This window comes from Lepisma saccharinum, chromosome 2 (assembly GCF_977018435.1).
Source record: "Lepisma saccharinum chromosome 2, izLepSacc3.1, whole genome shotgun sequence".
Classification (NCBI taxonomy): Eukaryota; Metazoa; Arthropoda; class Insecta; order Zygentoma; family Lepismatidae; genus Lepisma; species Lepisma saccharinum.
In genome coordinates this window covers 74,508,862-74,580,950 of record NC_139230.1, presented here as the reverse complement: position 1 = coordinate 74,580,950, position 72,089 = coordinate 74,508,862, and positions in this window count along the sequence as shown.

The following is a 72,089-nucleotide window of genomic DNA, read 5'->3' as shown; positions in this document are numbered from 1 at the left end:
GTGGTAGACGTATTTATTCTGTGTCTTATACCTTACATTAAGTAAAAATATGCAACTTGAGCCACTTGAAATTCAAAAATTTAAATATTCTCCTTATCAACATAAAAACAAACAGTGAATAATTATTATGGAGATCTAGTCTCCCTTTTCTCCTGATCAAAGCTAAATGGTGCATGAAACTAGTTGTTATACAAACATAATCCTTATTTTACTATACAGACCCAACTTATTTTCTTCATCATACATCACTGGCCATTCCATGCCTTGGTTGGTCTGGTGTGTCTAGCCTATCAAATAAAATATTAACTATAATAAATCAGAATACACCTTTAGATAAAACATAGAAATAGATCAAACAATAATCAATTCATATTAATATTTTCTGTAAATATTGACAAACAAATGAAAAAGAAAACAAAGAAAACTACTACTTCTTCTAAGTAAATAAAAAGATTACATGGCACTATGACTGTGCTAATTATCTTTAATAAACAAGATTATAAGTTTCATCACTAACTAGACATTAATAAAATGATAAGGTGACTTACTGAGTCACGTATGTGCATTTATAGTGTTGCACCTGATTACACAAGTTTACAAAAATTAGGATTACAAAATAATAAAACATAAAATTTAAACACATCAAAATAATAGAGGATATTATTGTTTAAATATAATAAAGAAGTTAATATGAGCAAATGCATGAGATTATTACAAACAGATGACTTAACACCACCTTCTGTTAGTTACATCATAAAGATCAAAAGATCAAAATAAAATACAACTATATTACAAGTGTATGCATGTGTATGAAATTTTTGTTTTTTGGTCGAGTGTAATTGTTGCTTTACTTATTCTTAAGCAATTGCATTTATAGTGTTGCACCTGATTACACAAGTTTACAAAAATTAGGATTACAAAATAATAAAACATAAAATTTAAACACATCAAAATAATAGAGGATATTATTGTTTAAATATAATAAAGAAGTTAATATGAGCAAATGCATGAGATTATTACAAACAGATGACTTAACACCACCTTCTGTTAGTTACATCATAAAGATCAAAAGATCAAAATAAAATACAACTATATTACAAGTGTATGCATGTGTATGAAATTTTTGCTTTTTTGGTCGAGTGTAATTGTTGCTTTACTTATTCTTAAGCAATTGTTGCAATGTGTTAGCCACACAGGGCTATTTTATGAGGACTACATAGTTAGGCCCTAACTTCTGGCAGCCAAATGTCGACCTGTCACGTGGCTGATAGAATCCAGGAACCGAACACGTCCAAACCCAACCCGCAGGTATATATAAAAGAGTCCCCCCCTTGAATCCGACAGCAAGATAATATGTTGATAAAAAAAAATCCCTTAAAGCCTAAAGAAGGCAAAGTGTGAAATAAAATATGCTCCGCGCATGAAAACTGTCGAATTCCGCAATGATTAAGTCTAATCCATATTTAAAATCATATTTAGCTCACGCTGCCAAAGCGTCTTATGAGCTGTTGGGAGGAAAGGTGACACGCGGTGTGCTCCAGTCTTCCTCTTCCTAACTCCTTAACTTCCACACCAAAAAAAAATCTTTCAAGTTACCCGGGGTATACCGAAAGTATTCCAAAATGGTGGCAAAAAATAAATTTTGGGTTCTAGTCTCCTTTGAGAATAGAAATTTTGATCTTTTGAGGTTCTCTATAGCAAGAAATTAACCCTAGGGAGATATATAAAACGAAGAAGTTGGTCTCCCTTTCATTATAAGTTCTTATCCATCATCAGGTCATCCGTCGCATTCAGCAGGTACAGGTAAGCACGCTTGCTGAGAAAAATATTCAAGCTGAAGGTTGCAAAACCATTTATAATGAATTGTTACCTAGTAACTATTATAATGTATGATTACACAAGTCACAGGTATGCTGGTTTAATCAGTACATTGAGGAAATGTGATTTCGAAAAATAATTCCTCGGAACGTCAAAAATTTTCTAAAAAATTAGCTGGCAACACTGATTTTCACTAATTTTAAATGGTAGTTGGTTGCAAAACTTCTTGAACATTTATATTAAATAATTAAACAAGTTTGAAGTAGATATCATGAAACAAAAGTAAAATTTTCACATAAATTCGAAGTTTCTCGGTCTTACGAGCCTCCGATACGACACCTTCGTATAAAAACTGGATATTTAAAAATACAATTATGCAAGTCCTGGTTGATTTCTAGTAATTTCCTTCAAGTGTAGTCTATTTATGACTTCAGCAATTAGTTTTCATAAAGATCCAACTGTAATTAAGCATTTTATGGCTGATTTAAAATTAAAGTTCTCCGCAAAAGTACTAGTTCAGATAAAATTTGGATTTCTATGTCACAGTAGTTCAATTTTATTAAGCAATACAAGCTTAACTCTTTATATTTAAGTAATTTATAGTTTAATTGTTATTATTAAGTTCTAAGTGTAAAAATTTGTTACAAAAATCGTAGCTTTTATGCTGAAAATTCATTTTAAGTGCCTTATTTAACAGCGTAACGCTTTTAAGTTCGGAAAATAAAAGATAAGCCAAATATTGTTTTTAAGAACCAATTTTTAGGTTGAAGGAGAAATAAAGAACAAGATTCTATTTACGCCATCCTGAGAATCAAGTGTAAAAGAGTCTCCCAGCCTCCAGTCCTTTAAGAGGACTTCCCTTTTTGCAAAGTATGTGTGTTATGTAACATGTGCATCATTAACATCCTGTGGAAAAAGATCTGGTCTCTTACCCTTCAACATCCTGAGGTACAATGTCCTTTTACCTTCGGTACAGTGCCATAGCTTCATGTTTTCCACATGCTGATTGGTTACCATCTGGCCAGTACAGCAGTCCAACAGCGTGAACACATCAACTCTCTCCTCCTGGTAGCAGTAATAAGGACCGGAGAAGGTATTGCAGTATTTCCTGGTTATGGCATCCAATAAGCTACTAAGAAAGTGTGTTTTCAAAAAGATTAAGTTACCTACAGAGACAATTGTCCTTTGGGACAATTGTGCATTTATCCTGGTATTTCTTTTGTTCCTTTCACCCGTTGTATTAATATTAGCCATGTACAGCTTATGTTCCCAGTTCATCTCTTCACCAGCTGGCAAGTCAAAGTCTGTTTTTACTGCATTGTCAATGGGATAATTTAATTGAAGCTCTATGGGTGCAAAACCAGTGGAATGGTTGACACTTCCATTCAACAAGTTAACAACTTTGGTGACATGCTCTGGCCAAGCATTATGCATGCCTTCACATACCACTCGCATAACCCGGTTCAAATCTTTGTGTATCCTCTCCACTAGGTTACTGCTCGGTTTGTATACCGGGGTGTAAGCAACCTTTATGCCTAGAGAGGCTAATGACTGCACATATTTATTTGCCTTGAACTGGACTCCATTGTCACTTACTATTAAATTTGGGATCCCGAAATGTAAAAAATAGATATCAATTAGCTTCCGTAGTATGCTGTCGGTAGTACTGTTACGTAATGTGTATGCGGTTAGAAACCTAGTTTTTGCATTTTGAATAGTTAGTAAGAATCTTTCATCTCTCTTACCCCTTGGTAATGGGCCCTGAATATCTATGAACAAAACAATATCTCTACCTTCCATACTGTGCATTAACAGCGTTTGTCTAGGTGGGTGTGTGTTATCTTTAGTACTTTGACACGTAATGCAGTCTGCAACATAAGATCTGACATCTTTCCTCATATTTCTCCAATTATACAGTTTTAAAATTCTTCTCATCATTTTATCTACACCAAAATGTCCTAAATTGTCATGGTAAGCTCTAAGAACTACTGGTACAAATGATTCTGGTATGCATAGCTTCCATTCATTCAAAAAATGATAATCCCTAGTAACTAGCAAGTTATTTGGCAAAATTTTGTAAAACTTAAACCAATTTCTAGACCTGGTTGAATTTTCTGTGTGTGTACCATCCAAAAACTGTATGATAGGAAGAAGTATGGGGTCTTTCCGTTGCTCCGCAGCTACGAAGTCAACGGAAAAGTCAAGTATCTCGTTACAGAACGGTTCACTTGTGGCATTTATATGCAAGTTTTCGGTTTCTTTATTTTCAAAAGTCCTGCTTAACAGGTCTGCCAGACCATTTTCTTTGCCCTTGCAGTAATGTACTTGAAACTGGTAGGCTTGCAACTGTAAAGACCACCTGGTTAGCCTAGCATTCCAGTTTTTTGAGCTGTTTAGCCACTGCAAAGCATGGTGGTCACAAATGACTGTAAATTTAGTACCAGCTACATATTGTCTAAATTTAGAAATGCAAGAGATTATACTCAAACACTCTAGTTCAGTAATAGTATACTTTTCCTCATTATCTTCAAAGTCCTCATAAAAATTTAAATCAACCCTACAAATTTCATATTTATTGTCATCATTCACCAGTTGCTTTATTTGTGTTTCCCTGTCATCAGCATCAATGGAGCTTCCCCCTTGCCTACCTTCTGTAAGAGGGGAGCCTAAGCATTTAAAGATCTGGTAGGCTGGTTACCAGTTCTAAATGGAGGGCTGTTCGGATTTAATGTGGAGCCTTGTTCAGGTGCTCGGGTTCGATCCACAGCCACTACTTGTGCATAAGTGGGACCCCGACCCTGGCTAGCCTGGTTGTTGGTTCTACGTACCGGGGAGTTTCCCCTCCCGTTACGGTAGTTGAAACTATTTCCTCCCCGTTACGATTATCGGTATAAGAATTTGACCTGCCCTGGTATGAATTGTTGCGTCGCGGGTTGCTATCCCAAGTGCTACTCTGACGGAAGTTATTTTTAGGTCTTCGTGGGGGACTGGGTTCGAACCTAGGTCTTCGTACCCTGACCTGCCTAGCCTGAAAGTTTTCTTGTCTATTTTGGGGGTACCGGGGTTGGAACCTCCTTTGGTCCTCCCTTTGGCTGGATTGGGACACTATGTTCAACCTAGCCACAATCTCTGCTGCCATTTCTAGGCTAATATAGGGGTGGATTAAGAGTGCCTCCTTAACCTTGTTGGGGAGCTGGTTGGCTATGATGACCGTCTTTTGCTGGTCCGTCATGCCCGTTTGTATGTTATTTAGTAAGTTGACCTGTTGCCAAAAATAGGAAAGCATGGAACCCTTGCTATGGTCAGTATACCTACTATTCATTACCTTGGCTAGGTACGTTGACTTCCACGTATCTGATTGATACGTGGACAGAAACAATGCCTTGAACCCCGAATAGATATCAAAATTCCCCTTTACTTGGAGGTACCAGTTTTTGGCTACACCAGTTAGTAACTTCGGCAGGTAGGATAGAATATCCTCCTCCTGTACACCCAGCAAGCAAAACGACTCTTCAATGTCTGCCAAGAACTGAGAGGCTAGGTACTCAGGTCTTGCAGCACTGAATTTGGGGAGTTTTTCTAGGTCCCCAAACCTGATGGTAGTCCTTTTTCTTGGCTTTGGTTTATGCTCTACCCCGGAGTCACTGTCAGAGTCCGAGGAAGCATAAGGGGTGCTTTGGGACTGAACCTTAGGCTTAACCGCCTGTTTTTCCTTTTTTACCTTTAACTGGCTAATCTCCCCCTGGTTGCTCTCATACTTTTTTTCTAGCTCTTCGATAGCCTTCTCTAATTTGACAATTTCCCCACTATGATCTTTCTTTCCCTTTACATTTTTGGACAGGTTCTCGACTCTATCCAATCTGCTCTGTAATTTATTCAGAATCTTAGCATTTCCCTTTTCTAACTCACCCAACCTAGCATTCACTTGATCACTCTCTTCCTTATTAAGGTCTTCAATACCAGTTACTCTGCGTTTAATTGCTTCTAGCTCTTTTTTACTTTTCGCTTCAAAGCTAACCTTGTAAGTGTTAAACTCATGTTCCCTGGCATCCCTTAATGAGTTCATGTAGCTAACAGCCTCCCTGTTAAGTCTACCCTCAGCCTGCTGTACCTCTCTAACAATCAATTCTCTATTTTCTCCCTCTGACTTCTCCACCCTCTTCTCTAACTGGTCTACTTTCCCTCTTGTTGCTTCACATTTCTTTATCTGTGCCTCTATCCGAGCATTAGTGTCCTCCCTGTATTTCTCTATCCTGTTTCCCAATTCCTCATTTAACGAGTCTATTCTTCGACTCAAACCTGCTTTACTTTCATTTAATTCTGCTCTTAATAGCCCTATTGCTTCTAGCACGGATTTGTTTGATTCCTCAATTGTCATAGCCATTTTTCGGGTTATAGGCATTTAAAAATTTACGAAAGAAAGAGAAAAATAATAATAAATCAGTGTCTGTTGTTAGGTTTACTCGGAGGTTAGTTCACTCGCGAGGCATGCAACTACTATTTAGTGTCCTGATTTCTTTTAAAATTTAGGGCAAATTTAGAATTTTAGCAGTACATAACAAATGACAACTTGGCTTTGTAAACAAGTCCCTGTTCGGGAAAAGCCATTTATAACAGTAATTAAAAATAAAGGAGGCGTTTAGGGTTCGAACCAAGGTTACGTTATTTAAGGCATGGATGTTATTTCATGTAAGGAGAAATTAAAATGTACCAACTTAAATGCTACACGGAATTATTCATCGTGTGAACGGTCTGAAGTTCGGCCAATGGAAAAGGACGGTGATGTTCCTTCTACATTGGTCTTCGTTTACTAGCCAAATTTACCATGAATTTATCATGAATTTAAGAATCAGGAATCGGAAATTAGAAATCAGAACACTGGACACTGAAATATGTTACGAAATAATGTTTAATACATTTCTGTTGAGATACTTACAACCTCTGGTCGCTCATCTACACAAGACAAAACACTCGCGGACCCATAATGCACCGGGTCAAAACAAGCTAGCAGCGCAGACCGCTGATGGTTGACGCTGTACGTAGACACTATACTCTAGCACCATTTCCTAATCAGTTAAGTTAAAGAATTTTGAAATCACAAAGCTAGGAATCAAAACATGGTCCAGAGTAGAGAAAACAACTTCTCTCTGACCTATAAAGGTGCTGAAAGTTTTAACTGTGAATGTTCTAAAACTGTCTCTCTAAAATGTGAATGTCGAACTGCCCTTTTCTAAGTCCTTACTTCGTCTTTTCTTTTCGCTCTCGGAAGAATTCTCCTTCATTCTATTGGTCGTTGAACTTTTAGCTCCGCCCACACGTGGTCACTTCTGCATGTAGGGGCGAGAATCGTTACAAACGGGGGTGATAAGGGTGAGAATCGCTTAGCACAAAGACACAATAGCACCTTGTTTTTGAGAGCTGATCTCGAGGATGAAAAGCATCTGTTCTAATTAATTTTTATCACTAACAACTCCATTTTTATTGCTCGCAACTGGGACACTTCGTTAAAGTTATGTCTTCCTTGGCTGCCAAAATCCCACTGAAGCGAAGAGATACGAAGAGAAATGTTCTGGCAGGGTTGGAGTTCAAGATTCTGTACCAATCACTCTTGTCACTGAGCTGTCTCTGAGCCAAGCTGGCGGGCGGCGATCGTGGAAGTTATGCGTCTCGTTGGGACCGCCATGTGTAGGGCATTTGTCTCGATTCTGAGCCTGGCCACCTGCAAAGTCTCACGAGAACAGAGGTTCCTTGTTTAAAACAGGGAAAAAATCTTCTTGGGGATTTTAAATTTTAAAATGCCCGAAGTTCCGTGATAGGCTCCATCTGGGCTTGAAATTATCTTGACGTGAGCCAGAGTTTAGCTGAATTTGTACGGGACAGATATGGGAGTTTATTGCCGGACACACTGTTTCCTTCACCTTGAAGTAGGGGCGGTGATATATGGGAGGCTTCATGGGAACGAACGCTGGTTTCTCAAGGCAGCTGGGTTTCTTCTCAGAGAGCAGAAAATAAGATCTTGGGGGAAAGCGTAGAAAGACCGATGGAGATTTGTAATTGGCACATCTGGGGATTTGTAATTGGCACATCGGTTATATGGACCTTATTTAAATTGATCTGAAAAAAAGGTTCCTGGACAGTATTTAAATTGATCCCCTCCAAAAAGTCCAGGACCCATTTACGCTTGCTGATTTTCTCTCCTGGACTGGAATGGAATTAATCTAAAATTCCTGTACCTTTAATAACCCTGCTTGTAGCATCAAAACAAGAATTAGATAAGCAAGTAGTTTCTAAGAAAAGTTCTTCCAGTCTTGTTCTCATATAAAGTGTCTCCGGGCCTCACCCAGACTCATATCAATATGTGCCTGAAGGCAACCACGGGGGATAAAGTCGGCTGATGCATGTTGGTGATCAAATCACCTCCAATTTGGTCGAGATCGAAAGTATGTCGGTAATCTACCCCCACATCCTCTAATGTGTCTTCATGGCACGGTGTATATATTTTTTGACAATGATCTTTCAACTCTTCTGCTGGGGAGTGGATTCTCCTAATTTTATTCACAAACCTTAAGCCATTCTGTGACTGGCAGAAATCAGTATCAGCATAAAAACCCTGATATTTGGGCTTTGTAGGCTCCTGCTTAGTGGTGGCGATAAGCGCCCCCGAGACCTCGGAATGGGGTAAGGCGAAGGAGGCCCCTTAATAGTTATACTTGGTTTCGTACCACAGCCCTTAAGAAACACATTTTTTGTAACATAAAGAGGATACAAAATTCCCCTCTCTGCAACTTGATATGAAATAATTACACCATAATCCAAGAAGTCGTTGATTAATGAAGGGGTTCCTATCTGCATTTGTCGGGTGTCAAAGAAATGTATTTCAACAATAAAATAATACAATTCACACAATATTTTGCAAAATGTTTAACGTAACCAGTAGGCTAACATTGTTTACAGTAATGTAAGAGTCTCCCCTTTGAAGCTAATAGGATCCGTAGTAGACTACGAGATCCATGGTTTTATCTTTTAATGTACAAAAAAAGTATTATACATTTTTTCAGTATTCATCAAATATGTAACCATTATTACTTATTTATTCGATTTTTCTTGCATAACACAACACATTGGTGTTATTGAATTCTCGCCAGATTTAGAATCGTGTATACTGGAAACTAGAGGGAAACATTATGAGACACGATTTATAAAGAGCTCCCTTAATAAGTTCTGTAGGGAGGCCCAAAACTGTAGGTACGTATTAATCGTCTATTAACATTATCGATCTGTAATCTAGATAGCTACCTCATATTCGATTTTTAGTGGCGGCACATTTAAATTTCAAGTAGATATAGTCCCGATTAGCCTATTTATGTCAAACATTGTCTTTGTATTCTTTGGCAGTCCAGAAAGGTCATTATCGAAATATTTTTATTAGATGTTGCTCGAACTTTTTTTTTCGTTGGAGTTTCACGATATCATCCCTTTTCGGTTACTTATTTCTCTGTGGGGGTGGGGGAGCACGTGCTCCTGTGTATCCCACAATATGTGCCAATACGACACAATATATTAAAAATTTGTCCCCTCTAGGATTGACTTTGCCCTCCCTACTAAGCAGAGCCATGGCGTGGATGTAGCCGGTGTTACCGCAGGTAACAGCAAAATGTAAAGAATTAAAAAGTTGTTTCAATAAAATGACAACATTGTTAAATACTTTAATGAACCCCGTTGCCGTCGAGTAGATATTGCCTAGAACATTTTTTCTGCAGCCGACAGAAGCGAAGAGGGAGGCCGTTCCGCTACCCTGAAGAGGCAACAAGGGAGAAGAGGGCGCCAATGCAAGGAAAGAGCGGGGAATGATTTTATGGGGTTATCCATATACCTGTTAAGGGGTCCTGTTGCCGTTCAGACCCACCGGAGCAGCCAGTGTTGTCACATCGGATTGGCAGAACAGAGCTAAATCCCGCCTAAATAGGAATACAATTTCTGTGAAGCAACTAGAGGTAGACTGCAGAGCCAAGGCTGGATTGAACTACAACTGAGACCAGTTAGGTAATAGACGAAAATATAGTTCCTTGGTGTGATTCGTGATTTGGACAAACCTTGGTCCAAAAAATACTAAGTTGGCAAAAGTAGTACGTACAGCTGGGTTTCCCTTCCACGAAGGAACGGAATTCTGTCGTCTGCTCAGTGCTCACCACACAAACGTCAAACTGACCCGACAAAAGTGTGGATTTTCTTCTTCCCCTTCGCAGCTCATTGCAAAGAAACGGTGACAGATGAAGAATTGACAAGGGTCTACCACTGTTCATTGGATTTTCGTGGTAACTGTCTCATGAGTGGTAGTTCTTTCTGGGAGTGTTTGTAGCTAAATCACTGTGCTGATTGCAAAACAAGAACGAAATGAACAAATATCTAGCTCGAAGAAATGTTTTCTTTACCGAAGGGGGGGGGGTGTAATAACGTCTAGCAGGCATAAATGTCGTACTGATAGCCGGTAACACTTTTTAAAAAGTCACGCCACGCCACTGCTACTAAGGATTTCTGGCTACGGGCCTGTTTTTATAACTCTCTTTCTAATATATAATTTGTTTTACAAAGGTAAGAACTCTCAGAGCCATAAAAATGGTCACATACATCAACTATACACGTGAATGAATTACTCTTCATGGAATTCTTGCCGTTTTATATTGAATACTCGGTCAATAAATTTTATATTTTTACTTATGAATATCCGTTAGAATGAATTGTGCCTACATATAGTGTCACTGCTTTTCTGCTCATCACTTTCGGCTTCTTTCTGTCTTATTTTCTTTTATGTATCTTCGTCAGCCAATTTTGCCGTAATTTCAGACATTGTTACACTAATCAGAACGACAACACGCGAACTGAGATGCTACACTGAGACTGACCTAAGGCCTAAGACATTTGACTGTTCTCTTCTCTACCATTCCAAAATCATCCATCTCGCCCAAGTTACAGGAAATAGTGTTGCTAACCATAGTAACACAATTCTCTACAAGGAGTCAAACCTGTATCTTTCAATTTCTTCCCTTACTTTTATCGTACATTTTAAACATCAAATAATCGAAAGTAAAATGCATTGACATGTAAATTTCATTGACTCAGGGGTTGAATTTACAAATCTGTAACGTATTTAAGAAATATTTATTTAGGTATTCAAACGCTGAACTCTCAACACTGTGCACGGTATGTGCTGCCTGGAAGGAGGGCGACAGGTCAGTTTGACAATTTCCAGATGGCAGTATCCCTTCCCTAGAACTGACCAAAGCCTTGTCAAGGGAGCTGGTGTTTCCAGGTAATGACCATGAAGAACATTCCACCCTCCTTCTTTGACACTTTGGTTGTAGTTGATCGAAAGGCCCATTGGACTAAGCTTGTTGTAAAGCTACGAACGGTTCCTTTATGTTAAAGTATTATCATTCTATTGTTGATATAAAAATCCATATTTACACCCCCTCCCTACAGGGGGGTGTTCCACTTTTCTGCTTGGGAGGGTGTTCGTCAAAATTTTAGGGGGCGTTGGGGGTGTTAGGGGTGTGTGGATAAATCACTGGTCCAAACCCACCCTTTTGGTTCAGTAAAATTACCAGATTATCTATTCTATCCGCTTGTTCATAAGAATTTCTTCGGAATTATTGTATTCTCCTAAATTAGAGACGTATAGGACGGGTTACGGATGGGAAGGAAATTACGTAATTCCACACACCAGATGTGACTGCAGACCAAATGTCTGCAATTTCCTGATAGTTTCGGAATTTCTGCAATAAGATACTGCATTGGGACTGTCAAATCAGCTATAAATTTTTCCCGTTGAGTTTCACTTTCCGGTCTGACGATTTTCACGCGTAGTTTACCTGTGGACGGACGTTTTAGGGCATTTTTTAAAAATACAGAAAAATACACTATTAATGGTATCACAATGTATTATATATCAAATGAAAGCTTAGATTCTGTTCTAATAGATAATTCAATCAGATGTTACATTTTTTATAATTTACACATTGCAATATTTATTGAAAACTTAAGTATTTTTTTTGTATTTTTGATAAATCAGCATAAACACGCACTGTGCACGTTATAAAAAAAACAACGAAATAATGATAAGCCTTTACCCAACCAATATAAGATGCTCTCTGGTGGCGAGAAATAGAACTACAATATCTCCAAGCGTGTGGAACGAAAATCGCATAAGGTTCGGGCAACTAAATTTAAACGCAACGGAAATACGGCGATCGTATCCTAGCCGATTGGCGACCGGAACGGGTGTTTTACTCTGCTAGCATCACAGCCGATTCCCGACCGGAAAGTGTTAAAGTAATTTGGTTTTTAATAACGCAGTGCAAGAAAACCAGGGAAACACCGTCACATTCTCAAGTTGTTTGACACAAGATGCACCTAATAGTATTTATACTAAGTAGCGTCACTTGTGAAATTGTATTCACTATTGTAGAAACTTGACGTTTATCTGAACACAGTTAATACATTGCAAAATTTCAACAACTTTTTCCAAAAATATGAAATGGCTTTCTGCCATTGATTGGAACAGTGTGTCAAAATGTTGGATGGCCTGGTTGATATATTGGATTTCACAAAATATTAGTATTCGAACTGTTATATCTGCTAACAGCATCAATATCCATGTAATGTGCTATATCAGGTAGCATATCCCAATAGTGAGCTTCAATGCCCAGTACACAAATCCGCAACTTTAGAATTAAGATTATCTGAAAACAGGCATCAGGCAAAATATAAAGTAAGTGCGCCATCTTGTATCTGAATATATGTACTAACGTACGCCAATGAAAAAACTTTGGGCTTCGTCCCATTTTGAGAAAAAAGTTAAAATATTAAGAATGTCCGTGTAAATTATCAGACTTTCTCCCCTATCAGGAAGTGGAACAGCCCTTCCTCCTACCATTCTTTGTTCCAAATTGAACAGACCATGTCTTGACAATGTTTGTAATCAAGGGGTGTCTGGTTTGATTAAAAGTTGGGGTACGAGTTGTTCTCATCCCAATTCAAACTGCAAGTCCCCAGTCCCGATTAGCCATTCTGTGCATAAAGTGAGCTTAAAATAAAGCTCTACCAAGCTCTATATACAGTGGTGTAAAAAGGACTCTCGAAAAACGGGGTGGGGGGGGGGCTATACATTTTCTTAGTAGCCAGGCATGATTTCCTGCCTTCGGCATTCTCTTTACTGGGCCAAAAGGAGGGTTATTATTCCCACCAATCCCCACCCCTTTAGGTACGCCACTGTTTGTATTGCGATAAAAGTATGTTTGTAAAAGATTCTATATTATTGTACCAAAGAGAACATAACTTTTTTGTAAAAGTCAGTGCACGTAGCACTATGCTATGTGTGCGGGGGATGATTGTCCTTTGTGAGTGTTGCTTCATCAATTTCATATCATCACTCATCCTTATTGTCTCGATTAATCAAAAGTGGCAGAAAAGTGACGTAAAATAACCTAATATCAAGCAGTCAATCTCAAATAGGCCTAGGTTTGATTGATTTAGTATATTTTACTTCGAGATTTGTGCCTCTTGGCTAATTTGCGAAGATGGGGATGTGTGATGAAATGATGAAATTGATGAATGGACTTTCACAAACAACCAAGCCTGGGCAGGATTCAAACCTGGGACCCTTGGCGTCGCAGCGCGATGTGCTAACAACTCGACCACAGGGTCCGGCAAGCATTCTTAGGATATTTCCATCATCTTTAATATTGCTACTGCGAATAACCAACGTGCTTTTTTATCATCATGGCAATTGTTTTAACCCTAGAAACAAGGCTTTTTACTACCTAATTAGCGTAACGAGGGTCCGTTGGACCCCCATAAGATACTATAGCATTTTTTTTCAATTAAATGCTAACTTTATTGTTGGTATTACTACTACATGTAATGTTACAATATTGGCATTAGTATTGCAAGTTCCACTGCTTAGTTTGCCACTTCTTTTACATAAAGATAAACATTAGGCTTTTTTTTTCCTTTTCCATTTAGGTAGCATAAGTAAAAAAAAACTTACCAATATAATCTTCTAGGTTTTCACATTTCATGCACACTCTTTTCGAGGATAAATGTTCTCAACAAACGTGTCCTTTGCAATTGTCACATGTTTGTCTCTGTTTCCTACTTCTATTGTGGGGACAAAGGAAGCATCTTTTCTTTTCAGGTGGTTCTTGTGGTGCTGATGTGGACTCACTGCTTGTTGTTGGTAGTGTTGTTTGAATAGTCTTTACGGTCGAATGATGCATTCCAAGGTGCGATCCTCTTCTTATGTGATCTTCTACTAAGGATTCGGCAAAATCTATCAAAAACACTTCTTCTTCTTTTCTGCTTCTTTTCCTCCCGCTCTGGATATAGATTTATCTATAAGATGCCACTCCACAAACATCGATGAGATTCATAAAAAAAAGCTGTTGGCGAGCGGTTTTTATTGCGTTTTATAGCCTGTGTAAGATTTTGGTTTCTCTCTCTCCGAATGAAAGAAAGGTATGGTTAAGGTAAAATCCAATAGATGGCACTGATCACATGTTACGTCATTAAGTTTGCCGGTTGGATGTAAGAATCCTGAACCCAAACACTCCACTTCCAGCTGGCACACGTTCAAAATCACAATCCAACAGGGCACTCGACGTGACGGGAGAGGTCAACAGGGGACTTAGACGAACGTAGTGGTGATGGTTTAATTTCATCTTTCGTAGAGAATAGTTTAATATTATTTTATTTAATTTTGTAGAGTTGTTCGTAGTATTATATTTATTTGCTTGTTGATCTTTACCGATTGATCGTAATTACAGACAAGTAGAAAAAGAGGGACATTTAACATAGAAATATTCTTTTAGGCAATCAGATAAACAAGGATGAATAATGATACCAATAATCAGCAAAAGAAGAGAAAGTCAATTATTAGTTAAGGATAACTATTGAAAATTATTTTGATATATATATATATATACATCGTCAGCACCATATATATATATATATATATATATATATATATATATATATATATATTAGTTATCATTGAGGTCATAATTGTTAATGACAGTTTATGTATACAGCGTGAGGCACCTAAAAGTACCACCTGAAATAGCGAAGAAACCAGAAACAGTAGCGATGTGAGGTTTGCGGGAAACAATAATATCAAATGGGGCTCGTAAATCGGAGGTATGGGGTGGGTCGAAAAATATCGACAAATGGGGCATCTGGAGCAAAGTCATATTTTTTTTTAAATGGAACGATATACAATAACATGCATAATATAAAAGAGCACACGCAGAGAAACACAACGCCGTTGGTCTCATGCATCTACTGCACATAGGAACGAAGATATGGCCATGTGAAAATATGTAAACAAACTAACAAGTGGCCCACCTGACCGTCAGTACCACGGCATGTACAAGTATAAGATGTCGGAAGCCATTGGACAAGATGAAGACAGAACGTGTTGAAGGAAGAAAAATACAGTAGACATCGTCAGCACCATGTATTTGACAGTGTTACAGCATAATGAAAATGACCATGATAGTATGTCGAAGAACCACTGCGTAAGAAGCGAAAACCTGTCAAAGTGTGTGTTCAAAGTGGTGGCCGTCAGCTGCAATACAGGCAACGAGGCGCCCACGCAAAGATCGTTGCACAGAATGTAGCATCTCGTAGGGAATGTCCCTACAGGCCGCAACTTAATGCTGTGTTGCATGTCCTCTGGAGTTGTTGGCACATCCCGGTAGACAATGTCCTTCAGCTTTCCCCACAGAAAAAAGTCTAACGGTGTCAAATCTGGGGAACGAGCCGGCCATTTGACAGGCCCTCCACGTCCAATCCAACGATTTGGAAATGTATTTTCCACACATGCTGTAGCGCGTCTTGCACTGTGAGCTGGGCACCCGTCATGTTGGTACCACATGTCCCTCCTTGTCTGAAGTGGTATGTCCTCCAATAGTACAGGCAGTTCATGTTGTAAAAACTGTATGTATCGGTCAGCATTCAGTGTCCCTTATATAAAAAAAGGGCCAATGAGATGTTCACCCACTATACCACACCACACGTTCACACTCCATGGGCGCTGGCGTTCCACTTGGCGAAGCCAATGTGGATTTGTCACCGACCAATAGTGCATGTTCCTTAGGTTGACATTTCCATGATTGGTAAAATTTGCCTCGTCAGTGAAGAGGATACGTGACAAATCGGGTGTGTCGTGTCGTAACAACCATGTGCAAAACCGAGCACGGTCCACAAAATCATTCCCGTGAAGTTCCTGATGGAGGGAGATATGATATGGGTGAAACTTGTGTGTGTGCAGAATGCGCAATACACTTCGCTGACTCATCCCAGCATACCTGGCAATTTCACGGGAGCTAACGTGAGGATTCACAGCAACAGCGGCGAGAACATTTGTTGCACCTGCCTCACCTGTAGTTGGCTTGTTCCGCACACGTGCTCGTGGTTTTACACTTCCGGTGTCTCTTAATTTAATAAATAACTTACCAAACAGACGTCGAGATGGCTGTCGTCTGTCCGGATATCTCTCTGCGTACACACGGTAGGCCTCTGAGGCATTCTTTCGGCATTCCCCATAAATCAGGATCATGTCCGCTTTTTCTATGTTTGTGAACACCATAATCTTCGCTCTTACCACTACGACTGCTTGCTATGAACTAACACGATCTCGTGGACCTGCTATCAAAACTTGCTCTGCGTAAAGGCAGTTCTGTCAGGCACCTGAGAAGTCTTACATGCCGTGGTACTGACGGTCAAGTGGGCCACTTGTTAGTTTGTTTACATATTTTCACATGGCCATATCTTCTTTCCTATGTGCAGTAGATGCACGAGACCAACGGCGTTGTGTTTCTCTGCGTGTGCTCTTTTATATTATGCATGTTATTGTATATCGTTCCATTTAAAAATATATGACTTTGCTCCAGATGCCCCATTTGTCGATATTTTTCGACCCACCCCATACCTCCGATTTACGAGCCCCATTTGATATTATTGTTCCCGGCAAACCTCACATCGCTACTGTTTCTGGTTTCTTCGCTATTTCAGGTGGTACTTTTAGGTGCCTCACGCGGTATACAGGGTGTCGCAAAACTCTTTCAACAACGCTTGGGTGCTGGTAGATATCACAAAAACATGTAACTTTTCCCTATAAAGTTTACCTCGAAAGCGCTTAGTTTCTGCGCTATAAGCGCTTAAAATCTATCTTGTACGTATGCAACCCAACGCAGCAGACTCTTGCTCTGACATAACTACCAGGGGCGCGTGGCAGGGTTGCCACTAGTTTTCCTCGTTAAGAGAGACGACTTGAAAACAACAACCTGAGAGTCTTGCCTGAGCAAAATCCAAAACATTAATGATACTTGCGATGTTGTAAGAAGCATTGACAGTATTTATAAGCTGACCAAGACAATTAATGGGCAGACTGAAATTCAAGATTGCTCATTCTAAAGTATCTCCATAATTAATTGATTGATTTGGTTTATTTTAATTCGTTTTTCTGCCACCTTTGGCCAATCGCGAAGATGAGGATGATATGATGAAATAACAAATGACATCAATGTCTAGACCAGGATTTAAACCCGAGATACCTGGCGCCGTAGCGAGCTGTGCTAACCACATCACCACATACCCGGTGGAGGCACAAGTGGTTCGGATCCCACTTTAAACTGTAGGTCCAGTCCCGATCAGCCTAACTGTGCATAAAGTGGACTTAAAACACCAACTCAAACCAATCATTAATATTTTAGGATTTTGCTCAGGCAAGATTCTCAGGTTGTTGTTTTCAAGTCGTCTCTCTTAACGAGGAAAGCTAGTGGCAACCCTGCCACGCGCCCCTGGTAGTTACGTCAGAGCAAGCGTTTGCTGCGTTGGGTTGCGTACGTAGAGGATAGATTTTAAGCGCTCATAGCGCAAAAACTAAGCGCTTTCGAGGTAAACTTTATAGGGAAAAGTTACTTGTTTTTATGATATCTACCAGCACCCAAGCGTTGTTGAAAGAGTTTTGCGACACCATGTGTGTATATATATATATATATATATATATATATATATATATATATATATATATATATATATATATAATATTATTGTTCTAATACTAAATTTAAGTTTTTTTAAATAAACTGTCATCCAATCCTATCCAGTGAACTTTATATTCTAGTAATTAAAATACTTGATGTAGGGTGTACCACGTACTTATGGAGGTCCAGTATGTAGGTTCATAGCTATCTTTCATCGGTCAATCGGAAGGGTATATTTAATGCCATTAAAAACAAATAATCTTAAATCCGAACCAGAGCAAGAAAGAAAGGGCTATAGTTTGCATGAATAAGTATGTACCATTTGATCTAATGTGTCCACACCACCCTTGGTTTCGTTGTAGTACAAAATCATGCCCGGCTTCTTAGATTCCACCATTATGATATCAGGTGTATGGTGCATGCTACTTAGGAGAATCACAGCCTTTCCTGGATCTGGGACGTAGGATAGAAGTGTAACCAGAGATGGAAAGAAAGGGTTTAAAAGACCGAGCATGGTTCGATAGAACTATGTCAAGAAATATTCATTCTTATAATTGGTTTTGATAATGTCAAAATTTCAGAGAAGTAATCCATTTGTTACGGTAAGCCAGATAGGGGCTCTTGATTGGCAACCCGGGATACGACCTCAAATGTCGTCCACATTTCAAAGACCATTTGCAATAGGGGAAGATCCATTAGATTTCACTTGTTTATATAGTGGGAGAATAGAACAAGTAGAATGTTACAATAAAGAATCTTAAGTAAAAACCGTAACTGATTTAATTCATCTTGGGCAGGATAATGTGAGTAGTACGCCTTTGAATGTTAATCGTGAAAGTAACGCATTAGGAAATATGCCATGTGTATTTGAAGGAAATGCATTGCAAAAGGTGTCAAATAAAATAGCTCATGACACACTGAATAATATGATAATACATCTTCCACTAATGCATAATCTAAACGCCAGATCAATTTTTGAATTTATTTTTTAAATTACAACAAATCATTGACTTGAATTTATTTCTACTGCGTAATATACTGATTGCAGTAATGCCGAAAGTTAATGATCAATTGATAGAAATTTGGTTACAATTCATTAATGATGGAAAAACGTGGGGTAACATGGTTGATAGATATGTAACATCATTAGGTAGGAATGAATTGCTCGAAGAATTGGTGCTTTGTAAACAAAAGGAAGATGAGGATGTACTTCAATTTTTGAAGCATGGGAAATGTGCTGCCCAACTGTTACGTGTCAATTGGAGTCAACCGGAATTTGTTAGATTATTAGTAGACAGATTGGTTCCTAACGTTAGTGAAAAATTCTTGTTTACTGAAATTCCAGATTCACTGAGTAAACTTAAGTTAGCATTAAAAAAGGTGCAATGCCATCAGTATATGAAACGTGATTTTTATGGACAAGAAAAACAGAGGAGAGTACAAAATGTTCAGTTTCCCATTAAAGTGTCATTTCGCACGACACCAGTTTCGTCAAGATTTAATAAATCAAGGAAAGAAAATGTTTGGCGTAATCACAATCAAACTTTGAATTCAGCTTTACCAATAGTGAAAAGAACTGATGGCAATAATCAAGATGTAATTGCAGTATTTGCTGATAGTGAAATTAATAATAAGCGTGTCAGTGCATGTTTAGATACGGGAAGTACTTACAATTTGATTAACAAACGTTTGTATAATGAACTGCGACAAGGCTGTAATGTAAAAGAGAAATTTCAAGAAGTGACAATAACATTGGGTGCAGGACGTAGCTTAAGATTGAACAAAGTAGGTGACTTGAGTTTGAAACTGTGTATCATGTCATGGCCCATTAGTGCATTTGAGTAGTAGTGGTGGTGGACCGGTTCTGCAACCGAAAATGAGGCTCGAAGTGAGGCTCGGTGAGGCTCGCCTTAATGGTTTTCTCTTGTAAGGCATAAGCCTCATTTTCTCGCAGTGTTGCCAACACCTACCTACACCCCTTCTTCTTCTTACTTGGCAAGGGCTACTACAGAGATGGATGGATGGCAACACAGTATATGTGTGCGCGTGTGTGTGCCAACGTTGCTGTAAGATGAAGAGAGAGAGACCTATAGCTGGCAACAGTGATGAGCGAATGCGCCTTATCGTAATTTTCCAAGTCCGGCAATGTTTATATATCGTGACCTTTTGTAAACCTCTCAGGAACGATGTGCCACACACACACACACACACGCGTGCGTGCCTGTATTGTGACGCAAGCAAACAAACAAATAATAATTGTTTTTTTTAGGATTCCTGGCCCCTATAACCCCGCCAGGGTGCGTGGTGCCCAACCCAAAAAGGTTCTAACGGCTGCGGTTAGATAACCACACCTCTGTAGAGTTTCACGTGTTTTTTTTCTCAAACTTCGAGACAGAAAAGTGACGAGGGACGCGCAAGCGGGGGGTTCTTCGAAACGAACGAGCCCCCAACGTTTTCCCGTACGGCCTTCGAATCTAAGGTTGGTTTACGTGAGCGCGAATTTCTTCGGGAATGTCTTTCAGCTCGTACATCTGACCGTACATGCTGTTCATCATCAACTTCGCCGTATTCTGTTTCGCATCCATTTCGAGCAATTTGCCCGGCGGCAGTGGGTCTTGCAATTCTTGGCTTCCTTGATTTTTTTTACGCAAGGTCATGATCTTGCGAATGCACATGGCGTTGAGCGTATCGGGCGAAAAATACACGTGAAGATCCGCTTCCGTGCAGCCGGTGGGGGATTCGTGCTGCCGCGATAAACGTCCACTTCCGTGCCTGTGCCTGGTGGAACGGACGTTCCGGTATGGAATTCGCGCCACTCCCAAAGTTCACGTTGAAGGGGGAGAGTCCCGCTGCGACCATGACGCTCGGGTAGAGGGACGTGAAGTCCAGCACCAAAATAATCTCGTTCTCGGTCCTGTTCTTGAGCGCCACGTTCATGTGGGGGTTGCGGTGCACGTATCCCCCGACCAATTTGTGGTGGTATTCGAGATGCTGCCGTGGGAAACACAAACATCGCCTGTTCTGCAACGCTTCGTTGAAATAATAATGCGAGAGATGCAAGTTGAGTTGGTGCCCACGAACCTGGTCCGCACGCAACACGCTCTGGCAGCACGTGGAGACGATCGTTTGCACGAGTCCGTTTTTTTTTTCAAAAACAACACGTCCCGCACCAGCATGGAATCTTGGACGTTGTATTGCAGCAGGTCGTCTATTTTGTTTTTCTCGTAGAGCGTCTGTACGGTTTCGCACTCGGGCATCATTTTCTCTCCCAGGTTGAAATACAACGAAACGTACTTCAGCGTGTACGAGGAGAGGTTCCCGAAAAGATAACGCACCACTTCGATGCCGTCCAGTTCGAGTTGATGCTGGGCAACGACGGTGTTTGGCTGCACCCACCGCTCGCACAATTCGGGTTTCCCGAAACTCAGAGGCCTAGCGAGTTGGAAATACTGATACGACCTAGTTTGCTTATATTGTCATCGCAATCGGATGTGACGACGGGTGGGGGAGAGATTACTTTCGTTCTGTGGTGTCGATGTAGGTCAGATCAAACACAGTAGTGTGAAAGTTTCTGTACAGAAGAGTAACGTTTTTGCAACTGTACGCGATTATACAACCGTTTGTGTGTGTTAAATAGCTAGCAGCCTTTTGTAGGTAAGTTTTTTTCTTGTTATTTCTCTTGCATGTGTGTGCGTTAATAATAATAATAATTGCGAGTGGTGTTAGTGAACACGAAGTGTTGTTTTGATTAAACAACGAAATTACGCTAAACAAAATTATGAGCATACATAACGTGCGCTTGAAAAAAAACTATTCTTCATCGCGAATAACATAAAAGCGAGGTGACAATCGGAGGGAGGGGAGGGACGATGATTATGATCATGTTAGTTTACTCATGGTGGATGGTATTGACGCGTGTACTCTGGGTTGGATTTGTTGTTTTAAGACTACTTTATGCACAGTAATGTTAATCGGGACTAGACCTACAGTGGGATCCGAACCACCTCCGCCGGGTATCGAACTTGGTGTTTTGAATTAAAGTGTACAGGGGGAAACTTTATCTTTTTGAATTTGTTGATACTCTGGGTTGGATTTGTTTTGCTTTAAGTCTACTTTATGCACAGTAATGTTAATCGGGACTGGACCTACAGTGGGATCTGAATTATACATGTACTTAGGGGGAAACTTTATATTTTTGTCTGTGAAGGTTCTAAGGTTTTGTGAACATGTTGGAAAAGCACTAGTATATACATAGAGCAAAGTTACAAGGTTCTAGGTCCCATAGGAGTCCTATTGGAAACATAATGATTAGTGCTTACTGTTTTCGAGTTATTTTAAATTAAAATTTCAAGATGTAATTTCTAAGTTGTTCTGTAACTCGTAAACTATGGGTCGTAGAAAACCTATTCTTGTTTTATCTGCTATTGCCCGACAAATACTATAAACACAAATAAATTTTAAAAAAAGAAAAAGATGGAGATCGAAAATAATTTTGTTTTCTGAAAATATAAAAAAATGTGTATGGAAAAAAATATGATTGTGTAATTTTTTATGATGCATGTAAAAAAAATAAGTATACCTGAAAGTTTTAGAATTTCAAAATAGCTATATATATATATATATATATATATCTAGCTATTATATCAGCCAAAATAATAGAATATATATAAACAAGAACATTTTCATAGTTTCACACCTCTACTAGATTGGTAGAAAAATATACTAGTAGGCAATAAAATCTGAAGAAGATTCGTGTCTAGCAAAAATAAGCTAAATAGAATTACACATGCATACAATATTTATTGTGCTTTTTTTTTCTATCTACAATCATATTTTTCTTATATATTTTTTTTTAATCTTTTACAGAGTTGACTAAAGCACATATTTGAGGAAGACAACACCACCCATAAATAAATAAACCCCTCAAACTAACACTAATTAGAATTAGCTTACAAAATTTTTCTCATAAGGCATTTTTTTTTGTAAACACTCTACCACCAACAGATCACATATAAATAAACATACCCCGAAAAAAAATGCGCTCCATGAAAAGTTGCCATGTGTGCAAAAGAACCATATCAAGCAAAAATTTTGCAAGACATTCTCGCACCTGCGTGCCAGGCAAGCATTTGGCTGCCACCGAACTGTGTCCCAGATGCAGTAAACACATTACAATTGCGTATGCCAAGAAGCATAAGCTTACTTGTCTAAGCGAAAGTACATCTGGGGCTCAGCCTTCGACCTCCACCAAGAGGAAGGCAGAAGCAGCCCCCATCAATGCACCACCCACCAAACGCGTCAAGCCTGCGATGAAAGCAGACCGGTCTGCTTTCGGAGGAATATTAGAAGATTATGTCCGATTGTCGGACGGTTCTTGCGATGTTCGTAGCTTTTTAGAGGAGAAGCGAGCAGAGATAGTTTCTATTCTTAGTAATGCACTGGCTACGCACTCCTCCACTAAATTCTACGGTACGCTATGTTGCACATACAAGAAGCCGACCGATGAAAGATACACTTTCTTTCATGCAACGAAAGCAAAAACGCTGCATCTGGCGGATGGTGACAGCATTTGGGAAATTTACGACATGTTTGCCGAGGAGATACTGGCCAAGCAGGAGGAGCATCAAGCTGTGGGCTCAGCAGGTTCGCTGTGTGGTGAGCCTCAAGAACTGTGCATCAAACTTTGCAAGTTTGTGCCTCTCTCTGCGTCCAGCTACGTCCCCTTACCACCTACCATTGTGGCAAAAAAAGCTGTTCTGAACATTGGAAAGTTGTGGCGAAAGGTAGAGATAGATGGAGACAAATCACAGAGGAGGCCAAGGTTCATCAGTGGACTGTAGCGCCATAAGAAGAAGAAGAAGAAGAACATCCAAAATAAAGATAACAAGTGCTTCGTCTGGTCGGTGCTGGCAGCGTTGCACCCCGTCGACAGAAAAAAACAACCGCATCGTTTTGGCCACTACGAGCAGTACGAGTCGGAGTTGGAGGATGCAATGGTGGGAATCGACTACCCGGTGGCGCTTTTGGATGTTGGCAAGTTTGAGGCACGTGCTCGCAACTTACAATTAGCCATAAACGTTTACGGTCTCACCGAGAACAAAAATGTGGTGTACCCCATCCGGGTGAGCAACGTGAGCAACAACGAGGCACGAGAAATCAACCTCCTGCTCATGAAGAATGAGACACAACACCACTACACCCTCATTCGCTCGCTCTCTCGGCTTGTTTCGAGCCAACGGAGCAGTGATAGTCACCACGTCGAGGTGTGTCGCAGGTGCTTGTCCATTTTTGATAATCGAGAACAGCAGGATTACCAGCGCATCAGAGGTCCCAACATCGCTGCCGAGAAGCTTGCTAGCCACAAGCCCTACTGCAATGCCAACGAGCCGGGGGTGGCAGTCTTGCCCAAACCTGGCACCGTAGAAAGATTCCACATGCACGGTGCCATGATAGAGCACCCTACAATCATCATCGCGGATTTCGAGGCCTTCCTCAAACCCCTGTCCACTTGCTATCCCAATCCCGAAGTTTCTTCCACCACCCCTTACCAACTCCACGAGGCCTCGAGTTACGCCTACGTTGTGGTGCGACGAGACCGACGTGTTGCCCCCGAGCCCTACGTGTACCGTGGTCCCAACCCGGCAAAACTCTTCCTCGAGAGGATGGTTGTCGAGGCCATCGAGATAGGGAAGGTACTGTTGGCCCCCAAGTCTATGCTCCCACTGTCTCCCGACGATCAACGTAGACACGACGAGGCCATCGCTTGCCCTGTTTGCGTCAAGGAGTACACCACCAACAACCGTAAAGTTCAACACCATGATCACTTTAACGGTAAGTACGTAGGTCCTTGGTGCAACGGATGCAACCTCATGGCCCGGGACCCGCGATTTATTCCGATCTTCTTCCACAACGGCTCGGGGTACGACTTTCACCACCTGATCAAGCATCTTGGGTACGACAACGGGGGAATCAACGTTCTCGCCCAGAACGAGGAGCGTTATATCAGTGTGAGCAAACGAGTGTCAATCCCGGGATCACGCTCTACCGTCGAGCTTCGCTTCCTCGACTCCCTGAGGTTCCTCCCAGCAAGCCTCGATGCTCTCGCGGGGAAGCTTAGCGACGAGCAAATACTCATCACCTCTGCAAACTTTCCGAACTTGGACGCCGGTCTCTTCAGGCGTAAGGGAGTCTACCCCTACGAATACATCGCCGACCCTGCCAAGTTCGAAGAAGAGTCGCTACCTCCCCAGGCGAAGTTCTACAGTCAGCTACGAGGCTCGAATATCACCGACGAAGAATATCACCATGCCCAGTCCATGTGGCGCGAGCTGGGTTGTCGAACTCTCGGGGACTAACACGACGCCTACCTCAAACTTGATGTGACGCTCCTCGCCGACGTGTTCCAGACGTTCCGTGCGACCGCAATGAAGATCTACCAGCTGGACCCCGCATACTTCTATAGTCTCCACGGACTGGCGTGGTCAGCCATGTTTCTGGTGACGAAAATCGAGCTGGAGCTTCTTTCCAATTATGACATGGTGCTGTTTGTGGAACGCGCTATCCGGGGTGGCATGGTCCAGGTGTCGCAACGGCACGCGCGCGCCAACAACCATCACATGGCTACTGGCTACGACTCCTCCCAACCGTCGAGCTACATCATGCACACGGACGTGAATAACTTGTACGGGCACTCCATGATGCAGCGACTTCCCTACGGAAGCTTCGAGTTTACTGATCCTTCCAACTTCGACATCGAAAGCTTCGACGAATCGGAACATGGGTTCATCGCCGAGGTTGATCTGCAATTCTCCGAGAAGCTACATCATGTATTTTGCGATCTTCCCCCTTCACCTGAGTTCAAGTGTCCACCCGATTCGAACCAGACGAAGCTCGTCATGGATTTGGTTTGGTTTGAGTTGCGTTTTAAGTCCACTTTATGCACAGTAAGGCTAATCGGGACTGGACCTACAGTTTAAAGTGGGATCCGAACCACTTGTGCCTCCACCGGGTATCGAACCCGGGACCCCTTGCTTACAAGGCAATGACGTTACCACTGCGCCATGGGGGAGGCCTGCTCTTCGAACCCAAGAAGAATTACGTCCTGCACTACCAGAATCTCCGGTGTTGATGCAGCGAGGGGTCACGGTCCACACAGTTCACCGCATCCTCAAGTTCAACCATTCTCCATGGTTGCGTCCATATATTGAAGTCAACACTAAACACCGCACCGCAGCCACGTCCGAGCTTGATAAGGATTTCTTCAAGCTCATGAATAATGCGGTGTTTGGCAAGACCATGGAGAATGTCCGGAATCGTGTGGACATAAAATTGGTGACGAGGAAAGAGCGATGTCGTCAGCTTGTCGCGAGTCCATTGTTCAAGTTTCGAACAATCTACAACGAGCAGCTGGCTCTGATTCACATGAAGCAAGGTGAGGTGAGGCTCACCAAGCCCATCTACGTTGGAGCCACGGTTCTGGATCTGAGCAAGCTACACATGTTCGAGACGTACTACGACATATTACGTCCACACTACGGCCACAACATCTCGCTTCTCTACACGGACAAGGACAGCTTGGTGTACCACGTCCGCTCAGCCGATGCATACAGGGATATAGCCACAGTTCCATCTTTGGTTAACCTTTTCGACACCTCGGGCTATCCCCAGCAAAACAAGTACGGCATCCTGGCCTGCAACAAGAAGGTGCCTGGCAAACTCAAAGATGAGAAGGACGGAGACGTGATTCTTGAGTTTGCAGGTCTTTGCACCAAGGCCTATGCCATCAAAGCCGAGGGCAGCGTTACCAAGAAGGCCAAGGGTGTCGGCAGACAGGTGGTTCGGGAGCATCTCACATTCGAGGACTTCGTCGATTGCCTCAAGACCAGGTCGTCGGTTCTAAGAGCAGAACAGCGCATCCAGAGCGTCGACCATGTGTTGACCACCAACGAGGTGAGGAAGATTGCCCTGGATCCCAACGACGACAAGAGGTGCGTTCTCCAATGTGGAATCCACACACTCCCATGGGGACACAACCGTTTGAGAGATGGAAAAAAAATGTTACAAATGTCCATAAAAAAAGTGAACCTAACATCAAACCAAACAAAAAAAATAAATTGAAAATGACAAAAAAAGAAAACCTAACATCAAACCAAAAATTTGAAAAAAAAGTATACCTAACATCAAACCAAAATTGAAAATGACAAAAAATCTTGCACGTACAAAAAATAAATAACCATGCCTATGAACTTGTTCGGGTACAGAAAGCAGACCATCATGGAAACTGCACCACCAAATTCCAATAACCTCTTACCTTCCGTGTTATCTAAACTCAACGGCCTGTTGATCATTCACCTCAACAGCATTTGGACGAAATTGGATGACGACGTGGGCAAAACCTTTTATGTCTTCAATAAGAATTTACATTTCTACGAAATTCCGATCGAAGGGAAACTTCGGATCACCGTGAATCCGGAGAACGCAGGCGAAATCAAAATTTCTACCGGCAAGAACATTTTTCGAATGAAGCACGACAAGGTGCTTTCTAACATGTTGTACGATGTTTCAGCAGGCGATTGTTTATACGTGGAACTCCTCGGAGATTACGACAAACTTATTCCTCTCTTCGTAGAATTACGAATAACCTATCCTATTATAAATAACCGTTAACAAAATGCCTAACGACATTTTCTGCTTCACCAAGCGTGTAGACCACGCAGAAGAGATTCTCATGCTCGACGTTCGAGTTAAAAAGTTGAGGAGCGATATGATTGCTTTGCAGGAGACCTTAAACAAAAGTTTAGAGTCGGAGGTCGCTACGCTCCAAACGCAATGTCTCGACCCTATTCTCAAAATCGATTCCCAACTGAAAACGCTCATAAAAAATTATGTTGACGTACCTTCTTACGACAACGTTCAAAATATACAGTTGAGCGTGGATTCGCTTCAAAATGATTTGACCAAATTACAGCAATTTCAATCGAAAGATTTGGAAAAATTGAAACTCGAAATCGAAGAACGAACTTCCGCAATTGAAAAGAATTTCTCTGAACTTCAAACCGTCGTGAACGATATCGACGTAGAACGCTTGCATGTCGTCATTTCCAAATTACAAGAAGAATTCACCAGCACGTTGGAAGAAATTAAATCCAAGTTACAGACTTTGGAAGATACCATGTCGAATCTACCATCGTCAGACGAACTGCAGGTCATCGGTAAAAGCGTTGCGAACATAAAAATTCAATTGGAGGCTTATCAAGATTTCGAACACATTCAAACCACCATCGCTACGCTTCAGGCGTCTCTGGAGTTGATCAACGAAGAAATTAAAAATATTCACGCTCAAGCAAGCGCGTTGACGAGCATTCAAGACACGTTAAGCACGGTTCAGCAGAAGATAGAATATTTAGAAAATTTGAACGTCGAATCGAACCTTGCTCATTTTCATCACGTACTGGACAACATACAGGGTAACTTGGAATCGTTACGGACGAGCGTACCTTCGAAGGAAGATTTGGAAAAATTGAAAACGGCGGCGACGGCATTATCCGAATCGAGCGACATCAAAAGTTCATTGAGCGATCTCGAAAGTACGGTGGCCAATCTCCCCACCTCCAAAGAATTACACGCTTTGAAAAGGAACATATCTCGAATGCTGAAACGACTAGAAACGGAAACGGCAAACGTGGAACAGATTCGAGATGAAATTAGTTCGCTGGTGTCGACCTTGCCCACTTCGTAGAGCGTCGCGGATCTTCACACGCAGTTTACAGAGATGCGAAGCATCGTGATCGATCTTACCGAGAAAAGCTCGAAATTGAATCAAGTTGAGAACCTTCAGAACATTGTCGTCAACATCAGAGATCACGTTTGAGTGCTGGAATCCACGCAGTAATCGACGCTGGCCTCTTTCGGTGCCAAGTTGCAAGAACTCAACGAAAACTACAAGCAGTTGAACGTGGAAGTGAAAATCAAACCGTCATTTTCTGCTATAACGGATACCATAGTCGAGCATTTGTTGCCCATTGAAAATAAACTTGGACACGTTCACAGTAATCTGCTCAGCGTCGATACTAAAATCGCCAAATTGTTCACCTTGCAAGCCATCGAAATCAACAGCGTACCCAATCAACAGAGAATCTCCACGTTCGTCGAAGGTAACAAACTGTACATGTTACATCCTTATCATCCGTACTACAAGTTTCTCCTCGATGGCACGATTCAGATAAACGAATTTTCTTACTGGTCTCACGGTAGAAAACCTAGCGTTCCCACCATGACCTTGATATCGAATCGTGGTGTCCAGAAAGCAGGAAACATTCCTCTGGCACGTTGGAACGAAACGCACAACATATATGAAATACACGAAGACGAAGATCTTACCGTTTTCGACGTGAGTGCCGGCGATAAGCTGATCATTCAAAACACGAGCGAGGTGCCACCCTCTTTGAATCCCATCACGCTCGTGCTTCTCTTCAAACGAAATCTCTAAAAATGTCTAGGCAAGCCATCGTCGAAGAATTTCATAAACCTGCACGCCGCAACTACGAACGTTTGGCGGTGGTAACCAAGGGCATCGATGACCTATGGGAAAGCGACCTCGTGGAGATGAGTAGCGGCAAGTTAAAAAAGGTACATAAATTGAACAAGGGCAACAAGTACCTCCTCACCGTCATAGACACATTTACGAAATTCGCATGGGCTCTACCTTTGAAGGCGAAAACGGGAACATGCGTCACGGAAGCATTCAAATTAATTTTTCGCGAAAGCGGCAGACGACCTCGTTTTCTGCACACGGACAAGGGGAAGGAATTCTACAACGCCACGTTCAGGCAGTTTATTCGGAAACATGACGTTCGACATTACTCGACCTTCAGTGACGTCAAAGCCAGCATCGTGGAAAGATTCAATCGGACTCTGAAATCGCGCATGTGGTCACGCTTTACGCTTCAGGGAAGCTACAAGTGGGTCACCATTCTTCCGGAACTCGTTAACTACTATAATCACACGGTGCACAGAACGATAGGCATGAAGCCAGCTGACGTTACCAAGTCCGACGAGCAACGTTTAATTTCTACCGTTTACTGTCCAAAGTACACATCCACGACAAAAAGACCTAAATACAAAATTGGAGACCAGGTGAGGATCAGTAAATTGAAGCGAACGTTCGACAAGGGTTTCACACGAAATTGGAGCACGGAACTTTTTACCGTGGTTGGAGTTTTACCCGGGAACCGTCACACGTATATAATAAAGGACAGTGGCGGTGAAATTTTATTGGGGCGCTTCTACGAGGAGGAACTCTCTAAAACTAAATACCCCGACACGTACCTTCTCGAAAAAGTTTTGCGTAAGAGAGGTGACAAACTTTTTGTGAAATGGCTGGGACTTCCGGACACGAGTTGGATCGATTCGAACGAAGTGATTCTATGAGTACGTGGAATGTTGTGAAGCGTTTACCTGATTCGGAAAGTCAAACGAAAAAAGGAACGGCGAATTGCTTCCCGATAGCATACGGTGTCTGATCGTAGGACCTTCGGGGTGCGGAAAGACGACGCTGCTCATTGATAATTTTATCCTCGCACCCAATTGGTTAGACTGGGAAAACAGACACCTCTACGTATTTTCGAAAAGTCTCGAACAACCGAAATACCAGCAACTTATGAAACTGTACGAGGGACTGGGCATTGCAACTTTCGCATCTGAAATCATTCCACTGGACGATTGTCTCAAGAATTCCGATGTGGTGTTCGACGACATGATCCTGGAAAATCAAAACGAGATTCGTAATTTTTTCACTCGAGATCGTCACAAATGATTGGATTGTTTCTACCTGACACAAACTCTTTCCAAGGTTCCGAAACAACTGCTACGCGATAATGCTAATTTTATTTGCTTGTTTCGACAAGACCACACCAATTTAAAACACGCACATGATGATTACGTAGGGGCTGAAATGAATTACAATCTATTTTCTAAATTCTGCTCCCACTGTTGGAACCAAGGTGATTTCGGATTCATGACCATTGACAGGACTCGAAAAGCAAACCATGGAAAGTATAGGAATAAAATAAACGTTTATCTAGACGTCTCAGAGGCTAACAAGAGGAAAATTTCAGATTTACAACAAGAAGAAAAAATCCAAAAAAAATCAAAGGTCGTGAGAATCTAAAAAATAAACTTTGAAAAAAAAACGTTCTTTTTTTTCAAACGTCTGACAAGCATATATAAAATAACCATTACAACAAAAAAGTGAGTGTTAGAAAAGTGGATAGTCTCAAGCGGGTGACGGCAAGAAAACTACGAGAACCGAACGTATAGGCTGAGAATTCAACGTTTCAGAAACGTTCCAACGTATATAGAAAAATGTCAAAACGTCAATTTCAAGAAGACGAAAATCTCAAGTTGCGGGAATATCTAGTGAAACGCTTCAAAGGTTGGAAATCCGAGAATCGCGGATCCTACGAAGAGAAGAAGCGTCAAGATCAACCTGTGATCGATGCCATCAGCGGTCTAGGTAAAGAAATTAAGTGTCACGGAACAAAATAAAAATCTGATCAACGAACTCGTACCACTCGCAGCTAAAAGTTACACTGTACCCACGCCCATTTCCAGCATTCCTTCGACGCCGTTTGAACTGAAGGACGTACCGGCACGACGTCAAGCCATAGGTAGCACGTCGTCGTCTTCGGATAAGATCGAGTTGGGACCTTTGGCACGAGACTACCTGAGCACGGGGAAGTTCGACAAGGATGAAGTGTTCGGATTGTATCCGAGCATGGAAACCAACGAGGGTGTCGTGTGGAAGATTGGGAAATCGAAAGTCACCTTCGAAGGCAACGACATTAAAGTTAATTTAGGCGATAAGAATAGTTGGACCAGGTATCCAGGTACGGTGGGACTGTGGGAACTCGTTGCCAAAAAGCAGCCGAAAGATTACACCGACAAAGATTACCAGAGTTACAGGGAAATTCTAATCATGACGGATGCCATGTACCAGAACAACGATGCCTCGCAGAATAGGGTGAAATCGAGCAGCGGTGAGAAGTACAGGAATCTCATCAAACCAATTTGGAACGAGGTGAAGAGTGGAAGCGGCGTCAAACGCTACAACACGTTACCCAAAGAATTCGTTTGGGTGGACGACGTAAGGAAACTCGTGGACCGATTGTTGGTGATAGCCGGTGAAGAGAATGCAGGCAATCGTAATTTCTACAACGAGAAGGTTGGCATCGTGGACATGATCAGCACGAAACTTTCCAACTTCATCGTGAACGACGACAAGGGCATAGGTTACCTGATCAAAATCATCAACACGCTGCCTCCGAGATTTTGGAACGTGGCCGAAGGAAAGGGACTCGTGAACGATATCATCAACAAGTTACCTTTCGAGATGCATTTACCTGGCTACCAGTACTGCGGACCGGGTACCAAACTCGAGAAAAGATTGTAGAGAGGAGACAAGGGTGTGAATCCGTTGGACGCCGCATGCAAAGATCACGACATCGCTTACAAGAACACTCGCACGGATCTGGATGCACGTCACGAAGCAGACAAGAAATTGGAACATGCCGCTTTCAAAAGATTCGTCAGCAGAGACGCTTCTTTGGGTGAAAGAGTTGCAGCATTGGGCACCACCATCGCCATGAACACGAAACAAAAATTTGGATGGTGTGTGTAGAAATGAAAAAAATTCTCGAACCGTGAAAAAAAAAATATTCGGTATATAAATAACACTACGTGAAAAAAAACTCCAGTTGTGTTTGTCATCTTCTAATAAAAATAAAATGAGTAAACAATCACTAGAAGCCCAAGCATTAAAACAAATGCTAAATTCATCAGTCGAATATGTAAAAATTCAGGAATTGGAAGTGGACAAACCTTACACGATAACGTCCGGTTCAATTGTTTCTACCCAGTATGGTCCCAAGGTGCGTCTGTTGCTCAACGGACAATACAGTCTATTTTTACCAGATCGATACGCTATCATGTTATCCGACGAGAAGCTAGCTATTTTAATCGAGAACAAAACTCAAATCGTATACAAGGGGACAAAGGAACTTCTTGGCAAGAAAACGAAGCACGTAATAGAATTTGTTTAATCACAGACACCACCCCCGGAATATATATATAAATAACATACCATGAAAAAAATGACAACTTGTATAACTCAACTTCCTGCCGAAGTGTTGCACAAAATATTTACGTTCACGTTCGACGGGGATGTAACTAAACTCATAGACTTGTGTAAAGTAACGCCAGAATTTCGTTCACCGTGCAAAATGATTTTAATGGATCACCTCCGAGAAATAAGCTAAATGAAAAAAATGTTCCGATCCCCAGAGACTCTCTTTCGAGCCGCAAACAAAAAAATTGACGATAGGTTAGACGAGCTGCACGAGTGGAGGCAGGGGAGAAGAAGATTTACCGAAGACTAATACGCGTCGAACATTGAAACTGTCGATCTTGTAAACCACATGATACCATTAGGCGAAGCAAAAACTTTTTTTCTTTCCCAGAATATATATATGTAAATAACACATCGCCACCTATTCTGAGTGATAAATAACACACATCGTAAACCTAACAGAAAAAAAAGTTGTTATCTTTCCCAGATAACATATAGCATCAAAAAAAATGAAGCCCAAGGGTGTCGTGTACGAGATACCATACTCCAATCTAAAAAATCTAGGTGCCCTGGATGGCTTACTCACCAAGAAACAACGCGAGAAGAAACGTTCTTGCTTGTCCAAAGGACACGGAATGAAATTACTTCTCAGCACACCTCAATTGAGACGGTTGCAGCGTTCGCGGAAATAGCAAAAGATCGGAGGTTTCATATTCAGCATCCCGGCCATCCTGGCAGCATTGGGGGCCGTTGGAAGTTTGGCCGGCGGAAGCGCCGCCATCGCGAAAACCGTCATCGACTCGAAGAAGAACAAGGCGGAATTGGAAGAACAGAAACGTCACAACCTGGCCATGGAGAAGAAGGGGAAGGGGGTCATGAGGAAGTTTAAAAAAAGAAACAGCACTCACCAACCGAGACATTGAATCTCTGATCAAACCGTTACAAATCAAACACTTCAGAGGCGTTTTCATGTCCGACTCGTTACCTTCAACCGATAAAAAAGAGAATGTGGCGTAGTCAACTTGGACAGTCAAGAAAATCCAGGCACGCATTGGATATGTTACCACAAAAATGATAAAGCATTCGTTTTCGATTCTTTCGGAGGGGTTCCACCTACAAATTTAGTTCGTTATCTGAAAACGAACCAACCTATATACTACAACGACGAACGCATTCAAAATTTCGGAGACGTGAACTGCGGTCATCTCTGCCTCTCCATGCTCGCGTTTCTCTCTAAAATAAATAAGCCGCAGGTGGAAGATTTCCAGAAAGCATTGTGGAACCTAGCGCATCACGATGGGCGTGTTCCATCTCACGAGCGAATCTTCGATCTTGAAACTCACGCTGCACGACGACATCGTCTATCCTAAATCCATAGCTCTGCGTGCATTCTACAGCATGTACCTCATACCTAACGTCACGCAGCACAACACAAAATTAGCGTCGGAAGCGAACATATCGTCGTCACGCCAGGTCAATACAATCTTTCTACTTTGCAAGCTCAATTACCCAAAGGCACGTACCTTTCTCAAAATTCGGTCACGCATAGAGTCGAAATCGTGTCGGCGACGGAGACCGTGGACCTGGGCACCATGCGAGAACTTTTAGGTTTCGAGAACAATCACCCGAAACTCGAAGCTGGCATCAAGCACGTAGCAACCAATATTCCTAAATTCTTGGCCATCGAAACTTTGAACGTACACTGCAACGTTGCGGAAGGCATGATCACGAAATCCTCGGACGGATTGTTAGGAAGTCACAAGCAGACGGGAATCATAGCCACGTTCAAACATAGTTCAGAATTCATGGAACCGATCATCTACACACCCTCTTCGCCGATCTATTTTCCAGTATGTTGCAACCGCATAGACAACATAGAGTTAGTGGTCACAAACGAGAAAGGAGACGTGGTGGATTTCGCAGGTGCAACGACGACGGCCATCGTGGAGATCAACGTATAATAAATAACACACATAGTGAAAATGGAGCAAATCGAAAGTTACGAATTGCAATCTTTCCCTCCGAACCGTCGCACGTTCGCAAATTTGAACGAAGCGAACCGGGAGATCGAATATGACGTGGACGTAGGCGACGGGTTCGTTCATCCTCACAGAGCGGACCTTTACCTTCAATTCGACGTGGTGAAGAAAGAAAGCGGAGACGCGTTCCCCGCAGCAGCAAATTTGATACTCGTGGACAACTTCGTGCCTCACCTGTTCTCGCAGGTGGAGGTGAGGAAACACAACACCGTCATCCACAGAATAGATTATCCAGGCATCACGTCGACGGCAGTGGGAACATTGAAATTATCCAAAACGGACGCAGCATACTATCAGGCGGGAGGATTCGAAGCGGGGACCAAAATATCGACGAGAAGTCACACGGTGCTCTTTCCCATGCGTCTGCTTCCGGGATTCTTCTCGGACTACAAGGAGATCATGTGGAAGGGAGGACTGAGGATCAGCTTTCGAAGAGCGGCCAACGATAACGACGCACTGATGCGATACGCTACTTTGGGTCCGGACGGTATCACGCCGCTGCCCAACACTTTACCAGAGGCAGCCAAGTGTGTCATCCGGAGCATGGAATTGAGAATGCCGATCGTGGAATACGAAACGAACTACGCCCTCAAGTACAAAGCGGAGATCTTGAAAAGTCCACAGGTGCCGATTCACTTTCACGGTTACCAGTGCGTGCAGAAGATAGCGTCCGGAAGTCACATGGAATTCGACGTGACGACGCAGTTCAACAACATACAGTTCGACATGCCAGATTTCGTCGTAGTGCTCTTTCAGACCGGGCGCGATAACAATCAGGAAAAAGATTCCAGCAAATTCGACGACTGCAAGATCAAAAACGTTTATCTCAAGAATGGACGCAACGAAGTGTTCCCGCGCGAGAATTACAACCTCGACATGACCAAAAATGATTACCTCAAACTTTACGAAGCGTACTCGGCTTACAAGCGCGTGACCGAGGGAAACGTGGACATGTACTACACGCCCAGCGAATTCATAACCCACGGACCCATGTTCGTCATCAACACGACGAAGCGGAAGCAGGTCGTGGTCAACGATCGAACCAACATCAAGATCGTGTGCGAATTTCACAATGCATTGCCCGAGGATACCGTGTGCAGCGTCATCCTGGTCGCCGAGAAGTCCTTCATCCACGACATAAAGAACGAGAGGGTCACGGAACAGTTTCAAAAATATCGCCTTCAGAACAGTCGCTCTAGATGATATGGAAGTTTCCACGGCGCAGAGCTTTCGGATTATAAAGGGATGCGAGGTGGCGTAATCCGCATCAGAAAATTTAGTCCCCCAATTCCAATTGTTTGAACTGAACATCATCGCGCTCCTTTTTCGATGAAAAGCCAGGAAGTACTCTCTTCCTCTCTCCTATTTTGTTCAGTGAACATGAAAAGATTCCCCCCCCCTTCCCGCAGCACAGTCGATTTCAAATACCGCTACAATACCATTTTTTTTTTTTGCATCATGAGGAGAAAAACATCGTAGCAAGGGAGCCCAAAAACATCGTAGGAGAGAGGTCCTCCCGTTAGGTCGTAGCAGTGGGGGGCACACATTGTAGAAGATCACACATGAGAGTTTAAAAAGACATCGTGGCAGATTACGCTGAGAGCAAGGTCGTAGTAGATTACAATGAGGGACCTTACAGTAAGAGGAGACAGCAGACTTATAGGAAAATGTCGTAAGTCATTTCAAAAGTAGGTCAAAGGACGAGTTAGCATAAGAGCAAAATTTGCAGGAGGTAAAAAAATAGCTAAAAAAGTGATGCCAGAGCTTCTTCTGTCCACTTTTCTCTCATTGTAGGTTAGTTTAGTCCGTAAAACGGATTACACTGAGAGCAGAAGGCTATTAGCAGGTCGTAGTAGATTACACTGAGGGACCTTACAGTGAGAGGAGACAGCAGACTTATAGGAAAATGTCGTAAGTCATTTAAAAAAGTAGGTCAAAGGACGAGGTGGGCGAGGTTATCATAAGAGCAAAATTGCAGGAGGTAAAAAATAGCGTACAAAGTGATGCCAGAGCTTTTTCTGTCCATTTTTCTCTCATTGTAGGTTAGTTTAGTCCGTAAAACGTCGTAAAATAAAAAGTAGGTCAAAGGACCCTTCCAGAACGTACCATACATACTACTCTCTAAGTAGGTCAAAGCACGTAGAGGCTCTCGTGTAGTTTAGCACCAAAAAAAATGAATAGGTTAAGTTATATCACGTAAGATCGTGGCATTCGTACCAAGTGTGAGTGGGAAAAAATTGAGATGCGGTGAAAATTGCACTGAAAAGTCGTCAAACGCTATAAAATCAACAAAAAAATCGTCAAAATATGCTACCACTGAGGTTAAATCTATTAAAAAAAAAAAAAAAAAGGGCTCGTACCAAGTGTGACTTAGAAAAAACTAATTTACACTACTCATTTGTGTGTGAAGATTTACCTATTGCCTTTATCATAGGAGTTCAGTTCATTAAGGATAGACAATTTCTATTAAATTTTCATGACAAAACTATTAAATTTCCGTATTCTCGTGAAAAGGTGCAAATTAAGTGGATTTCGGACAGTGTTATTAATAAGAGCCATTCATTTCAGGAAACACGTAAATTTAAAGGAACTAATGCTTGTGATGTTTCAAGTTCAAGGTCGCATTGGCAATCGAGAACTCCGCAAAGCTGATCTGGTGGCAGGAACAGTGTTTCGCAAGGAAGTAACACCCGAAGGCAACCTTGGCGATTCCAGAGCAACAGCTGGTAACTACAACATGATTGCGGCAGAAGATACGTAGATTCCTGATAATCCATCTATCTGTCTACATGAACGAGAACAGCAACAATGTCCAGGAACATCGCATCAATACACGGAAGAACTAGGTATGTTATTAAATTCATATCCTGAAGTATTTTCTGATAAAGTTGGTGTATTTAATGAATTTGAATACCCGATTCATCTGAAAGACAAAATACCAGTGCGCGAACCACCTTATGTACACTTCCCAACATCTTATTTAACCGCCCCGAAAGAATTATAAGTCCCGAAATCGTAAACTTAGCAACATTGCACTTCGGCTCCAGGTGAGAGTAGCCAACTTTGAGTAGGTCCTTCCACTAGACGAAAAACGCTGCGGTGAGAGGTTTTCAATTTAACACTTTGCATAATATCGAACAGTTCTCAAAAAATAATATTTTTCACGACTTGTGAAGAAAATGTGCTTGGAACACAGGAAGGTGGGAGTCTTCATAAACGTTTTTAAGGTTAATACGTCATGAAGTTAACGTAGAGCAATCGGTTAGACGCTGCTATCCTTATTTTTCGTCAAGCGTGAAAGGTTGCAGGTTCAAATCCCACCCTCTTCTCTTTTTTTTTGCTGAACAGAGACCGTTGATATTAGAATATTTAAAAAATGAATCCGATGCACACTTGAGGGATCCCTTCTGCGCATATTTTCCCTTAGAAGTTGCAGATTTCCAGTATTTAAAGTTAAAACTTTTCTTTTTAGTTATTGGTCATATGTTGTGTTAACACACCCATCATGATTAATTCACAAATCACATACATGTATTCAGGATGCAAAATGTATGTTATTTAAATATGTATTGTTTGTTCTTCACTGATACCTAAAATATTGATTATTTGATTTCGATATACTAAAAAAAAAAATACAGTGATGTTAAGTAATGATGTAGTGCAGTACTGTAACAAAGGAGGGTGTTTAATGAGTTCAAATTGCTAAGATTGGTAATTTTATGTCCGTTCCTTCATAATGACTGTTGTCAATCCCTCTCACCACCATCTTACCATGCGTCTAAAAATAATAGTAAATCGCCAATTAACATAAGTAAATTGTTAATGCGACGGAGGCCGATTCGATAAGAAACTACTAATAAGTATTTATATAGTGAGTGACACATAAAAAATTCAAAACCCTATAATGATCGTTAATTCATCACTGCTTTCTATCCAAAATGTTTGTCTTATTTGAATAGAAAGTACGAGTATCAGATTATAACAAACTTTCCTCACTAACTTTGCAATATTCCAAACCACCATTATATTACAGACTTAGCTCTAAGTAACTTGATTCTGCGCATTCCACGTGGCATGTGACTTCCTCCCTCCTATTCTCGAAATAACTTCCTCTTACTATTTCCTTTCACCTCGTGAAATACAGAGACCAATGTTAACTTCTTAACACGGTAGATAAACTTTACATTCAACGATAAACTCCTGAAAAAATCCTGCCTAGGTGGAGAATCGAACCTACGACCTCCCTCGTGAGAATCAAGCACGCTACATCTTCTCCAGGTAGCTCATATTAAAATTTGCTACCAGTTTGAAGAAACCAATTCACACATAATGTCATGTCTCCCTAGGTATAATTTCCTCATGTCAATTTTCATGAGGAATCGAATTCAGAAGAAATCGAGAAACGCCGAAAGGGAAAAATGATGAACATGTCTATTGGTGTTTTGTCATATTTTGTAAATTGTGTAACAATTCCATGTTTTGAACATACAATCGTTTAATTACGAAGTATTTTGTTGTTTCTTTAAAGTAGGAACAGGAGAGCGAAATGGAGTAATTTGAACCAGAACCGGTTGCCAAGAAACTTCAGCTTTTTCTTTTCCAAAGACTGTAAGAGAGGAAAGGGATATTCAACGTATGAAATATAAAATATGTTTGAAATTAAACCAATGGAAACCTTGCAAAATAATACTAACGAACTTCAAACTATGAAAATCATATTCTCGTGGTGGAAAACTGCAAGTCATTTTCGAAATATGAACTTGCTTTTTTTCTGTATTATAAAGTGAGATATGGGACGATACGACCCCTCAGCAAGAAAAGATTAAGTAAGCCGCCTCCTTCCCTCCAACTTTTTCAATGGTCTTAATTAGTAATTAGGGTCCGGAAGTTGATGAAAAATCAACTTTTTTCTGACCATTAAAAACAATGCTAAACTTGATATCATGTCCGTTTCCCTTCATTTAGAGCATGAAACACTTTCTATTTTACATTTTTGTTACATTTTTCGGCTTTCTATGGCTTTTAGTTTATTTGTTAGTATTTTTAACAGTTTTTGTTGCATTTTTACTTATTTTTGAGGTTTATTTTTGTCCTCCCCTGTTGTTTCGTGCTTTTTAAATGCATTTACTAGTAAAACTTACATATTTAGATATCTTGACATTGTCCTTTTAGCAAATTCACCATGAATCAAAAATACTGTCAATGGAAAAGCATAATATTATTAATTACTGCAATGTTTGGCAATGGATTAAAATGCTTTGTGTGAAGACTACTTTGAGGTTCTTTTTCTGGACACTATTATCGCTTTAATCTGCGGTTTTAAAGTAAAATTAGTCACAATATTACATAAAATTATACTCTGGTATACGCGAAGCAGAACTGTCTTTGGATGCTGGCCGACTACAGTATCATAGAAGGTCCACTCTGAAAGGAGACGAATTGGTTGATTTGGGGTTTTAAGTCAATTTTATGGACAGTAAGGCTAATCGGGACTAGACCTACAGTTTAAAGTGGGATCCGAACCACTATGTGCTTCCACCGGAACGTAAATGAATGATTTATAAAGAAAAACTTTGAGGTATATTTTATGTAACCTTGAAGTAAACAAAGAAATCTACATTATCACTTAGTTGCTCTTTTCCCCTTTGCTTCAGTAGTTTCAACCACCAAACAACGGGATTCATCGACTTATTAGATTACTTCCTCTCTTGTAATTTATGATAAAGCATTTCTGGATGCAGAAAGATGCGATGTAAAGTCTGAGGTGGGTAGTTTCAAACGTTGAATATACCATAATACAGGGCTAGCATAAATGATTCATTCGTTTTGAAAAGGCTATATTTTCAAAAGTATTACACGTACACACACATGAAAGATATATGAAAAGAACCACAAACTCACAAAGTTTGTATTGTGTATTCCAGGTGGCAGCACGAGATCATTATCTTGCCAAAGGTGAATGTTTTCTGTGCAGTGTCACAAACAAAGATATATATGGGCCGTTTTTCTTCGCTGAGCAAACTGTGACCGGTAAATGTTACCTCAGTGCTGACTTCAGGGATTTTGTCTTCCAACAAGACGGGGCACCCCCTCATTGGAACATCCCAGTTCGTGACTACCTAAACGCTGAACTTCCGCATCGCTGGATTGGGCGTATTTGTGAGGATGACCTAGCTTTGTTCCCCTGGCCTCCCAGATCTCCTGATTTAACGCCCTGCGACTTCTTCCTGTGGGGGAACGTTAAGGACCTTGTTTACGTACCCCCACTACCGCAATCCTTAGTCGAGCCCAAAGAACGCATCAGTGCTGCAGTGCAGACCATTGACAGGACTATGCTACAAAATGTATGGAATGAGCTCGAGTATCGTCTGGACGTGTGTCATGTAACCAAAGGGGCACATATCGAACATTTGTAGAGGGTGTATAAACTTGGTGAGTTTGTGGTTCTTTTCATATATCTTTCATGTGTGTACGTGTAATACTTTTGAAAATATACTTTTCAAAAGGAATGAATCATTTATGCTAGCCCTGTATTTGTGATTGTATCATTTAAAAATCCGACGTATATTTTAGGTCCGCAGTGAAGAGCACAAACAAAGAACATCGTATCTGCGTGGGTGGGTGTAATATGGTATGTGTGTGTGTGTGTGTGTGTGTGTGTGTGTGCGTGTGTGGTGTTGTTGTTTTAAGTCTACCTTATGCACAGATACGCTAATCGGGACTGGACCTATAGTTTAAACAGGAATCCGAACCACTGTACAATGAGCCTCCACCTGATATTAAAACGGGAACACCTTGATTACAACATGCTGTTTAAGAACATGTATTTATGATATTTTAATTCTTAATGTGTGTTAACATAGCTTTTGACAGCTGAATGAAAAGAAAGGTCTTGCCAAAAATCCTGCCAATCACTGAAAAATCAAGAAGATGAGCAGAAAGATTCCCAAGGTATGCATCGCATAAATGTTTACAGAGATTTGATATAATCTTATATTACATTATTATAACACTTCATACTCGGTAAATAACAATAAAAAAACTAATCAGGAGTTGGTGAGATTTGAACCTATGTTGTTTCGTTCTTGACGAAAAAGTAAAACAAGACGACCGTCTAACCAACTGCTCCAGGAGATTACTAACGTGAAACTCTGTAAAACAAGTTGATCTAAGTTGAAATAACATATTGCCGTAGTTCCGAACTTTTTTCGCCACAGATCAGGGAAAAGACGCACTTTGTAGAATCGTCCGGTATTGTGCAATTTACCTCTACTGTAATTTAACCTAAAATCGAGAGAAATTTGCTTTATTGTATTGAAATGTGAATTCAATCGATCCAAGTGGTGGAGAACGAGTTCAGTGTTTCCAACTGCACATAAATTCCCCTATTTTCTATTTCAGAACGAATACTCTCTAAAACAAAATATCAACATTTGTATTTCCAATTTACGATTTTTGTTTAATTGCGTATTATGTTACTGGTTTATGGTTTCTAACTTCATGGAATGTGATATCATGAAATAAATTCACAAGAGCGTTTTCGTTCTGAAAGAAAAAACTGTGTCTAAGTTGGATACTATTTGTGGACTCTGAAGAGCTATGTTGCCAAATTTACGAATTCACTAACTAACTCTCTAGCCTTCTTAAACCCGAAGGTTCATGGCTGCAGCAACACAGGCCTTCCATCTGTCCCTATCTTGAGCAAGATCTATATACTCTTTTCCATCCCTACCGATTTCCCTTAGGTCCATCTCGACGTTGTCCCTCCATCTTCGTCTTGGCCTTCCTACTGGTCTCTTACCATCAGGTTTCCCAACAAGAATCCTGAAAACTCCTCTTTCCTCTCCCATTCGTGCCACATGGCCTGCCCACCTAAGTCTTCTTGATTTAATTATTCTAATAATGTCTGGACATGAATACAAATTATGTAGTTCTAAATTATGTAACCTTCTCCACTCACCTGTCTCCTCATCCCTTTTAGGTCCAAATATTTTCCTAAGGATCCTATTTTCAAATACTCTCAATTTATGTTCCTCTTTCAATGTAAGGGACCAAGTTTCACACCCATATAATACTACAGGCAAAATTACGGTTTTGTATATTTTAACTTTTAGATTCTTAGATATTAAACGAGAAGACAAAAGTTTATGAAGAGAGAAGTAACATGCATTTCCTGAATTAAGACTACTTTTTATTTCCTCTTTAATATAATTTTTATTTGTTAATATTACTCCTAAGTATTTGAATTTGGAAACTGTTTCAAACGAGTTGTTATCAATAATTAGATTTTGATTATTACCTAACACTTGGTTTCGGCCTGTAAGCATATATTTAGTTTTCTCTTTGTTAACTTCCAAACCTATCTCTCTAGCAGTTTTGAAAAATATTTTAGCATTATTCTTAATTGTATTCACATCATCCTTCACAACAAGCTTCTTAGGTATTCCAAACTCTACTAATATATTATATAATTTATCTCTTTTGACCGAATCATATGCTTTTTTGAAATCAATGAATAGCTGATGGACATTTTGATTATATTCCCACTTTTTTTCAAGTGTCTGTCTGATGTGAAAAATTTGATCTGTAGTTGATCTGTTGCGTTTAAATCCACATTGATAATCACCTATAATTTCATTAGCATATGGGGTTAGTCTTGTTAAAAGAATGTAAGATAATATTTTATATGTTGTTGAGAGTAGAGAAATTCCACGGTAATTATTGCAGTTCATTTTATCACCTTTTTTAAACACAGGAACAATTATGGATTCTTTCCACTGTTGAGGGATTTCTTCTTTATTCCATATTAAACAAATTAATTTATGAATTTGACAAATTAATGAATTTCCACCATATTTAATTAACTCAGCTGGTATTAAATCAATGCCAGGTGCTCTGTTATTCTTTAGCCTTTTAATAGCATCTTTAACTTCAGTCAAGTTAGGTTCTGGGACTAAAGGTTCTGCTGTGTGTACTTCATTCACTTCTGATTTATCTCCTACATGGACATTTAAAAGGTCATTAAAGTAGTTCTTCCATCTATTTAGAATATCGCTTGGGTCAGCTAGAAAATCACCGTCTTTATCTTTTATCAAGTTTACTTTAGGTTGCCACCCCTTACGAATTCAGGGCTTTGATTTTTTTCACGGCGGTCAATTAAGTTGTTGCGAAGAGTACAGTCACGCGAAAAACAAAAGGAAGTGGACGATTGTGTGAAATAACTTTTAGGTCTTGATCTTATTGAGAAATCGCAATCTGCTTATTCAGCTCCTTGTTTCGTCGTACGAGGGAAGAATAATTACCAAAAACTAAATGAAAAGGTAATTTTTGATGGTTTCCCAGCAAATTTAATGCAAGAGTCATTAAGTAACATTAGCAAAGGGTCAGTGTTTTCTGTTATAGATGTTAGAAAGGCGTGTCATCAGGTACGATTAAGTGAAGCTTCTAGAGATTGTACTTCATTCTCAACATCAACAGCAAGTTATAGATTGAAATCCGTACCCTTTGGAATCTCAATTGTCTAGCACGCATGATGCAAATAATGATGGGAGATTTACGGGGTAAAATTGTTGAATATTTTTGCGATGATATAGTCATTGTTTCAATACATGAAAATGAACATCTTGAACACATACGTATTGTGTTAGATAGACTCAAAAAATATGTTGTTACTATTTCCAAATCCAAAAGTAAATTTATGTTGAAAGAAATACATTTTTTTGGTTATGTAATTAAAGACAAGCAAATGCACATTGATTCTGAAAGAATCAAAGCGATTCAATGTCTTCCTCGACCTAAAAATCGTAGATCATTAATGCGAATTTTAGGCGTACTTAATTATTACTGTTCATTCATCCCAGAATATGCTCTAATAATAGAACCATTAAATGAACTTAGGAGCCCGAAGAATAAATTTCGTTGGACTGAATTTCGTGAAAATGCCTTACAAGAAATAAGAGGTAAATTTCTTGAGCATGTATTCCTAGCTCTCCCTGATTTTTCAAAACAATTCGTTCTTGAATGTGACAGTTCATTGAAGGCCTATGGTGCTTGTCTAATGCAAGAGGATGATTCAGGTAAACTAAAGCCAATATATTTCTTTTCACGGAGATTAAAGGAGACAGAACATAATAAAACAATATATGAACTAGAATTAACCAGTCTAGTTCAAGCATTAGAGAAGTTCAAATATTTTTTGCAATGTAAAAGATTTACCATTAGAGTAGATAATATGGCCTTATTTCACATGTTGAAGAGAGCGAAGAAATATAGTAAATTTGCAAGGTGGGTTGAATTTATTTCTTCATTTAGTTTCGATTTACATCATATTCCATCATCCAGTAATTTAATCGCAGATTTTCTTTCAAGAATGTATGATCATTCTCGGTACGATACCGATGATTTAGATAAATCTGAAATTGATTCTGTTTGTTTAAATTTATGGGGTTTTCCTACATTGTTAAATTCCATTTTGTCTGAGCAAGATAAATATGATGAGATAAATGTTATAAAGAACAAAATCAAGGCCAATGAACAAGTTCCTAATTATTGTGTGGGTAATGGAATTGTATACAAGAAAACTAGAAATAAAGGACAGCGATTCAAAGTACTAGTCCCCAAATATTTAATTGAACCGTTAATTCAATATTATCACACCAAAACCATACGTGGAGGACATTCAAATTGGTCCAAAACTTTGAGAAAACTTCAAAGAAATTTTACTTGGGAAAATATGGTCAATGTTGTAATGGATAGAGTAACAAGCTGTAAATTGTGTCAATTAGCTAAGGAAAGAAATAAATCTCCAATGGGTGTTTTGTCATCAGAAATCATTAAGCATCCCTTACAGAGAGTGAGTTGTGATATTTTGGGACCTTTTCCAAATTCAAATGGTTTCAAGTATGTATTAGTAGTAGTAGATAATGCTAGTTGATATGTTTGGTATCAAGCATTACAAGTTTCTTCGAAAATAATAATTCAACATTTTCAAAGATATTGTTCAAATTTTGGATATTTTTCTCAATTTTGTTCAGATAACGCTAGTTATTATACTTCTGAGTTATTCAGTGAATTTCTGTATGGTATTGGTTGCAAACATATTACAATTAGTCCATGGAATCCAAAATCAAACTTGTGTGAAAGAATTATTAGAAATCTGAAACAAGCTTTAAGATGTTTTTCTTCCACCGACCAATCGACGTGGTCAAAATATTTGTATTATTTACAGTATTGTTTCAATAACACTAATCATCAATCAGTAGATTGTACCCCTGCAGAACTCTTCTTAGGAAGGAAACTTTTTGATCCATTGTTACAAAATAGGCAATTGACTGATAATGAAATGCTAGACTATAACCAAGGTAATCAAATAAAATGGTCTCGTGCATTAGAAAAAATGAAAAGTGAGTGGCATAAACGTGAGAGAAGTTACAAGAAAAACTACAGTAATGTGACGTATCAAATCAATGATAAAGTAGTTGTAAGGACTCATCCTAAAGCATCATTACTGGATGGTATTACAAGGTCATTAAGTATGCTGTATGAGGGTCCATATGTAATCAAGAAGTTTTTAACCCCAGTTTCTGTATTGTTAGAGAACGTTGAAAATCCATCTATTGAAAAACGTTGTCATATTGATCAGATAAAACTGTATAGAGTATCCAGGAATTGAGTCAGTTTTTAAACAATGGTGTGATTTCATGTTCATAATTATCATATATATATATATATATTCTAGAATAGGTGTTGTAAAATGTGAGTTGAGATACTGTTGCTTGTTTTGTATTAACAGGTATTCCTCAATGGTACAGAAATGTCGATAATCAACATCTAATGAAAAAGGAATTCTAAGGAAATTGAAGGATACTTGTGATAAGCAACTATAGTAACCGTGTTAAAAAAGTAAAAAGTAAAAGTAAAGTGCTAGAGGCGGCAAAATCTCCCTCGGTCAAGTGAAAGTGCTTAACGGTCCAGGTTGAGTTCGTGTATAGGGACGGTGATCAACAGTGCATAGCGATTAGCCATATCAGAAAAAAACACATATACGTTCAATTACCAGACTTTTACCTGTAGCCGGGAAGCGGCTAGCTGCATACCTGAAAATCACGGGTAGCGACATACGTATGAAATGATGTTGCCCAAATTAACATAAAAAATAAAAAGTATATTCTATTCATAACAGAAAAATCAATTAATTAGAGGTCCCCCTCATGCATTCTCTCATTCACTCACACATCCAGACTCACGGTGATCATCAACAAAAATAATACATAAAATGCACAGTTTTTTGACGACGAGCCCTAATTATTGCATTCATATTTACTTTTACATTGACTTTTGTTTAATCAGGTCATTTATGAGTCGCTCCAGTGCTACTTCAAATCACTAGCCAGCCCTTATTTAAGTTTAGCTCTAAAAATAGGTCGGTGCGGTGACAATACATTATTTGTTCAGAATAAACAAAGCGTCTCAACAGCAATTACGCTCACGTGGGCGGACGTTTTCCTTTTACTCGGCCTCACGTGGTCCTAAACATAACAATAACCTCCGTTGAGCGACGCAGACATATACTCTCAAGCGGGCGGGACTTCAACACTTCGCCGCGACGAGCAATTAATATTACCCGGCAAATACTTTAACAATAATCACATACGCGACCTGACGTAGCTAGCGGCGACACAGCGCTGACACATACTAAAATGAACAAACTTCAAATTGATTAAACAAATAAGCGGGAGGCGCTTTACTCTAGCAGTACGCACTTGAATCAAGAACTTAAGAACATCAATAATCACAAGAAATGAGTAAAATTGAGCTGAGACAATTAAATACAAATATTAAGCGCAACGGGAGTCTGATACGAAGTTTCGAGTTGTGTGGGCGTTTTCAAAACATCGACGAATTTCTAGGGCATTCTCTAAATATCAATCGAGCCGGTACGTGTTGACATTCATACAGATGAATACGATACCATCTCTCTGGTTCCACGCGCATCCTGGCGTCTTCGCGGGCGTTTGAAATCACTTAGTATGCACACGAAAGGTTTTCCTATTCTTCCACGATCTCAACGACGAGAAGATGAAGAGCGTTCATGCATCTGGTTCCTCGGCGGATCAGTGACGATGGGTCGTCGGCGTCGCTCGGGAAATGTCAGGCGCCTCGACATCTCTTCATCTCGGGGTCGGTGAGCATCTCTGTGGTCAGGCGTCATTCGGACGTCGCATCTGGGCGGTGGGCGGTCGTTCATGGGCGTCGTCGGCGACTTCTCCAGCACCGTCGGACGATCTCAAGCGTCGGGGCGTCGATATGGCAGCGTTCAGCATCTATATCTCTCTCTCTCTCTCTCTCTCTCTCTCTCTCTCTCTGTGGCGTCTGGTACGCGTCAGGCGGCGTAACTCCGGGTTTCAGCATGTTGTAGGCATTCGTCGGGCGTCTCGTCTGTCATCGGGGCGGACCGATGGTGGCCCTCCTCCTCTCTTCTACGGTCAGCCGGCCATACTTATGCGCGTTTCTCTTTAAAAAAAAAAACCAAAAAAAAACAATATCTCGCGTACAGCCACTTCACACAAACTCGCTCTGAAGAATACAGTAGGCTGGCGCACTTCCGCTCGTCCTCACACCAAAAAGGTAACAACACACGACGAGTCGGCACAATGGTAGTCTCAACGATCGGAGCGCGTGGATGCGTTCTCCTTGGAACTCGCGGTAAAACTGTGTCGAAATGGCAGGTCCTTTCGTTTTATGCGGATTTCTAAAAGAACGCTTGACAGTCGTTTAGGGTACGCTTCCCACGAGATCATTCCTCTTCGCTCCATTGTCTCCCAGCATTGACAGAGCGTGCTTCTGCTAGGGTACGTTAGGATTAGGTGGGGGTCAGCCTGGCGCCGACGGCTCAACTGCAATCTGTGTCCATAAACTGATCGATTATATCCAATTCGATCTGGCATCCGTAATTCTTGCTTGATTGCGACGAATCTCCACACATCCGTCCTTGCATACATGTTGCTGCGCTGGTAAAAATTTCATTTCAGTCCGGCTGCTGGAACCCGAGATATTTGAATGGCTGTCGTTAAGGTCGAATTTCCCAAGTTTCAGATGCAAAACATGACCTTTCTGGTGCTCGCCCGTCAGACTCGCGACTTCCACCCTTACTCCCATTGGCTTGGCAGATCAAATATATACATACAAATAAAAACACTCAACACCTTGATAGAACACATTTTGCACAGCTAAGGATTAGAATAATAATAATAATGAGGCAGGTCGACCATAAATCTGACTGTGACAGTGCTCCCCTGTGCTTAGCACCACACCATGAACGCGTATAGGGGGTATGAGGGTGACGCCCCACACTTTCTTGATCCGGTCGTGAGTGGGGGTGATGTGATCAGCATCACACCCCTGACCGCCTTTACCCCCCCCCCCCAGGGTTTCCCCCAGGTACCCATGTCATTCGACGCTGGGTGGGCGCCGAATCCGCTTCCAAGTTCCCGGATTTGAACCGGCCGGGGATCGAACCCGGGACCTTGAGCATGGTATTCAGACGCGTTACCGACTGAGCCACCGCGGCCACCAGTATCTGTGTTATTTTGTATATTGTAAGTGATCAATATTGTTGTATATATTTGTCAAAATCCTCCGCAGGTAATGTTCAAGTATTGGGGGAGGGCAGTTTATAGCCTGTGTAATATTTCCTAGGTGAAATGACATTTTTCTTAGACATTTGAACAGGGTACAATTTGCGATATTATCAGAGGAGGAGGTAATTATTTTTACCTATGTATTAGGTATACTTATAATTTATACTAATTTTGGTATCGAATACATCATATACACAACACCATTTTAAGTTATACCCTAAAGTCAATCTGTAAGAAAATTACATTAGTCAGGGAATGCACGAGATAAATGAAACTTACTGCAGATTCTATTGGTAGATTTTGGATTGGATTCACAAGGTCATTGGAATGAGATAGGAATCTTTAATTGATTTATTTGGTTTATTTTACTTCGTATTTCTGCCACTTTTGGCTAATCGTGAAGATGAGGATGGGTGATGATATGATGAAATTGATGAACACTCACATGCCCTACCTGGGACCTCGTATCGTGCAATGCTAACCCCTTCGTCACGGAGGCCGGCGAGGTGGGAATGTGTTTTGGATTTTCTTTGTAGATGCGAAAATCTTTAACTGTGACGCGCACATGCTTTTGCTTACATTAAAGTTTTACTTTTTCACATACACGAGAAATTGACATGTCACCCTAAAATACGCATTAATACTACTACATGCGAAAATAAACCTTGGGCTGCTCTTCATATTGTCCACCAAAGATTGGAAAAAAAAAAATTTTGAGCGTATGCCTTTCCTTGCTTCCTCTGAGATCTTAAGGATTTCGGTTTTGTATATGTAATGATAGTATTTTTAGTGCTTGAAGAGTGTCATTAGTTACAGTTAATTATATAACAAATAGATGCTTTGCCAAATGTTCCACAAATATTTCAAAGTTGGACTTCTAACGAGTAGAAACCATCTCTGCACAGTCTTTTCATTTCTTAATACAACGCCGCCTTACAGATGTCTGAGTACCAAATACATGGTTTCTAAAAGACATTGGATGTGGTACATATCTGCCATAAATTGTTTAAAGATATATTTATGCGTAGCTACGGGACTTTAAAATTAAAATGAACTCAACTGAAGTGAAACTCTATAAGTATGATATATTCAATAATGTGGCCTCTATATTCAGTGGGTGGGAGATGATAATTCCTGGTTGGGGTGGCTCAAGATTCTCCTCTTCCCCTTTAATCTCAAACTGCATTAAAATGAATAGATGTATCTTTGTTCGCAATTTTCACATTTCGAACTCCACATTTCCGTTAAATCCAAATAAGCCTAGAACGAGGTCCAGAGCTTTATATGTTTCAGAATTGTTATCTGGTTTTAAAATCTGTTTTTAATAAAAACAAATTCTAAGAAAAACAAAGAAAATATTTACGCAAATTTTGCATTAAATAACAGGACATTCGTGTGTGCTGTTCTAAAATAGAATATTTTTCATGGCTTCACATTATACCTAGGTATCAAGGACGTATTTAGGGGATCCAGGGGGGCTCGAGCCACCACCCCTCGAAAGACTAACTAAGTAGTAAAAGTAAATAATCGAAATATAATTCGTTAGCATTTGCTATAGTAAAATCGATGGTAATTTCCGCTTAACTTATTGGAAGGCAAGGAATTTAGCACATACGGCTTTCAAGGGTTCCAAAGATTTATGCACACAACTAATGATAATATCCATAAAATATTAATCAGGAACTTGACTTTTCGTTAATTGGATCTAACTCCTTGTTTGCTATTTAATAAATTTCAGTTCTTTTTTCTATTTGAAATTAAATTCCTTTCCAGAGCAGTTGTTTTATACAAATCTTTGCTATCTTAACTACACGTAAGCTAGGTAATGAATACGTGCTGTTATATCTCTATTCTTTTACTATATTTTACCTATTCATCAGCCGGCCTCGTGGCTGAGTGGTTAGCACATCGCGCTACGACACCAGGGATCCCGGGTTCGAATCCCGGCATGGGAAGGATGTTTGTGAGTGTCTATTCATCAATTTCCTCATACCATCAATAATCCCCATATTCGCAAATTAGCCAAAAGTGGCACAAAAAGCGAAGTAAAATAAAGCAAATCAATCAATCAATCAATTTTACCTATTCATGTAATAACAACAATACAATATTAATTAATTTACATATTTAATTAATATTTTAATTTCATTTAATATATTTATTATTATTATTATTATTATTACTATTGCAACACTTGATTGGACCCCCCTCCGAAATGTATTTCTAGGTGCAGTAGTATGCGTGTTTATATATATGAGAGCCTGAATTTTATACTCCCCCAAAATGAAAAACGTTCCTGCGCCACTGCTCGGATGACAGGTCTTAAGTTCATTTTATGCATCTATTTTGGGGGCAGTTATGATGTGAACATGCGTTGTTGATTAGTTAAACAATATTGGTAATTTCTTCCATTAAATTAGGTAACAATGGTTTAACCAATATAATTGGTTTAATATAACGCTTGAAAAAGTATGAGAAAATTCGACGACTACAAAATGTGGCGGCTTCTTTTATCTGTGACCCCAACTTTCTAACAATTTCCTTCAATAAAATGTTCCTGGTGAGCTAAGTAAGGAAAGATAAAGAAAAGATGAAAAGAAGACTGTGGACCAGATGTAGCTGGATCGTCATGCTACCTTTTGTTTGAAACAAATAAGATTTGCTATTTTATTTAAATTTATTTTTTCAAAATATATTCCACTGAATTCAATTTATCTGTCTCCCAGGGGTGCATGTTTATAGATGATGCTATATTTTACCATTATTCAAAACACAGGGTGCTAGGTGCCAATGAAGTTCAAATTGTACTACGTTTAGCACAATTATGCTAGGGTTGGCATCACTGCGTGAGGCCGGAATGAATGTGTCCATTTCGGGCGAACGCGCCCCTGAAATTATGCTTTCCCGCATGAATCACATAGAATGTTATGGTACACTCAAAATCGAATAAAACGCCCCCCCTTACGGTTATGCAACCCGGAATTTTATATCATCTAGTTTCGCCAGGAATATCAGCTCGCGAGAAGCGTAGTGTTTCCAACTCTTGAATCTAGCCACAGATTCACGCGACCGGGTGGAGATCTTGCTTTCCTCTTGATTTGATTTTAACGGACAAGAAGTTTATTTTGAGAATGTCTCTGGTAATAATAACAAGTGTTATTAACATTTATGCTTGAGTTTTTTATTATTCTTTTACCACTTCCGAACGAATATGTGAAGATTTTTTTTTTCATTTTGCAATAACGCTTTCGGCATTTTTCCTTCAGAGTTATTCTTTTTGTTTTTAAATTTTTGGCGACATCTGATTTGGAAAAAGTTCCACGAAGTTTGTTTTAAGTGTAAATGCATCTGGACATACAGTGTAGAGTGGGATTCGAACAACAAATATGAGCTTCCGTCGCGAATCGAACCAGCGCTCCTTTCATTATGTTTTCTTTCCACGTTTATTACAATTTGCTTCCTTCAGCCTACTTCCGATTGTCGTATATTTCAATTCGTATTCCCGTTTTTTTTTCATTTGCATTGTTCGAGCAGTGATAACTTTCTCTCTTAATCTGGTTATTCGAATACTTTTATACTTAATTTTTTTTCCTTTTCTCGATTTTCCCTTCGCACTCATTACAGATTTTGGTATCGCGCTTTTCCATATTTTCAGTAATTTAATTCTTTGACTATTTTTAATTTGCCCTTAGTCCGAATCAAGAAAATATGTTGGGAAATGTTTCCCGTGTAAATCTTATTGTATGGTGGTGTAAAATTGATGCCAGCTTTTTCTTGCGATAAGGGTTTTGAAAGTGCAAGGGTCTCATTTATTAACCATGCTGGGAAGGGGAGGGGGCGGAGGGGTGCCAGAAACCTTCCAGTCGGAATATGCCTGAAACGAAAAGTATAGATCGACCAAAACGAAAAAAAACCTTGGGACGAAAAGTACCCGCGCAGATCTCCCTTCTTCCCTTCAGTTCGGGCCATAAGGACGCATGGTCCACTCTCCCCCGCCCCTCCTCGCGGGAGTACGGTGCACAGGAGTCGTGGGTCTGCGCAGGTTGTTTTGCTTGTGGTTCCACTCTTCCATCAACAGGTGCGTGCTGAGAAGGCTATTCTATCTGCGAGTGAGGGGGAGGGGGTGACGAGCAACACTGCCACAGCGAGTCGCTGTAAATGATTTCATTGTCTGTACTGGGTGAAACCGGTTCTTGGTGCTCCTACACTTTTCCGATACATTTCTGCCAGCCTTTCTAGCGAAGCGAGGTCATATGTTCCAGATTCGAACTCTGGTCAGGCATGAATGTATCACTGAGTTTGTCCCGCCACAATTTTATAAATTGATAATTCATCCGTATTATCGCGATTAACTCAAGAGGCAGAAGAGTGATGTAAAATAACCGAAATAGAAATTGATGCATTTGTGCCTGGTGCTAGTGTAACGACGAAGTTAACTCTTTATAAATGATGCAATAGGTAGCCCTTGAGCTCAAATACACTTATACCTTGCCACAAAAAAATCTAACTTATCGCTGATCTCTTACTACATTTGGAATACAGCCAAGAGCGATGTAAAGCAATGCAATTACATTGTGAATGTTTCACATCCTATAGTCTTTCTTTTTCTCGTAGCGGGGACGGGGGTTCATTCATTACAAATATCTAGGAATGGATTTAGCAGCAATCCGTGATATATTTAAATATCATAACATGCTGCGTAGCCAGGGTTCTTGGGTCCTAGCCTCTGATAATGAGTTTTTCTTTTTCGTTGTTTCTTCAATCTTCATCAATTTCCCTGAAGCATCATTCATCCTCTGTCGCCATTGGCTATATGTAAAAATTGACATAAAATTAGTAAATTTTGAAAAGAAAACACAAGGATCTGCTTTTCTCATAGCTCGCCAAACATGCACATTTATGTATTTTATGCTTTCAGCGCTATCATTATTCTTGGCAGGCAATGGAATTGAAGCAACTCTCACAACTAACGTAAACTACATATCACTCAGGCATGACAATTCTCGCGGGCAAAGTGGATTTCTTTGGCACATGGTAGCGCAATAACTATCTTCTGGCCTAGATTTAAATCCGTACTTTTTATTCCAGTTGAGTGATTGACTCACAATTTTGCCATTGAAGGTTTGGGTTGTATTTGGGTTATACGTATTGTGTTTTTGGTGCGCTAGAAAAAAGCAATCCCAAAGGTTCGCACTGAACAGAAAATTGTGTGCTTTTCCTTTCTCTCTCTCTCTCTCTCTCTCTCTCTTCCAACTCCGTCCCTCTCTCTCACCCCAAGTCCCCACTATTTAGGTAAACTGTTGTTAGAAACATATTTTCCGAAGAATATCCACATTGAAAATAATATTCCCCAATTGTTTTGATAGGGCATTTCTATTGCTCTGAACGAATTATCTCCGTAAGAGGACTAGGGCCTCCCCTATGGCGCAATCGTAGAGTCGTCACCTTTAATCAAGGGGTCCCGGGTTCGATACCCGGTGGAGGAACATAGTGGTTCGGAACCCACTATAAACTGTAGGTCCAGTCCCAATTAGTCTTTCTGTGCATAAAGTGGACTTAAAAAAACAACAATTCAATTAAATTCAATTGAATTATCTTATCAATATTTCTAAATCTGCATGCACCTGCTTAATGTAATAGATTCTACATTTATATTCATTGCGGGCAGAAATGTGCGAGAAAACAATGCATTTTTTTCAGGGAATGCATGAGTCAATAATAATGTATATTTTACGGTATATACTTTTTTATATTGCATTGATTCAATAGTATCCTTATTTCCTAAAGCAAGCGTGAGTTTCTTTGCACACACCACGCAGGCCCTGCTTGATGTAAATCTCCCATGCAGTAACGTCACGGTTGCCTTTGGCACCACGCTTTGGCTTTAATTCGAGCCCCGGTGGGTGCTTCGTTCGAGATCCTGCAGCAGTTTTACTCGTATCTATGCCTTGAGCATGCCACTTGCAACGGAACCAATAAAATGAAACTTTCTGCACCGGAATGGGCGTGAAACTCTACATGCACCAATGATAAGGTGTTTTCAAGAGGCATGTGACACGTGCAGCATGTCCCTTCGGTCCGAATGTTCCTTTACGATATCATTTCATCATGCCTTACTTTCGGAATTTACAAGAGAGAAGATAGTCCGCATGTTCTTGTGCGGCGGATCTGCTGCACTACAGATTGCTACGACCCTTGGTGTGGACGATTCATGCGTCAGGCGTTGGATTCGGTGTTACGAGGAAGAAGGTGACCAAGGAATGAAGTGAAGACCCAACAAAGGCCGGCCGTGGAAGGCAACCAGGGAAAAAGATGCAGGCATTATTGAGATGAGCGAGGGCAATCCCTTCATGGCTACAACGAAGATTCGCCAAGAGTTGAAACTGGAGTGCCATGCTGCAACAGTTCGGCACCGTCGAGCGGCAAAGAATGAAGCAATGACGCATTTCCATCACGAAGCACGGATCAGTTTTCTTTACAATATTTACCAGCTCCTCAAGAATTTTGGCAGAACGTAATTTTGAGCGACAAAAAAGTATTTTCGTCTGACGAAAATGGTCAGGTTTATGTTTGGAGGCGCAACAAAACTCGCTACGGCCCCGAGAACATTTCTACCCATTCTAGGAGTGGCAGGATATCCGTGGCGGTGTGGGGATGGATCAGTTCGTCTGGAGTAGGTGGATTGGTGGAAGTGTCCTCGAGAATGAATTCGCAGGAATACATCGCAGTGCTGGAAAACCACACGCTTCCCAGCGTGCGAGAGAGACACCTTGAAGATGAGATTTCGCACGTGACTTTCGATCAAGACAACAGCAGCGTCCATACATCGAAAGCGAACGCCACCTGGTTTAATCAGCACCCAGGAATTTCAAGAGTAGATTGGCCTGCGAAGTCTCCCAATCGAAAACATTTTCACGTGTTTGATGTTTGGGAGAGTTTAAGGAGAAGACCAAACATCTGCTCGTGGAATCCTTGCCTCGTCGACTAGATGCAGTGCTTGAATCCAACGGCGGGTGGACACAGTATTGAAACCCCGCACGGTTTAACCGATGTTCTTTGCTACATCCCAGAACAAAACTAATTACACACATCTCCATATGCAACTTATGTTTCCAATTCTTTTTTATTGATACCTTGGTGCTCATGGTTACTTTTTCACACACCTGCACCATTATATTATATTCTATAATATTAATATTCACATTATTGACAGATATGATTCACATAAAATTCAAATGCGCAGCACACATGCACCCATCCCTAACACTTAACTATTAGTTACATTACACCTATCACGTTGTCACAGTTCTAAATCAGTGGTGCCCAGGGGGAGGGGCATTATGGCACAGACTGTGATGGAAATTTGACTGAGTAAACAGGGAACAAGTTTAATTACGTTATCAATTAGCCATTGCTGTTATACAAATAGTAATTTGTAGATTGTCAGGGGAATTGTTACGGGTAATAAGTAATATTGGTGGTGGGGGGGGGGGCGATATCCAACTCTTACATATTAGGCCTTAGATTGATAGGGAAATTATGGTGGGCGATTAATGAAGTTAGTGGGATTTTCAGGTAGCTGGATTGATAATTATTTTGGGGGCAGGGAATCCCAACTCTTGTGTATTACTATTACGTCTTAGATTGCTTTTTTGGAGGGAGCAATATCAACAGGAAGTCTAAAATTGGCTTGGAAATTTGGTTGGGAAGATTGAGTATTAAATTTGAGGTGGAGGAGAGGTGAATAAAGTTTTGATAAAGTGTTATGTCTTAGATTGTGAAGGGACTCGAACCCGGAACATTCGGTGTCTGGATCGTTAGTCCATCACTAACTGCGCTTGGCCGCAGAGAAGGTTCTCTTTGGTGGCCAAGCGCGTTAAATGGTCCACTTCCGATACCACGAAATTTCCGCGTTCGAGTCACGGCTTCAGTATTGGTATCATGGTGTCAATTTAATCTAATCGTCACTCATCCTCATTAGCCGAAAGTGGCAGAAGAGCGACTTAAAATAACAAAGAGGTACAAAAACAACTTTAACTCTCTAGTAATTTCTGATCAATAGATGCGTATTAGCTTTGATTTTTGACTCTTTAATGATAAGCTTACGATTATTATTGTTAATATGGATTGCCATCCATCAACAGAAGGACGGACCAATCGATCATTTAATTCATGACGTTTTTTTTTGGTATTTGTTGTCCCTTCGGATCAGCTTCGAAACATAAGGAAATGATTAGATGTCTGTCTGAAGTTAGTGACAATGGTTCTTTGATTTTCCGTCGCTCTTTCAGCCGGCGCGGGAACCACCTTTATGGCAGTGATCCTCTGTTGCCGCGTTTACCTACGAAGGAACTCGTGGCCAAACAACGAATTAGGTCTACCGCTTGGGCAAGAAGCGGCAACTTCACAAAGCCCTCTTCTCCGAAGCAGCCAGCCGGGAAACAGAATTTTGTCAAAATAACCCTTCTGCTCTGTGAATGAACACCGGTTCTAACAGCGTTTCTATACTTAATTGGACATTATCCATTGTTTTTCTTTTTGATTGACTATATATTCTATCTATATATTTCGAGACATATCAAGAGATCACCTCTTCTCTCATCTTCAGGCGATCAATTTTTGCTATGTCTGTAGTGTGATTGGAACTATGACAGTCCGTGATTTTTTCCAAATCCGGTCCGCTAAGCAACCAGTCTTAGATGCCCATTCGAAATCTACAGCTATAGAGCTAAATATGTTTGAAGTGAAGAGTCTTATTGAATGAGACATAGCTCGACTCACCCTCACATTTGAATTTTTTTAGATAACTTGCTTGCACTTCGTATAGAAAGCACCACGAGACTGAAAATTCACACTATTTGGCATGGCAAATAGACCTTATTCCAGCTTCGCTGAAAGTTCGATGTAGTTGTCAGTCATTAAGTTCAACGCTCTCTGCGCGTGTGTTGTGATGGGTTACCGTGTTCCAATTTTGTTTTAATTCCATTTCATGCTCAAAAAGGCTACCCGAAGTGGGACCTACAGTTGAAAGTGGGATCCGAACCACTAGGCAGTTGTGTCTCCACCAGGAATCGAACCTGGGATTCCGTGATTATAGGGGGTTAACGCGTTCATGGATTTACAGTTTCGTGAATTCAAGGAAGCCAAGGTGAGAAAAATGTGAAGAACTATCTTCTACACGGAGCTAACTGTGTGTATGTATGTAAAACTTTCTAGCACATCCATTTTCCTACCTTCATTTTATCGTCATTACGTTGAATTTTGCACCAGTGATTTTTCACTACGTTCTAGGTCACGTCACTTTGAGTCGTAAAGTATTGTCTGTAATTCAGTTTTAGTATAGTTTGTAGCCTCTCACCCAAAAATTTTTAAGGTGGGAGAAGGGAGGGGGGAAAATAGTGCGAGTTCAATTGAGAATACGAAAATAGAGCGGAATGATTATATTGCTACAATATCTTCAGGAAAGTAAAGCGTAAAATTGAATTCTGCCTCTGAGTGAGTCCATGATATTGTTTATGTTTGAAGGTAATATATTAAACATGACTATCAGCATAACCGGACGCATATAATGAGATGATTTATTAGTGTTACCAGACTAAAGGTGTGGAGTGCGGCCTGTTGCCTCGTTCATTACGGAATTCCACATGTAAAAATTGATCAGCTCTTATTGCGAGTAACCATTATAGGCTTAGACCAAATTCTGGCGTTTATATTTCAATTCACTTCCTCAACAAATCCTTTCTCGATTGACTAGATTTTAAGCGGAGCGTCATTCAGTTGTTTGTGAGTGTTCTTTTTGCAGAAGCTTCTTCTTCTTCTTCTTCATGCCCCGCACCGCTTAAATGATAGCAGTCTTGGGCAACGGTCTGAGAACATTGAGGGTTAGGAGTTCGCGCACTAAGATGTACATCACTATATTATTTGACACTTCACTTCACTTCACAGTCACTATAGTACAGTAATGATGAGGGCGGGAATCAAAAGCGAAGTTCGCACTGTCGGGCAAAGCCATAGAGAATCCACATAGTTGAGGGGGAAGGAGATGAAAGTAGTGTGGGCAAGGAGAAAGGAGAGGCAACCTGTTGTCGATGTAGTCTGTGGAAAAGTGCCTGGCGTTGTGTGTTCCATAGCGGGCATTGGAAAAATAAGTGGGTGGGGGTTTGTTTATGTTCTCCGCAGGTACACTTCTCAACTTCTTATTTGACCGCCCCGAAAGAATTCTAAGTCCGAAAATCGTAAACTTAGCAACATTGCACTTCAGCGCCAGCTGAGAGTAGCCAACTTTGAGTTCGTCATTCAACTAGACGAAAAACGCTGCGGTGAAAGGATTCCAATTTCGCACATTCCATGAACTTATAAACTATCAATCGCTAATATAATACACACTGAAACTGAAATAGTAAATTGAAATAAGAATAAGAATGAGAATCGTGCGAAATTGTAACAATTCTGCGTGCTCGACTTGATATCACATAGGTTTGAAACACTGAACAGGAGTTTTCTCCACCTGGAGTAAATCGCCATCAAGTTTGAGTAGAAAGAGGCAAATTTCTGAGGAGTTTATGCGACATTTTATTTACAATGCCCTGCACAATATCGAACAGATCTAAAAGAAATCATTTATTTCACGACTTGTGGAGAAAACATGCTGGAACACAGGAAGATCGATTTTATCATAAACATCTACGTGTTTGTAAGGGAATGTTGTCATTAAGTTAACGTAGAGCAGTTGGTTAGACGCTGGTATCCATATTTTTCAACATACTTGAAAGGTCGCGGGTTCAAATCCCACCCTCTATTTTTTTTTGTGTGTGTGTGTGTGTGTGTGTGTGTGTGTGTGTGCTAAACAGAGACAATTGATATTTCAACACTGTAAAATATCCGATGCACACTTCAAGGGATGTCTCTTCTGCACATTTTCTCCCTAAGAAGGTTAATGCTTATTCAGTTGCTTGCCAGGATTTAAGGTTAAAACTTTTTGTATTTTAGCTATTCGTCATAAGCTGAGTTAACACACATTATGACTAATTTACATATAATATATATGCATTCAGGATGCTGTAGGTAATGGTATTTAATCCTGGGTTCGAATCCTGGTCAGGCATGGGTGTTCTTTGTAAGTGTTCCTTCATCAATTTCATCATCCCATCACCCACTCTCATCTTCGCGATGAACCAAAAACGTCACAAAGGCGAAGTAAATTAAACCAAATCATCAATCAAGTAATGGAATTTAAGATAAGTATTGTGTACGCTCTTCACTCCACAACTAAAATATTAATTATTTCAAAATACTAACACACAAACACACACAATTATAATAGGAAATAATCCACTACATTGATGTATTGAATTTTTGTAACGAACGGGAGAGTTTAATGTATTCAATTCGCTAAGATTGGTTATGTGATGTCGTTTATTTAGTAATGACTGTTCTTGTTCCCCTCACTTCGATCTTCCAATGCATCTAAATCTAATAATAAATCCCCAATAAACGTAAGTAAATACCTTTTTCGGTGATGTTGCATTAAGACCCGAAGGAATCAATTTTATGAGTGGAATAGATTTATTATGTGAATAAATATGATGTTGCAATTATTGTTTTGGGGAGAAGATCGTTTAATTATTGTTTTTATTGTTTTTTTTGTGGACGAAAAAATTGTGACAAAAACTTTACTAAGTATTACATAAAAAAAAACGTGAAAGCTGAGCCGGGTTTGAACCAATACCTCAAAGAGAAAAGATGAACGTAAGAAGATGTATGCTTGTCTGAAACGTTACAACTACGCTACAGATGTTCCGAACGTGTGTGCGTGTTTAGTAATACCAAATACTTTACACATGGATGTAAAGAGCACTCGTTGTAGCACATTTGTCATAATTATTCTTTATTTATTTGTTAAATGAAAGTAATGTAATTGTAAATAATGGTTAAATTTATTTTATTATTCTTGACATCCTTTTCTGGTATGAATTCGTACGAAACTTTTCATGGCTGAATGTAATTGGAAGTCGTCTTTGAACCAACTGCAGCATCACGTGATTAACTATACCAATAGAAGACCTTATTTCCTTTGAACTACGCTCTAAACAGAGGCATGCAACATTTCTTTCTTCAACCTCGCGAAGAATGGAGCACTACAACAAATCCACAAGAGAAAAAGTGATCGGTTTGATCGAGGGAGCTGGATTGTCACCTGGTTTAGCTGGCGAGCAGTATGGCGTTCCAGCACGGACAGCAAGGAGGTGGTGGGCTAGATACGAAGAAACTGGTGAGGCATCACGGAAAAGACGCGAGAGCTGGGGCCGTGTTTCGACACCAGTGCAAGACGATCGGCTGATAGCGGAGTGTGAAGCCAATCCATTCCAGTCAGCCACTCAACTCAAGGCAAGGGCCGATTTTCCTGGTTGCCCACAGACAGTTCGGCGGAGGCTGGCTGCTTCTGGTTTACGGGCACGAAGGGCAGCAAAGAAGGAGGTCTTGACGGATGCACACAGAACTGATAGGCTAGCATTTGCTGAAGAAAATATTGATAGGATTTGGGATAGAGTAATCTTCTCAGACGAGAAAGTATTTTCTACTGCAAATGATGGTCCGGTTCTGGTCTACCGGCGTCAAGGACAACGATTTGATCCCCATTTTTTTGCTAACTCACGTCGGCGTGGACGCGTGAGCGTGCCTGTCTGGGGTTGGATATCTCTCGGTGGCGGAGGTGACCTACACCGCATAGAAGGACGTCTCAACGGGATACAGTATGTGCACATTTTGGAGCATGTTATGGTTCCTGGCGTGCGAGCTTTGTATCCCGAGGGAAATATTGACTTCCAGCAAGACCACTCCTCCATCCAGTGGCGGCTCGTGGTGAACCAAAGTGGAGGGGCGATAGCTCACAAATTTGCTCTATTGATTTGCTTTATTTTACTTCGCCTCTTGTGCCACATTTGGCTAATTTGCGAAGATGGGGATGAGTGATATGATGAAATTGATGAATGGACACTCACAAAATCCATGCCCAGGCCGGAATTCGAACATGGGATCCCTGGCGTCGTAGCGCGATATGCTAACCACTCTGCCACGGGGGCCGGCACAAATTTGCTCTACTAGTAATGCGAGTTTAAATGATGAATTTCGTATAAGAGCCAACGTGATAAGAAATTGATACGTTCGTGTTCACCGAATATCATGTTTTACACGTTTTAAATTAATAATTATTTAACAGTAATGCGAAGAAGATGGGAGAAGAAATAGAATTATAAGAGATTTAGTCGTTTAACAGAAGAAGGGATATTAATTTTTACACAACTTGTTAAGCACAATGACGAATATTTACGTGAATTGATCGTGAAAATTTCTAGTAAAAAGTTACACAGAAAATGTCTCCTGTCCAACATGACTAATTGATATGTGAAATAGGGCACCAAAATAAATATCTCACTTAAAAGGTGATATCTGCTTTACCAGAAGCTCTAAAGTAAAAACTTCAAACTTACCATAAATCTTCAGACATGCTTGTAACTGAAATTCATCCTTCTGTCCTTCAACGCGAAATTTGCAAGTGAACTCACGACCTCCCTTCTTTGACACTTGTTCTAGATTCAAATTCGGACTAGATTTTTTGTTTATTTTTTCATCCAGACTTCTGACTTCTGGTAGAAAAACTTCGCACCAACAATTTCTCCACACTGTTCATCGCGACAAATGCACAACTACCGAAAAAGCTTCACTTCACTTTTCCATGGAAAACGAAGAGTCGTTTTATTGCTTCGGGGTTGCCAGAAAAGTTTGCCAAATTTTAAGAAATTTGTAGTTTACAGGTTCCTGTAGCGACTCTTGGTGAGTTTAAATGACGAGTTTTTAATTTATTTAACATCCACCTTGAAAAGAAATTGGATAACTTTGTCACATTATCAGGATTTTTTTCAAAGGTGCTAATCAAAACATGTATTTAAATCTACATGATGTACTCCACATCATTGTAATCCAAATGTACTTTTCACAAAAATCAGAAAAAATACAACGCATATAGCTACACGATAATTTTGCGTGTAACAAGAATCTATAGCCGACTTCCGTGGCTAGCATACTGGATTACAAAGCCAGGGCTCCTGGGTTCGAATCCCGGCATGGGTATGTGTGTTCTTTGTGAGTGCCCCTCCATCAATTTCATTATACCATCATCACTCATCCTTATCGTCGTGATTACCGAAAAGTAGCAAAAAGCGACGATAAATAACAAAAATCATGCAAGAGTCTGTACTTTTTCAGTTAGCGACATTTTCTTTCCTCATTGGAAATTGCGTTATTTATTGCTCTACTCTTGTCATAAATGAATAAGATTATGGAATACAGAATATTTTTTTTCAATGGTTGGTAATTTTCTTTCTTACGTTAACTTCATTGCTTCTGGCAACTCTTCATTGTTTACCGTTCTCCGAAGAGAGAGCCAGTTTTGCCTAGGGGTTGGGTTTCGGACGACAAACCCTCCGTCCTCCCAGCCAGAGATCCCGCGCGTGTTATTCCCTCAGTTTCCTCGCCTTTTACCCCTCGCGACCGCGACTGAGAATGCTCTACGCGCTCTACGTCTCGTAAAGTGGGAGGACGGCGCCCCGCCAGATTTCTCTCGAAGTTCCGTATTCCTCCGTACGGTGGCGTGCAAACTTTGCAATTGTCGCGGAAGAATGAATACAGAACCGACTAACCAACGGTCTATAAGCAATGGAATATTTGCAAAATCAGACAATGTAAAAGCTAACATATAAATGTTAATGTAATGTTTGTTCACTTGCGGTTGCACACGGCAGTGCGGCGTCCGTATCGTCCTTATGAGCGGCCGCCCCTGCCTCCATCCATGATTCAGCCATCGTTCAGCGTTGGTTTTCTGAACGAAACGACATACATCTAATTGACTGGCCACCCATGGGATGCGACATCAACCCAATTGAAAATATGTGGGCCGAGGTCGTTCGATGTTTGAAAGAAAGCTGGCCCGATCCACCACCTCGCAGAAGTGATGAACTATTTGACCACGTCAACAATGCCTGGAATGAAGTGTGCACTTCGCACAGGTATATTCGACATCTTGTGCAATCCGTTCCTCGACGCCTGAGACATGTCATAGATGCAGGTGGCTACTGGACAAGATATTAAATAAATGTTCAATTTTCCCAAACAGTCCTTTTCAGGACTAACAAATTAAAAAAAAAATACACTCGTGTAAGAAATAATTTGGAACCTTTCATATATTATTGTCTTACAGGCCTCAATATAAATAAAAATATCCAGATGAAGTGAGGCTCGAACCCTAATCAAAGACACAAGTGGAACTGGAAATGGGTGCCTTTACCGGATGTGCCACAAAGCTACAACAGAATGAACTCCACAGCTAATACAATATCTTAATTTTTGTTTTCTATTCATGCATACACCTATTCTATCTGGAAAACGGTTTTCTTAACACATGTTCGTTTATCGTTTGTGCAACAATGGCCTTCTTAAATTATGTTACATTGCACCTCTGAGTGAGAGAGAGAGAGAGAGGAAGAAGTTGTGTAGCTTGTGGAAAGCAGGCTAGAATTATATTCAACACTTCATAGAAAAATATATTGAGAAACTGGAAACTATGGAGCGATGTTTTCGCGAAAGGAAAACTTATGTAAGAGGAAAGTGAACATGCAGATAGAGTAATTTTAATCACAATGCCGAGCTGGACACAGTAACGACGTTACAAGAAAACAACCTCTAGTTACCTTCAGTACAGAAACGTCTTGTCAATTTCTTAACTTATTATTATTGACTCATAATGTGTGTTAACACAACTTATGACGCACAGCTGAATGAATTTGATTGAATTTCTGACGAGTATTGACGAGCATATAGGGCCTTGGCCTATCTCCCGACTGCCAGTCTCCTTCCCACAATTCTACCTAGAGGTGTGAGTTCTTCAACTGGTATGAGGTGACGTGGGGTCAGCACGTCGAGCCCTCAGCCGTTATAGAAGATTTTTATGACCGGGTTACGCTACTCACTCGTAACTTCCAAGCAAAGAACATTCTATTTGTATCAGTGGTGTATGCTGGTTCTAACGAGTGGGTAATCTCCGACCTTTTGATCCTCAAACTCCAAAAGTTTCCGTGCAATTTATGTCAAGCTCCATATTGGATTTAGGAATATTGTGTCGGAATATTTGTCTTATTGCTACGATCACAATCAATTAATTCTCGTTATTGCAGTTTACTATACGTGTAGAATTTCAAATAATAAAACAAGACAGTATTATAAAGCTATAAAAAACAACCTGTGAAATATAAAATGAAAGACGTGCACTAGTGAAATAAAAACCCGCAATATTAATTTAAGTGCAAAATTCAACTTACTCCAGGACCCGATCACTTGTGCCGTACCACATCCAAAGCACGCTGTTTGTCCAGTTCACGTCAATACGTGTCTTTGCGAAAGATTGCAGCTTAACAAAGGAAGTTATGTGACTTTTGGATTTTTCATGTTTGACACAAGTGTTGCAAAGATTACAGTATCAGCCACGCGTCCATACATTCTTTTCAGCCCCGAAAAGTAAGCACGGCCAACAAAAATGCAAAGCTTATTAACACTTATACTTCCTGTCAACCATGGTGTTTTGTCATAATTTGCTTGCGAATATGCCTCACATATTCCCGATTTTTGTCTTTGTGTGTAGAAATAAGTTCAAGCGATGACACTGGCCTACCTGTATTAACAATTTGCAACTTCTCCTGAAAAGATCTTGTTCCAAAAGGTTTCACCAGCAAATCTTGTATCACATCCATTACCCTTTAACACAGCACTATCACGACAAACACTAACACCTTAATAAATAATAAACACGAAGCCAACGACTACACGCATTCAGTTTCACGCGCCAAACTTCTGTTGTTGTGCTCCTGGCTCAGAAAGAAATTCCCTATGAATGATAAAAAAAAATCCCTTTCCGAGCTCGAAATGACAGGTTTTTAAAAGTTCGAATCATTGCAGGTCAGAGCCAGAATTTTATTTCGGGATGGGGATCATCCCTTATTAGCAACCGCCACATAAAGTTGAAACAGTGGGGTTAGAAGTCCTGAAGATGAATCTCAGATTATTACAACGTATTATGCAAAGTGTTTAATCCTGCTAATGAAGTAAAATTAATTATCACTATACACTTTTTAAATTAGATATTTGTAGGATTTCGGGGAGGGGGGGTTTCAGCCCCCCCCGAGTCCTCCACCTGGTTACGTGCCTGATGTGTTTTTTTCGTTTATGTTTAATTCGTTCATCTTCATCACTATTAATCTAAACAGGCGGAATATAGCAACTTAAATTAACTAATATATATAATTTATTTTTCATATCTTTCCCTTTAAAAAATATTCAGTTCCGTGAAAGAAGTATTCTCGCTGCTTTTGAAGATTAGAGAGGAGAAACAATCACTATTTTTGTAAATACAAGGATTGGGGGGAGTCAGCAAATAGGTGCTTTAATTTCTTAAGCTTTGAATTTTAATTCAGTTTGCTTCATCTTCAATATTTAAGTTTTTCCCTTTTGATAAATTTATGTTCAAGTAACAGAAATCAGCAAGACAGAAGCAAATGTAAAGTGAAAATTAGCGTAGAATTGGTTTGCCCATGTTATTCAGTTTTCCTGTTCTTCGCACTCTACCGGGTATGTTTTCCCTATTCAGCGGAGGGAATGGAGAGGCTCTGACAAGACTCTCACAAGAAGGAGCTTACCCTGGGCACGGAATCACCGCGCCTGAAAAGCAATGTTTCCTCCCCCTCTTTCCTTTCTCCTCCCTCCTCGCCAAGGGTTGCAAGGGAAGCGGGAGGAATGACGTCAGGGTGAGATTCCCTGTAGACATTCCACCGGCTGGAGAAAGGTTCCCGGACATTCGGCGGCAAACGATTGGAAGTATTCGCGCGCTGGAAGCAAGGAAATGTATGCATCGAAATTGGTTTGGAAGAAAATTGGGAAGAAATGTGTATATATATAATTTTTTTTTTAAAAAAAAAAGAAATACAGCCGGGTCATCTGCTATTACCTAGATGACCCAGAGTATACGCCGCTGATTTGTATATGTTTCTCTATTGTTGTTTTAAGTCTACTTGCTGCACAGACAGACTATTCGGTACTGGATCTATATTTTAAACTAGAATCCGAAGCAACGTGCCTCCACCGGGTGTTGAGCCCGGGACCCCTTGATTACAACATCCTGTTTAAGAACAGATATTAATGACATATAAGTTCTTAAATACGCGTATGTGTTAACATAACTTATGACAGCTGAATGAAAGGATAAGTTTTTCCTACATCCTGCATCCTGCCAATCACTGAAAGTTTAAGAACATTAGTAGAAATATTACTTGAGGCATGCACAGTGGCAACGATTAGACGGGGGGGGGGGGGTAGAGGAACAGTTGCGCTCCCACTATGTTAAACCTTATCTCCCAAGGGAAACCCCCAGTTTTGACACCTTGCCCCATCAGTTTTGGAACTCAATCGCCGCCACTGAGTATGCATCGCATAAATATTTACAGTAATATCATATAATCTTATATTACGTTATTACAACACTTCGTATTCGGTAAATAAAAAAGAAAACATAATCAGGAAGGGGTGGGATTTGAACCTACGATGTTTCGATCTTGACGAAAACAGTAAAAAATGAAAAGTGTTGTCATCTAACCAACTACTCCAGGAGATTTCTAACGAAAACCTCAGCACGTTGATCTCAGTTGAAGAAACCTTGTGCCGGAGTTTCGAACCATTTTTCGCCAATAACCAAGGAAAAGACACACTTTGCAGAATCGTTTGGTGTTGTGCAAGGTATCTTTCATAAAAATTTCGTATAAAATCATCATGAATTTGCCTCCTTGCATTCAAATGTGACGGCAATTCTTTCCAAGTGGATGAGAACTTGTTCAGTGTTTCAAAATGCACATAAATTTACCTCTTTTCAAATTCAGAGCGAGGAATCTTGAAATATTTTCAACATTCGTATTTCTACTTAACATTTTTTTGTCTACTCATGTATTTTATTAGTGCTTTAGGGTATCTTTACTTTATGGAATGTGAAAGAATGAAAAAAAAATTCACGAGCGTTTTCATTCAGGAAGAAGAAATGTTGCAAAGTTGGCTACTCTTAGTTGGCTCTGAAGCGCTATGCTGCCAAATTTACGAATTCCGGACTTTGAAATTTTTCAGGGCGGTCAAATAAGAAGTTGCGAAGTGTACAATTGGGAGAGGGAGTTTGATGAATGCGTGCCAGATGTTCGTTTGTGGTCACATGTCCCGTTCTTAGGCGAAGGATACAGGTGATCACTTCACGGGGTATTTTTAGATGATGAAACCAAGGTCGAATAGGGAGTTTATCATAGAACCATTTGTAAGTAGTGGTTTTTGCTACTGCGTCTTGAACCCGATTTTCCCACTGAGATTGGATTTTTTTTTTGACCCGTGGGAGAAGATCAGTATAGGCGAGTCGTATTGTAGAGGGGGAAGGAACGTCCACAGCTGTTTTGGCATAATGATCCACAAGGTCTTGGTGAGGATTAAGATTGCTATGCGCTTTGACATAGGTAAACTGGACGCGTTGGGCTTTGTTTTGGAGGTGAAAGTACTCTTGTAAGATTAAGATGGGAAAGAGTTGCAACCGATAAGCATCCTTACCGCAACGAGCGATCGCGAATAATACGCTAAGGGCATCTGTAAGAATTAAAGTTTGCGTGTAGTGTGCTTCGCGAGCGTGAATCAAGGCCTGATAAATGGCATAGCATTCTGCCGAATAGATAGATGCTTCTGACGAGAGGGAAAATTGGCGTACAACATTGTATTGGGGGACATAAAAGGCACATCCAACTCGGTCAGCATTTTTGGACCCGTCTGTGTAGATAAAAATATGGTCGGGCCAGAGTTCTTTGTAATATTCATGTCTTCCGAAATCAGTAAAGTTAATATGCGGAATAGGGGCGATGAGTATTGGGAGAGTGTATATCAAAGGGGATGTAAATGTAAAGCTGAGATGGTAGGCGTCGCTATCGATATTATAACAGGATAAAAAGAAAAGCCGAAGGCGAGAGCTATCGAGATTGAGAGTTGCATTCAGTTGGCGTTGAATAGCGAATACGGTATTAAAGGGGTGAGGGTGTCGTTCCCATGTTTTCAAGATGTATTTCGTTGTAGAATATTGATATCGGAATGAGAGAGGCAGTTCAGTACTCTCTCCATAAACGCTCACATTAGGGCTAGATGCCATTAGTCCGAGGCAGATTCGGAGTGCCTGTCGCTGTAAGATATCCATTTTTTGGAGCCAGCGATCAGACATCCCTCCCAGTACGGGCGCCGAATAGTCGAAAAGTGAGCGGAAGCAATTCTTATAAAATAATAACATAATGGAGGGGTGACCCCCCCATTTGGTGGTGGCGAGCCCTTTCAAAATGTTGATCAATTTTTTCCCTCTTGTGTGCAAATAGGTAAGATGTGGTTGCCAAGTTAATTTACGGTCGAAGTGGATGCCTAAGTATTTACAGGTTTGGACCACCGGAATTTGATGTAAATGAGTTAACGTATTGGGATAGCGGGTAAGCGTATACGGATTGAAAATAATGATCTGTGATTTCTCCGGGGAAAATGATAAGCCGCGGAGCGCTAATTGATCACGTAATTGAATGATGAATTTGCGTAGGTCTAATATGCCTCGAGTGGCATCTGGTGTGCTATTGTAAAAACAAAAATCGTCGGCATATTGCAGTATATGGTGATTAGAATTTAGTGTTTGATGCAAGTGGTGTGTGTAGATATTAAACAGAATTGGGCTGAGCGGGGAGCCTTGGGGGACACCACTCCGAATTATTCGTGGTCCCGTAACGTTATGGGAGAACCAAAAAACCAATATTCGTTCGTGATATAATTGCCATATTAATTGGGCTACCCCCGGATGAATGTGAATATTGTTAAGTATTTGGTATAATATGGGAATGTGGACCGAATCGTAGGCGTGAGCAATGTCTATGAATAAACTAAAGCAATACTGTCTCAAGATTTGGCTATTCTGAATTGCCACTGTGAGAGTACAGATAGCATCTTGGCTGCCGAGTCCGGTTCGAAAACCCATTTGAGAGGGGGGGGGGGAAAGTTTCGTTTCTCTAAATTCCAAGTTATTCGGTGTTGTAAAGTTTTTTCGAATAAGTTAGCCATTACAGGTATAAGGACAATGGGACGGTAAGACGTCGCATGGGTAGCTGGTTTCGTCGGTTTTAATATTGGAATGACAATATGTTGGGTCCAGCCTCGCGGGATTTTACCCCTACGGTAAACAGAGTTGAAAATTGCCGTGAGGATATTAAGTCCTTGTTCTGGGAGGTGTTTGAGGGTGTCGTAGGTGATGCCATCATATTCTGGGGCAGTAGAGGGGGTATTCTCTAGGATATGTTGGAGTTCCGAAATGGTAACAGTAGGGAAATCTGCTGTAAAGGAAAAGTTTGTCGGGGTTAGGGATGGGGGAGGTAAGGTAACCGTAGGGGGTGTGAGGAGGTCCATGAATTCCACTTCCCATGCATTATTGAGCGGTCGGGGGCGGGGAATATGGGGGTGTCGTAAGGAGTTGAATTTACGCCAAATGGCTCCTATGGGGAGAGTCACATCGAGTGACTGGCAGAATAGTTTCCACGCCTGTCGTTTTGCTTTGGTATATGTATTTTTGGCAAGCGTCTGTAGTTTATGGAGCTCCAGCCATATTTCGGGCGTGGGGTGTTTGGCATAAAATTTTTTGAGTGTGTTTTTTTTTTTTTTTGATGGCGGCACACTGTTTGTTCCACCAATGAATCTTAGGGAATCGGTCAATGGAAAAGAATTTTTGGCGCGTACCGCTCCGATCAAGCGCTAACGTAAGCATTTGGAGAAATTTGGTGTACGTCATTGTCCGGTGAGAGGGTATGTCGTCCGTGTAATATAATTTAAGGAAATATGACCGAAAGGTATTCCAATTAATAGACTCTCGTGTCCATCGACGGACAGGGATGTCAGTCACGCCTGTATTCGGAAAGATATTTGGTAAACAAATAAATATCGGCGTGTGATCACTCCCTCGTAAGTCTAAATCGTTTGTCCAGTTGATATGAGGAAAGAGGTTAGGGGACACTATTGTTAAATCGATGACAGTCGGGCTGGAACCATTGTGTGGGTAGTGGGTGGGGGTACCGTCATTCATTAGAATAAAGTCGTTCTCAAATATCCAATTTTCAATGTTGTAACCTAATCTATCGGTCTGTACATTGCCCCACATTCGGTTATGGCTATTGAAATCTCCGGTTATGAGATAGGGTCCTGGGAGTAGGGCGAGGAGGTCTGTGAGGGTGGATAAAGGGATATTCTGCGAAGAATGATGGGGAGGAATATAGAGGGAGAGGAGTGTGAA